The 72,089-nt window shown below is 37.4% G+C and overlaps 1 protein-coding gene and 1 pseudogene across 7 annotated transcripts; both read right to left on the bottom strand.

The window, feature by feature from the left end:
* Positions 1–27,566: 27,566 nt before the first annotated feature.
* Positions 27,567–64,465, bottom strand: LOC113349986 (annotated as a pseudogene).
* Positions 64,466–64,751: 286 nt separating this feature from the next.
* LOC113332363 (HMG1/2-like protein) lies at positions 64,752–68,999 on the bottom strand. Of its 7 annotated transcripts, XM_026578911.1 has the most exons (8): positions 68,853–68,999; positions 68,596–68,649; positions 67,290–67,354; positions 67,151–67,208; positions 67,002–67,046; positions 66,712–66,790; positions 65,640–65,689; positions 64,752–65,544 (listed from the first exon to the last, which is right to left on the bottom strand). In XM_026578911.1, the coding sequence occupies exons 1-6, from the start codon at positions 68,862–68,864 to the stop codon at positions 66,764–66,766; spliced, it is 261 nt and encodes an 86-aa protein (XP_026434696.1). In that variant the 5' UTR covers positions 68,865–68,999; the 3' UTR covers positions 64,752–65,544; positions 65,640–65,689; positions 66,712–66,763. The 7 variants fall into 7 exon arrangements, with proteins under 7 accessions (XP_026434696.1, XP_026434727.1, XP_026434719.1 ...); XM_026578942.1 differs by having other exon boundaries at positions 64,752–65,059; positions 65,149–65,544; positions 65,640–67,046; XM_026578934.1 differs by having other exon boundaries at positions 64,752–65,250; positions 65,391–65,544; positions 65,640–67,046.
* Positions 69,000–72,089: the final 3,090 nt, after the last annotated feature.

Genomic DNA, 72,089 nt, shown 5'->3' with positions numbered 1-72,089 from the left:
GCTGAAAGAGATACACTCATTCAAGGTAGAATAGCTTTAAGTGTAAAGGCGAATCAGCTTAAAGAACAATATTCCAAATTAGAAGAATCTTATTCTTCTCTTGCGAAGAAAAATGCCTTTCTTATTTCTAAAGAGAAAAATCTTCAGTCTCGACTTAAAGGTTTAGTTGGAGATAAATTTGATGACGCAATGGACGTTGGGAGAATAGTTGTTGTCCTTGATTCAACACCTTATTTAAGGTAGTCATAATAGTTTGACTGCCTTAATTATCTTTTCTTTGTCATATCTCTCTGAATTCTTATCTTAATGAAATTTTGTATTCTATCTTTCGCAGAGTCTGAGAAGAATCTTCATTCTTCTATTTCTGTTTTGGAGGCTAAATATGCCAAAATTCGCAAAGAAAATGCATTGCTCGTCTCTACCCTTACTGGTTCTCGCGACCGAGCAGAAAGAAGACTTGATTATCTTGCTTATTTTAAGGATATTCAAGATAGGAATCATCAGAGAGCACTTCTTCGCCAAGTTCATCTCCGGGCTGAAGTCCTTGTAAATGACATTTTATTGTCCAACTCTCTTCCTCCTACATCAATTGATCCTTTAGAAGTAGATGATGATGAAGTTCCTCGTCCTGCTGATAGTGATTATGATTACGAAAGCGGGTGCAGAGGATAATTTCTTGGAAGATGAAGAAGAGGTTCCTTCTAAAGAAGCATCTGCTGGTGTTAATCAAATGAGAAAGAAATTTCTCCTGAAGAAGTAATTGCTGGCGATAATCAAGATGCTAGTCAAGGCGAAGATCAAAACCGAAATGAAGGAGAGGCTTGCGAGAATATTGGCGAAGAATTTCTGTTATCTCCTGCTACTGAAATTAATACTGAAGCTTGAGCTTCTTATTAGCTTTGTCTTCTTGAACTGTCTTATTTTTATCACTTTTGCGAGTTACATTTTTCAACCAACTTTGGAGTCAACTTTTCCTTTTAATATTTTGTTGATGAGAAAGATAATGCTTCTTGTGTATTGATTCCCATACTTGCCTCTCATTATCTTTCTTGCAAAAAATAATCTGTTACGAATACTTATAAATATTTTGTTTATCATATGGTCTTATTTTGCCTTCCTAATTAAAGGTCTTATTATGCCACCTCTTGTCATTGCGACAAAATCGCAGGACGTCCTTGCACTTTCATGCAAAAACCCATTGATTTGCCTTAACTTTTTCTTTTGTATTATGGCCTCTTCAGGAATGTTGCGACAATATGACAGGCCTAAATATTCTTGCGAAAATAAAGCCCCATGACATTGCCGTCTTGCGACGAAATCGCAGGACGTCTTCGCACTTTCATGCGAAAACCCATTGATCTCGTCTTATCCTTTTCTTTTGTATTATTGCCTCTTCAGGATTGTTGCACAAATATGACAAGCCTTAATATCCTTGCGAATAAAAAGCCTCATGACATTTGCGTCTTAAGACACTTATCAGCTCCCTAATGGAGGGTGCCGCCCTTATCTCCCCCTGGTTCCCCTTCAAGGAGGCGTACTTCTACCATACAAGGTTAGCTCCTCCCATCCAGTCTTAACAACAACCAGTTGTTTTCGCAGCCTCTTATCCCTTTTACCTAGGGCTTATGGTTACGAGACTGCACCCTAAGTGGGGTTTTCTTCAGGCCGAGTGCAGTATAAGCCAAGACTTGTCAAGAATGGCAAGGTACGCTTCAAACGTCCCTGGCACTCTTGACTCAACCGTGTACCTCGGCGCCTTGATCAGATCTGCACTCCTTGGGAGAGTCCTTATTACCTTAGTCCCCAACCCAAGTCATATGCTTAAGCTGAGAATCCAAGGTGCCTCTCCCGGATGGGCTTTATTGACCCCAAATCTCCATGACTCAGGTTCCGGTGGCGGTGTAGCCTTTCCCTGAGCCATGCAACAGGTACCCCCTAATATGACGTACTTTAGGTCTTACATTTGCCTCTTGCGAAATTTTATTCGCGAACTAGGGTGTACGCCATAAAGGTTCGCCCCTTTCTTTTATGTCATTGTTCTGTGATTATCTCTGCGAAAATTTCGCACATCATGATCTTGTTTTGATATGAGTAATCTTGCAATTATTCTTTCAGAATCCATAACTTCTCAAAGCTTCTTACGGATAATATTTTTTAAGTACAACCTGTTCCATGGTCTGTCTAATCTATGACCAACATCTCTTCCTTCTGGATCCATTAATCTATAAGCCTGTTCCAACTATCTCCTTAATGATGTAAGGTCCATCCCATTTTTTCGCTAATTTTCCACCATTTTCTCGCTGATATAGGTGTTTCTCGCAGAACTAAATCTCCTGGTTGAAATTCGCGTATTTTGACACGTTTATTATATTCTCGGGCTAATCTTCGCTGATAATTCTCCATATGTTGTAAATTTTTCTCTTCTTTCTTCTAATTCATCAAGTTTATTTAAAATCAAGCCCGCACTAAGATTTTTCTCCCAAGCTTCTCTTTTTGTTGTCGGAATAACAACTTCTGTTGGTAACACCGCTTCAACTCCGTATGTTAAACAAAAAGGTGACATTCCAGTAGCTTCTCTTCTAGTTGTATTATAAGCCCATACTGCATTATGTACTTGTTCGCACCATGCTCTGTGATGTCCTTCCAATTTCTTCTTTAATATATCTGCAATTGTGTTTGTTGCTTCTACTTGCCCATTAGCTTGTGGATACAAAGGAGTAGACTTTCCACATTTTATCTTGAATGCATTAAGTAGCATTTCTATATTCTGTCCTTCAAATTGTTTCCCATTATCAGATACCAACTGTGCAGGAATTCCGAATCTGCAAATGATATTTTCGAATATGAATGTAAAGATATCTTTGTCGCGAATATGCTGTACTGCCTTCACTTCTGTCCATTTTGTGAAATAATCTGTTGCGACTATTAAGTATCTTCTTTGTCCAGATCCTGGTAAAAATGGCCCCACAATATCTAAGCCCCACTTTCCAAAAGGCCAACACTGGTTGAAGATGACAATGGTGCTCCAGGTGCATGTATTTTCTTTCCATGCCGCTGACAATCTTCGCAACGTCTTGATATTTGTTTTGCATCTTCATGCATGTATGGCCAGTAATAACCTTGCATTTTTGCTCTATGTGCCAAAGATCTTCCTCCACTATGATTGCCAGCATCCCCACTATGTAACATTTTTAGCACCTTTTCTCCTTCCTCTCGTGTCAAACATCTGAGTGATGGTCCAAAGGATTTTCGGTATAGCAACCCATCTCTTAATTCATAATTCGTTGCACGGCTTTTTAACTTGTGTGTTTCCAATCTATTTCTTGGTGTTTCTCCTTTCGCCAAATATGCATGAAGTTCCATTCTCCAGTCTGCGATATTGTTCATTTGTTCTTCTTCTTCATTGTCTATTATCATCACGTCCACGTTTTCTTCTTTATTGATTGATGGTGACAGAAGTGTTTTATTTTTATGCATATCTCGCAGTTGGATCTGTCATCATGCTTGAGATGAAAGCAAAAGCGTCTGCGAGTCTGTTATCCTTTCTTGAAATGTGCCTCCATTTTTTTTGGGATTTTCGCTGACAATTCTTCAACCAGCTTCTTGTATTTCTTCAAGGATGGTTCATTTGTAGTATACTCTCCCTTTATTTGGCGAATAACTAGCTGCGAATCACTAGTGATCCTGGCATTTTCTAGTTTCATTTCTATTGCGAATTTTAAGGCATGTATCACAGCTTCATATTCTGTTTCATTATTAGTGGATGCAAATTCCAATCTGAATGAAAAAGCCATTTTATTCCTTCTGGCGAAATTAAAACAATTCCAACTCCATTTCCTTCTCCATTTGATGATCCATCTACCAATATCTCCCATCTATTTGGTTCTGTTAATAAATCTTTTGGATCTCCATGTTCTTCTTCTACATCCATCATTTCTTCTACTGCTTCATCTTCTTCTAAAGGAAATTCTGCCAAGAAATCTGCAACAACTTGTGATTTTGGTGAAGACAAAATTTCATATTTAATATCAAAGTGGCCTACTTGTGCATTCCATCTCTCCACTCTTCCTGATCTTTTAGAATTCTTCATCACTGATTCAATTGGTACTTTTGTTAATACCTTTATCTTGTGTGCTTGAAAGTATATGCGGAGCTTAAATGATGCATAAACTAATGCTAAGATTAACTTTTCAATCTTTGAGTAATTCTTCTCGGCAGTATTAAAAGTTTTGCTAATGTAATAAATGGGTTTCTCCACTCCTGCGTCTACTCGCAATAACACACACTTAATGCATGCGACGTCGTCGCAAGATAGATCAATAATTCTTCTCCTGATTCTGCTTTTGTAAAATAGTTGTATTCATAAGATGTTCTTTGATTCCTTGAAAAGCTTTTTCACATTCATCAGTCCATTTAAATTTCGCACCCTTCTTGAGTATATCGAAAAAATATTTGCATTTGTCTGATGATCGCGAAATGAATCTCCCAGCGAAGCTAGAATCCCATTCAACTTCTGTACATCTTTTATTGTTGCTGGTGTTGGCATGTCACGAACTGCTTGCACTTTTCTGGATCAACCTGTATTCTTCTTTTGATACCAATGTAGCCTAAAATTTTTCCCGATGCACTCCATAGTACACTTCTATGGGTTCAGTTTAATGTTATACTGCGCATATGTCAAAAATCTCCCTCAGGTCTTGTACATGGTCTTTAACTTCTTTACTCTTTACTAACATGTCATCCACGTATACTCTAATGTTTGTGTATCATTGCGAACACCTTCTCTACCATTCTTTGGTATGTCGCTCCTGCGTTCGCAAACCAAATGGTATTTTTGTGTAACAATATAAACCTCTAGGAGCAAGAAAGCAGTATGTTCTTGATCTTCTTCAGCGAGAGGGATTTGGTTATACCCTTTGTATCCATCTAAAGATGATACCCTATCATTTCCCGCTGCGCATTCCACCATTTGAGGAATATCTGGTAACGGAAAACTATCTTTGGGGCAGGCTTTGTTTAAATCAGTGAAATCTATGCAAATCCTTATTCCTTTGTTTTTCTTTGGGACAATAACCATATTCGCTATCCATTCTGGGTATTTAGCTTCTCTTATGATTCCCTCCTCAAGCATTTTCTGTAATTCTTCTTCTATTTGGGAATGATAAGTTGTTGCAATTTTTCTTATTCTCTGTTTAAATGGTCTCACATTTTTGTTAATCTCCAACTTGTGGCATGCAATTGATGGATCTATTCCCGGTATCTCATCCATGTTTCCTGCGAAAACATCTTTATATTCTCGCAACAAGTTAACAGTTCTTTCTTCTTCTTCCATATCCATTTTGGTTCCAATTCTCAATATTAGTGGTTCTTCTATAGTCCCAACGTTTATTTCTTTTGTTGGTTCTGCGGCAGTGTAAGTGGGTTTAGGTTCTCCCATTGGTGTTGGTTCTTTTATTGTTTTTATGGGTCCTTCTCCTTCTTCCGAAATTTCGCTGGGTATTCCTTTGCCTTCTTTTTCCCTTATCATATATACTCTAAATTCTTCTTCCTTCTTTGCTTCCTTTGCCAATTTTCTGCGAAATTGTTTATTTTTTGCTTGTCCTTCATAATGTTTAACTTCAATTTGATGACATAATTTCGCATTGCCAACATCTCCTCTGATTTCACCTATTCCATTTGGAGTGGGGAATTTAATACATTGATGCAACGTTGATACTACAGCTTTTATCACATGTATCCATGATCTTCCTAATAAGATATTATATGGAAATTCCATATCCACCACGCACAATGTTACAAGTGTTTCGATTTCTCCAAGTGGAATTCGTACCACTATCTCTCCTTTAGGTTTTGTTGTGGATTTTCCAAAACCGTGAACAAAATATGTTGAACTGGACATTTCTTCATCTTTAAATCCCATTCCCCGGAATGCGTGCTAAAATATTATATCAACTGAACTTCCTGTATCGATTAAAGTTCTGTTCAACATCCATTCTCCTGTGGATTTTATTGTTGTCTCCTTCTCTTTTCGTGTAATTGGCACTATGATGACCAACGAAGATGTGTGGTTCAAATTTTCTTTTGGTATTTCTTCCGCCATGAATGCAATTTTTTGCTTTTCCCAATCTTTCAAGGGTGATGTTTTTTCTACCACCATAACTTTCCTTCCTTCAAAATTTCATTTATGTATTCTTCCTTTGATGTTTTCATGGAATTCATTAATCATCGTTTTTGTTATCATATTACACTCCAATCTTTTGCCATTTTCACTAATTCTATTCATCTTTCTTCTAACTGATTCACTGATTTGTTTAATCACTTTCTTGACTTGAATATTCTCAATCAACAATCTTCAACTTTCGATCTTTCGTTCCCCGTTTCTAGCGCCATTATGTAGTTGCAGGAAATCTACACTACACCCTCATATGATTTCATTGTTGATCAACTCATTTTTAGGTTTACACTCTTAATTTTATTGATAAATCTTTGAATGTTCTTACAAGAAAGATAAAGAATTCAAGAATGATCTCTGCTCTGAACTTTCTCTCTCCTATTTACTTGTTTCTTACTCAAAAAGATCTCTCTCTTCCTTTACAACTGAACGACTATTTATAGGGAAGTACATAGTGGATGACAGCTAATTTGTCCTTTATTTTCGAATATGACTTGCGACATTCTCGCAACCATACAAATGTTAATCTCGCAAACTCTCTAATTTTCGCAGGACCATCACGTCTTTCTCATGATTTTAGCTGACGTCGTTTATTATATCATTTCTGAATTTGTTCTGCGACGCTGTTGTTGTAGTGTCATTGATGATTTCGCTGAAACGTTGTCGTTGAGAGATTATAATCCTACAATTACAACACATTTCCCAGATTATATTACAATTTTAAAACCCTTATCATCTAAAACAGCACAAGAAACAAGATTTTTGCAGATGTCCGGAACATGAAGAACTTCATTCAATGTGAGAGTCTTGCCAGAAGTGAATTGGATCCCAACTTTTCCTTTTCCTACAACCGCAGCTGCAGATGAGTTACCCATATAGAGTTTTTCTCCTTCCCCTACCTTATTATAGGAGGTGAACATATCTCTGTTTCCACATACATGTTTGGTATCACCAGAGTCTACCCACCAGTCTCTCACATTTGTTACCAAATTGACTTCATACACTGTGCCAGAAAATTCATCTTTGTTGTTTTCTACCAAATTAGCATTATTTTTCTTTTTAAGGTCCTTACGGTTTCTACAGTGAACCGCCATATGTCCAGGATTACCACAAGCATAACAATCACCCTTAATTTTATTAATGCTAGATTTTGGGTTTCTGAAACATACCTTTCTTGCCGGGAGGTTTCTTGGAGTTGTTTCGGTTCTTATCAGCATTGGAACCTTTGTGTTCAGTCACATGAGCTTTGTTAGACATGTACCTTGCAGAATAAATATTTTTGTCCTTGGCGCACAACAATTCTTCTACTTGAATCTTCTTACCCAAATCAACCATAGTAAACTCAACAGTTTCATGTCTCAGTTTCTTCTTGTAATCGGACCAGGAAGAAGGCAATTTCTCGATGATAGTAGACACTTGAAAAGTTTCATCAATCACCATACCTTCCGCAATAATTTCATTCATAATTTGCTGGAGTTCAAAGAATTGATCAACCACAGATTTGTCATTCACCATTTTATACTCATAAAGCCTAGCTACCAAGAATTTCTTACTTCCAACAGTTTCAGCTTGGTATTTTGCCTCCAAAGCAGCCCATAAATCAAAAGCATTAAAGTTCTCTTTTGCAATGTAGAAATCATACAGAGCATCTTCCAAACAGTTCAGAGTATGATTTTTGGCCATATAGTTCTGCCTAACCCAATCCTCCAACTCAAGTTCACGTCCCATATCCTTCAAACCCTCATCATAAGGAACCAAAACATAATGATCTAGCTCATGATAACTCATAAAAAATAACATCTTCGATTGCCATCTTTTGAAATCTTTCCCAGAAAATTTTGCTGGCCTTTCAACATCGTTCTTACCCATTGTTACAGACAGAAATAAACTATTGTGTTAAGATTGTTGCGGCTGTAACAATAAAAAAACACTCAAAGAAGATGTGAAGATGTTAGAATTAAAATTTCTGGAAGGTAAATAAACACTCAAATGGACAGCAAACAGAAGACACAGTCACGTGTTCAACACGCCGTCCTTAACACAATAGTTGACCGGTACGCCTCAAGAATGAGAGATGCTTATACCCTGTGGTCAAGTTGTATCCAGGATAAAACTGCCTGATACAAGTATTGTTAGCACTACAATACTTGCCCACTCATATGAACTTAACATCAAAGCACGGAAGAAAATAAAAGACCACACAGAGGGAGAGAGACGAAAAGAAGAGGATAATATCTCTTCTGGACACAAAGAGAAATGAAGAAGAAGAGTTCTTTTTATGGGCGAACAGAGGAGGTGAAATCAATGCACATTAATGTACGAAATAATTCTGCATGCGAAATAATGCTGTCAAGATGTCGACATAATTCTGTCATCAAACAGTCAAAAAACGGTAAGAAATGTCGACATCCATGCAAATAAATTCGTTAGAAAATTTGTTTTCATTAAGAGAATAAATTCGCCCAGATCACACGCCCCCCACATTTAAGAAATAATTTATTTTTATTTTCAAAACGTTTTAGGAAATAATTTAAATTAATTATGTCCAAAAAATGATAAGTCTTGGTTGACCAGTCAGTGACGGAGGCCCGAGCCCGAGCCATACGCCCAGGCCTTAGTGGCGACAAAAATATTTCGCCCCACCCGTTCCACCCACATTGTTTTACTAACTATCCATAATGTAATAGCTATATAGTGGACTAACTATCTAGTTATACCCAATGTGGGACTTTCATTCACTCATATGAAAATGAGTAAGTGCCCTTAGAGACCCAAGGTCCTAAGTTCCATTCCCACCAAGACTATAAAACAAAACAATAAACTCATTTTCTCCAACAACTTCAAAGAGCTTCTTTGTCAAATCTTGGAAATTTCCTGGGATTGAAGATACATATGCAAACCACGAAAATATGACTTCGGACGAGATTCTATAGCGTTTCTAGTAAAATCTGAAGTATGAAATTTTCCGGTGACGTATTTCGGAAAAGTTATCCATAAATTCACATGGATTTTCATTCATTCATTCACGAATCAGCGATATCATTCTTCTTTGAAGAAATTACAGGAGATATACTTACTAAGGGAGTCTCTAAATCATTTGAAGGCTCAACGATGCCGGAATCTCCGTTGACAACACCGTTATCTCCATTCGGTTCGGGATTTCGGGAATTCTCCATATTTCCATCTCCCAAAGAAGAGTGCGCTTCATCAACATGATTCTTATCTACAATAATTTCTTCCTGGATTCATCAACAAAAATTATTATTATTTCATTTAAGGAGATGTCGCGATCACCTGCACGAAAGAGATATTTACATCGACTTCATCATCAGTACTGGATTCCTAAATTGTTCGCCTGGGAACAAGTTGAAGACCCTCAATCGATGGAGAAAAGGTCTGAAAAGAAATAACAAAACCTTGGTCTCGTGATCCTAATTGCACGGGCAGGAAAAAGTCATGACACAAGGAGCGTTAACAACTCACCAAAGAAACGGCTGGGGACTGCACGTCATTTGCTAACATCCTGTAGTCCTTACTTCTGGGTGCTCCGCCCCGAAGACTTTCTTCCATTTCCGATGAGTCTACATTGATCTGAAACCTCACCACATGATCATCCTGTGGTATAGTTGATGAAATAACTAGGAGTACAACTCAGTATGAAGGATCTCTCACCATCACTCAGAGGTCCCAGAAGTACCATTTCTTGAAGTTACACCCGCGGAGATGTCATTCCTGGAAACATCGACTTTGAAAGTGTCATCATGGGAGTCAGTCATTCTTGCAAAGTGGCTGTGACAGATGCATAACATTCAACGCATCATTTATACCAAGCGTAGGATTCAGCAAAACAACGAATCATGGAATAAAGATGCTCACATCAGCATCTGCAAAAATGGTAACTTTCAACTCTTACCTGTTTACGATTCCACTAATAGTACATGAGTTAATACTTCAAATCTTGCTCGTTCCTTCAAACCTGCTAAGACGAGCAAAATTCTGACATGATTTTCACAAAACCGTGAACAACCCACGTAAATTTTACAATGTGAACATTCACTGGTTTCTCAAAATCTGGACAGACGTCCATTCTACGATTGTGAAAACTCACATATAGACATTCTTTCACCATGTATGGTTGTCTACTTTCAACAATTGTTCAAAATCAAAACATTGATTTTACAAAATATATTTTAACGTAAAACTCACATGAATTTGAAAAATATATATATTTTGCTCCTTCACGCGAGCATCCACCTTTGAAACGAGAGTTTATTCCACTTTGTGAAATCTTTCATATTTAAAATATAAAATTCCGGTTTTCGTGAAAGCTCATAGACGAATTTTATATCATTAGACTCAGGTCTATTTTGTTTGTTCCTTAAACTAACGAACGAACGAGCGTCTATTCATAAAACAAGGATTTGTTTTCATGGGCCCGTCCCGCGAATCCTGGCCAACCACGGACTCGTTGTCCAAACCAGCAGTTCAACACCAATTTATGCTCATCAAACGACACTCCAATCATGACATTGAAGCCTTCATCAAGTCGTGGTTTTCTCATGCTCTCTAAATCCGGTAACGTCTCAACTTACGACTAAGTTCAATTACTGGTATTGTTATTTATGGCCAGAAAATCACCATTTAATGCTGATTGAGGAACACAGCTTTCCTCAGTAAATAGGGGACTTAATGTAGATGGTGGATTTTCGACAACGGATAAAATTGTAAACTCATAAATATACGAAGCTCTGATCCAGCAATCAGACGTGAGTATTGAGACACGGGTCTCTCATCGAATTCTCAACGGAGAGTACTTTCTCTCAGAGTACATGTAGATATGTAGTCTCACGACTAGACAACGGCATATCTCATGAATGCCGAATACCTTCAGTGATTATTTCTAAATAGTATCACGAGATGGACGGCTCCTAGACAGCTTGCTCTTCTAGTATAGAGCGATAACGTATTCAGGAACAAACAACGAGTTTACCCTGACTATATAAAGGATATGACTTACCGACAAGCTCATATTGGGATAATTAATGCTCCTAGACAGCTTGCTCTGCTAGTATAGAGCCACAAAGTTAATTATTCCTAATTACAATTTCTCCTATTCCATGGTCGAATCCACGACTGGTCCCATGGAATGGAAATAACAATTGCTCCTATTCCATGGTCGAATCCACGACTGGTCCCATGAAATGGCAATAACAATTGATCATATCCATGGTCGAATCCACGACTGGTCCCACGGAATGGAAATAAACAATTGTTCTGATTCTATGATCGAATCCACGACTTGATCTCATAGAATAACAATAACTATATTATCTCATTACTTCGATTTCATGATCGAATCCACAACTGGTCTCATAAATAGTAATAGATAAATCTTAATTACTCCGATTCTATGGTCGAATCTACGATCCCATGGAATGGTAATGCTCACTTTATTATTCTGAATTCGTAGTCGAATCCTCAGCTGATCCTATAAATTAATAATAAACATCTTATTACTCAGTTTTGTGAATTATTCTCCACTGAATTCCACAATTAGTAATAAATAATCAACAACTGGGCGTCTGAGATACCTCTAAGTAAGCCCCGATTCAAATGGAGAAAGTGTATTCAACAACGATAGACTAACAGTCACCGCACGAACGAGTATTTCAAAATATAACGAAACGATAAACCTATGCAAAATAGGGAAGAAAAAAATAAATAATTAAAATATTGACCAAGGTGCTGGGAACAAGGACACACGACCGACCGACCGTGTCGTGGCCAATCCCACGCCGGTTTTATATTTTTAATGCATTTTTATTATTTTCCATGATTTGATGAAAATTCTCTGATTTTATCAAATCTCCTTCGTCTCGAGGAAACTCCTCGGTTTCATGGTATTTTCATAAATTCGTAAAAATAATATAAAATTAAGGAAAGAAGTGTGGGGCGTGACCGTTGGCCAACCGTCCATGCCTTGGTCCCAGCCGGCCCCACACCTCACGGTTCCTCATTATTTTATTATTATTATTATTTCTCTAATTTCATGAAAAAACTCCTTGATTTCATGGTATTTTTTGCACAAATCATCATATAATAATAAAATAAAATAAAATTATGAAAACTTGTGGGACCGGGCTACTAGCCGGCCAGCCATCCCCTAGCCGGTCCCACACGTCCTTTGTTTTATTATTTTATTATTATTTATCCTATTTTTCATTGAATTCATCAAATTCCTTGATTTTATGGTATTTCTCTCAAATTAGGAAAAATTCCCTCAAATCATCAAAAATACCTAAAAATATTAAAAAATTATGAAAAACTCGTGGGACCGGTCCATAGCAGGCCGTCCATGCCTCCATGGTCCCACACGCCCGTGTTTTTATTATTTAAATATTTTGCTTCCATGAACTCATGAAAACTCCTTCAATTCATGGAAACTCCCTAAATTCATCAAATTTCTCAAAATTCATGAATTTTTCATAAAATCATCAAAATATTATAAAATTAAGGAAAAGGCACCACGAGACCGTGGTCACGACCGTCCAACCATGCCTTGACCACGGCGGTCCCACGCCTCCTCATTCCTTATTTTATAATTGTTTTTCATCATCTCATGGTGTTTTCCTCAGTTTCGTCGAAACCCTAATTTTGGCATATTTTCTCGAATGGATGCTCAATTGCACGCCAGAAAATATCAAAATTCTCAGGACTGAGACACGGACGCCTTGGGGACATGAGAACGCTATCTTGACTGACCAAGATTGGCTCTTTGGCTCACGGAAGCCGGTCCCATCAATTTTCACAGTTTTGACCTAATTTGCACAATTGCTCGTATTAGGTCCAAAACTCTTCCAAATAATTTGGATTTTCATGAAGTGATCGTCAGGCGGTCACGTGAGAACCCATGGCCGGTTTCATGACTCCATGGTCGGTCCCTCGCCTCGTCATAATTTATTAGGTTTTCTTACCTAAGGCTCAGACGAGCATTTTTGAATAAATGATTAAGCCAGCATTTAATCATTCTTCCACCAACAAATCGTCAACTCTTCAGGAGTTCTTTGTATTTGCTCACGTGAGCATATGGATACTACATGGTTGATCCACGGTCCCATGTAGTCGCTCCCTCCTTCGTCCCATGGTTAAAATTCTGCCGAACCATGAATTGATCAAATTAGGGTTTCTGAATCCAAGGATCATCATTCCAGATTCCAACCTTAATAATTTTACAACGACCTCATGATCATTAATCTTATTAATTATGCTCGGTTCAACAACCATTACTTTAATTAACATCTTGGTCACGCTGCCAATAATCCATCAGATGAGCAACACTTGCTCAGACGATCAAATATTCAACAATTCATCACATGAGCAACACTTGCTCAGATGATAAATATTTTCTCAAACAAAGGAATATTGGTTCAACAATCAATATTCAACGATCCATCGAATGAGCAATACTTGCTCACTTCATCGTAAGAACTATACCTCTGTCTCATGACATGTTCAATTCATGAGTTTCAGAACATCATGTTCAACTCAGGAACTACATGGACTCATCGTCCCATCAAACCATGAAGTCATCAATTGACTAACAAACCACGAGACGTCAATCGTGTCACTTTGGGGGATATCACTTAGGGTTTTGGTCTGGCAATCTACGGCACGTATGTTCAAACACACGATGGAATGTGAGCAAGTCGTGCAATCAGTTGAAGGAATTCACGAGGTAGTGGGTGGAAAATCGACCAAGTCTCCACACGTTGAGCAACTGGTTTCAAACACGATCTCCACTTCCCCACTCTTTGATTCCATCAACTGCCACACTTCATGGGATCATGGTGTCTACAATTATAACAATATAAATAAGTCTTTGAATCATGATTGAATCATCATCATCAGTATCATCAATCTCAGGTCTCATCGACAACACGAGATCATCAACTCATCAATTGAGCAACTACTCTCAATTGAGCAATTTCAATCATTCAAAGCTTATCATATTTAGAATTCACACACCCACAATCTTTGATTATCATTGATTCCACACATTTCCCAGCTTCCCTCCTACAGATCAACCCATCCTCTCTTATGACCGAATTTACTCTGGAACGGTCATTGTCTTGATTTAGGCCGGAGTACTACAGATTGATCTCTCGAATCTAAAGCACCCCCTTTGAAGCGGTGCATCTGTGTGAGGTTTAACATTTCGCTCGGTTCGAGGAGTCTCCTCCGTACGGTCGTCTCCTTAATTCCTTTAAAACCAGCAAACCGTTTTTCCCCATCTACACAATTTAAGTTCGATATAACGGTTGAAAGATATTAGCTTGGTTGAATCAGGTTTTTCATCTAACAGTGATTATTGAATGCTTTGTTACAAAGGTTACTTGGATTGCAAACCCTGATTTAAAAACTGTATAAAGCAGAACTCTAGCAACTAGGAAAACTAATCCCCACACCTCTAGTGTATTACTAGTTGTGAAAAAGTGGGGGTCTAAGAACACCACACAATATTTCGCTTAGCAATCTGTATGGACAAACTCCAATATACTTTATGAGAATCAACTAGGAAGTCAGATTCAATCAATAAAAAGATATATCAAAGAGTTTATATCTCAATCTCTCGATTTGATCGTTACTCAAGCAAATAGAAATCTGCGAGTCTTTATTAAAAAGAGATAACTTGGATGGTACCAAAGACCAATATCCAAGGATCAATCAACTATAATCAACAAAAGTTGGATTAGAGAAGTTGATGATCTTAACGCACAGCCTGTACTATTTCAATTATATAAAATATCATGCGGAAAAGAAATAACACAGACACCAGAAATTTTGTTAACGAGGAAACCGCAAATGCAGAAAAAACCCGGGACCTAGTCCAGATTGAATACACACTGTATTAAGCCGCTACAGACACTAGCCTACTATAAACTAACTTCAGACTGGACTATAGTTGAACCCCAATCAGTCTCCCACCGATCCAAGGTACAGTTGTACTCCTACGCCTCTGATCCCAGCAGGATACTGCGCACTTGATTACCTTAGCTGATCTCACCCACAACCAAGAGTTGCTGCAACCCAAAATCACAGACTTGATAATAAACAGATCTGTCTCACACAGAAGAGTCTATCAAAGGATAAATCTATCTCCCACAGATAAACCCTAGATTTTGTTCCGTCTTTTGATATAAAATCAAGGTGAATAGGAACCAATTGATAATCCGGTCTTATATTCCGGAAGAACAACCTGGATTAATCAATCACCTCTCTACAATCCTTCCTGACTACACAAGCGGATAATCGACGAATCACAAACAGTGAGACGAAGATGTTTGTGACTTTTTTATCTTGCCTATCGGAGAACTCTCACGATCTCAAGCCAATCAATCAATTGTACTCGTACGATAGAAGATGCAAGATCAGATCACACAACTACGATAATGTAGTATCGGTCTGGCTTCACAATCCCGGTGAAGTCTTTAAGTCGTTAACCTGATTTTAGAGAAGAAAATCAAAGGTTAATGGAGATCGACTCTAGCGGGAGTACTAGTAGCACATAGACGTGTGGGGATTAGTTTTGCACAATGCTAGATGTCTCCTTTATATATCCTTCAAATCAGGGTTTTGCCTTATTCACCGTTAGATAAAAACCTGATTTAGATTCAAGCTAATATGTCTCAACCGTTAGATCGAAAAACCTAGCTTGCCACACACATTTTGGTAAACGTTTACTGGGTTCGTGAAAACCATGCCAAAACGTGTACGTGTATGTTGGTTCAACATAGTAACCCAAAAGGTTAACCATATGAGCATTTCATATTAATCTTGTTCTTCTTCACCATAACTAGTTCAATTGACTCAAATGAACTAGTTAAAGAGTTGTTCAGTTGCTATGAGATCTTATGTAACTGCACAAGACACAATTGAAACAAAGATGATTCGATTCGATTGAATCGGCTCATGGATATTATAGCCACGGTTTGCATAAAGCATTCCTTAGTAATTTAAGTTTCATGTTCAGAGAACATCTTTAGATCATAACCTCTTAAGTTCACAAACTAGTTCGCGGACTTAAGCTAATCGGTTGAGTTTTCCAAACTCAGCAGAAATTCTCAGAAAGAGAACTTCCTCCAGTTCGAGGACTGGGTTCGCGGACTGAGTTCGCGTACTTAGCACACAAACGAGTTTTTGAAAATCCAGCAGAAATTCTCGGTCGAGAACTTCCGACAGTTCACGGACTGAGTCTGCGGACTGGGTTCGCGGACTTGGCAAGCCAATTCCATAATCCTCTCGATTTCTCTTGATCAACAAAGTTCGAAAACTTCGGTTCAACGAATACATGGTTATGTAATTTAAACTCTAATTTAAATCATTGAGACGTTCTTAGAGGACGCTATGTAGCCGTTATTCATAGACCGATTCACGTCAGAGCAATTCTCAAGGTGATTGAAACTTTTCATGACTTTCGTCACTAGGTGAAGATAAACTTGATCAAAGCGAAACGCTTTACCAACACACGATTTCGAGATAAAAGATAAGCAATGAATGCTCAGCTCGAAATATCAAATGTGTATGCTCTAGTCTATATAGCATACGACTTTTGTCTCATAAGAAGTAGGAGATAGAATAGATAGACTTTTGAGTGATAGATAAGTTCAAGTCTCCACATACCTTTTTGTTGATGAAGTTCCACGGTTCCTTGTATAGATCTTCGTCGTTGTATGATGAATCTCCATGAAGTCCTTGAGCTCAACTACACTTTTCTATCCTAGTCCGAGACTTAGCTATGTAGGCTAGAAATCAAGACTCATAGTTTTAATCACTAACATTGACAAACATGCTTGAGATAGCAACGCATGCGAGGTTGACCGAGCTACGCTCTAACAATCTCCTCCTTTGTCAATTTTAGTGACAAAACTATTAATATATATGGAATACAAAAAAGATAAACTTTAGTGGGTCCTATTCCATAGTCTAATCTTCAACGTTCCCTGAAATCTTCGTCCTTCCAAGTACTCCAATGATCCCAAAGGTTGTAAGTTTAACACCATTGTTGTTGAAGATCCGTAGCTATAACAATGAGAGAAATCGAGATTCTCGATCATTATTATACAGTGTCATAGTATTATTATATAACATCAAATTCCAATTGTATCACGACTTTAACAATAATACTACGGTGATATGTATCACTCCCCCTTAGTCAATAATCCATCTCGATCATGGAAACCACTCCCCCTTACACAATGATACGAAAACCATATGTATTTGTAGTGTGAACTACATTATTTCTCCCCCTTTTTGTCAATAAAATTGGCAAAGGTACAAGAACGGGATCATAATGAAATTTCCACAAGAGACATTTCATAGACTAAAATAAAAATACATACCAACTTAATTTAGATGCAATCTAATAGCCGAAGCTAACAGCATTCATCAAGGAGTTTTAAGATACAAGATAACCCCTATAAAATTCCACAGCCGCACTCCCCGCAAGATATTACCATTAAGCACAAGTTCAAAAGAAATCTCCCCCATTTGATGTCATTCCCGAGAGAACAACAAGAGCGACCTTAATTTCGAAAGAAAAGAAGGATTTTTGATTGGACACCAAAAACCATGAGAATGATTTTCTATATCCAAAAGTGAACCAAATTAACCACAAGTAAAACCATGATTAATTCAATTGGAATACGCAACTAAATCAAACCACAAAAGTGATCAATTTAATTGAAGGTGCTCAACATAAGTAAACTCACGGAGCTACGACTAAGGTAATCATACGGAGATGACTAACTTAATCATTCACATACTCAACATAAGGAAAACCTTACGGAATATACGACTACATTAACCAATAGAACATGATTAGCATAGCCGTTCATATACTCAACACAAGAACTTGTGGAATATATGAAAACTCAACTAGATTAATTACAAGAGAACCTATAATTAATCTAATTGTAATACAAACAACCAAACTAATCACCGAAGTAATCAATTTAATTATTTTGGGCTCAACATAAGAGAACTTATGGAACCCCGACTAAGTTCATCATAGAATATGACAACCTTAACCGTACATGTACTCAACATAAGAAAGAAAACTTATGGAGTACTAACTAAATAACCAAACTAGTTGATTAATTTAGTTCCTAATGCTCGACATATAGCATCTCATGGAACAACCAACAAAGCCAAGGTAAATCGACTTAGTTGTAAGGTGCATAAGACACACAATGGAGCCTTCACGGTAAAACGTAATAAAATGGATCAATGAAGATCAATACCGTGGATAACATACAAGGATCTATTCTATTTTCCACCATAACGATATAATAGACTTTATCCTTGTCAAACAAAAGATATCATCCTATTTTCCATCAAATACATGATTGCATAGGCATAACTTTTGCAATTTTCAAAAGTCCATTCGTCCTTTCATCAATACGAATACTAATTCATGAACAACTTTAGTTTTGACCGCAATATGGGACCTTCAAGTTCACAGACGTAAACAATACATATCCCATAAAAATATTGCAATATCACAAACCATTAAAATACTGCAATAAACATCATCCTCCAAATATTTTTAGAATTTAATACCAATAAACCTAAAAAATAACACAAGAAGATGAAAACAAAAATAGATATGCGTAGTCACAATCATCGTTATTCAAAGCACTAGTTATTCTTCCAACTAATCCAAAAAGAAGTCTTATTATGCATATAAGACTCAGTTTTCCTTGATGATTTCATACCTCTAAAATGGTCCATCAAAGTAGGAGTCACTGATATCCTTGACCCTGTTGACCGTAGAGACACCATGTTCAAAAGTTAGAACGTTGACTTTTCGATCAATAGTGCGAGCATAATGACGACCCTTTGCACAATCAAGGATAACTTTCTTATGATTTCTGATCAAGATATTCTAAGTACCAAGGATTTTTGCCTGTCCATCAATCAGCTGGTTTATCTGCAATTCAAGGTTAGCCAGTTCGTTCTTAACTTCATTCTGAACACTAATCAAATCTTTGACAGATTCACCAATCCAAGTGTTATACTCTTTTCTTTCAATCATCTTCTTCCGTATAAACTCTTGACCAGAATCACATCCTTTGAGATCATCCTCAACCAAGGGATTAACTTCTTCTTTGGGAACAGATTCCATAGAGCTCCTTTCTGAAGAAAAATGAAACACATATAAGATTTATATATGTTCGTGAATGCCCTGGCTAGAAACCCTAGAGTTCTTTGAGGAGATACGGGCGTTCGTGGGCCGACCAAAAACCATTGTCCCTAAAAGTGATATTGCACACTATGTAGCTTTCAAAAATCCTCCATCCCAAAATCATAGAGACAAGAAGACAAAGAAACTAAAAAGGGCAATACAGCAAAGACAAGAGAAAAATATATCATAATACTTGAGCATATCTTAAATCCTCATCCTTGTATCTCTCAAGTTAGACACAAGGATGGACCATTCTGCTGCTAAGTAGCAGAGCGAGACATAGTCTCACCATAGGTTCTGAGAGAGTAGATGTAATTTCTTTCAGGATGTATTATTACAGCGTTTCTAGTCCTTTCACTGCAGCTTCCAGGAAAAGGGTGCGTCTAGCAGTTCTTATGGGAATCACAGGCGAGGAACCTTTCTGATGACAAAGTCTAGGACCTCTAGAAATAGGTTCTAGGGGATTTTATGAAATTCGTCTCCACATACTAGACTTATATTTATCAGATGTGTTCTTATAAGTACATGACATACTTTCATTGGTAACATGTGGATTTACAAACGTCCTGTAATGATTTATATGAGAGAGATCATTTTTATAAGATGCCTGGTTTCCTGTGAACGGGACCTTCACTGTAGTAGTCGTCCGACTATTTACTCCATTAACAGTAGGAAGAAGCAACTTGTGAAGTTCAGAAACACGTTTCTTTCTAGCATAGTGATTTGCTTTTCCACAGAAGGTACAAATTCGTGGAGGAGAAGCAACAACTGGTACTTGTTTAAACTTAATATCCACCGGAGAAGATTGTAAGTTATGAAAACTTTTCTTGACACAATCTTCTTCTGGAGAAAATTTCATTCTGTACAGTAACTCATGAGAATTAGTTTGTGCAGAAGAATTTTTATTTAAAACATAGTTTTCCTTTTCCAAGTATTCGCACTTTCCATGGGCTAAGACAAGTGATGCTTCAAGTTTCTCCTTCTCAACACGAAGTCTGTCTAGATCAGATGAATGCATCTTGATCAAACAATTTTCTCTAATTGAACCTTCTTTGACCAGATTTTCAAGATCACAAATCTTTTCACGCTGTATATTGTTTTCTTGAAGAAGTTTCTCAATTTCCTTAGAGAATGACCCTATAATGTTGTAGAGTACTTGATCATGATCAATAGACTTTTCGAATTCATCCATGAGCTGTACATGATCCTTGAGATCAACAAACTCTGTAGAATTTTTTGAAATTATGGTGAGCTCCATTTAAGCTATTATCATTATCTCCAAAGTCTCATTGGAGGAAGAATGACCAACACATGATGGAACAGTCTTCCTACCTCGGTATTCGGAAGAATCATCTAAGGAGTGACCCTTTGAGGTATTTCCGAGACGCTTGACAAAGTTCACAGCTTTAGGAGGAATTTTGGTATGCGTATGATATCATGTCCACAGACTCAGATTGCTACAAACACAGACTTATGAGGTCTTAAACGTGTTTTCCTGCTCTGATACCAATTGAAAAATCGGGGGTCTAACAACACCACCCAATATTTCGCTTAGCAATCTGTATGGACAAACTCCAATATACTTTTTATGAGAATCAACTAGACAGTCAGACTCAATCAATAAAAAGATATATCAAATAGTTTATATCTCAATCTCTCTATTTGATCTTTACTCAAGCAAATAGAAATCTGTGAGTCTTTATCAAAGAGAGATAACTTGGACAGTACCAAAGACCAATATCCAAGGATCAATCAACTACAATCAACAACCAAAAGTTGGATTAGAGAAGTTGATGATCTGAACGCACAACCTGTATTATTTCAATTATATAAAATATAATGCGGAAAAGAAATAACACAGACACCAGAAATTTTGTTAACGAGGAAACCACAAATGCAGAAAAACCCCGGGACCTAGTCCAGATTGAATACACACTGTATTAAGCCGCTATAGACACTAGCCTACTGCAAACTAACTTCGGACTGGACTATATTTTAACCCCAATCAGTCTCCCACCGATCCAAGGTACAATTGTACTCCTACGCCTCTGATCCCTGCAGGATACTGCGCACTTGATTCCCTTAGATGATCTCACCCACAACCAAGAGTTGCTGCAACCCAAAATCATAGACTTGATAATAAACAAATCTGTCTCACACATAAAAGTCTATCAAAGGATAAATTTGTCTCCCACAGATAAACCCTAGGTTTTGTTGCATCTTTTGATATAAAATCAAGGTGAATAGGAACCAATTGATAATCTGGTCTTATATTCCCGAAGAACAGCCTAGATTAATCAATCACCTCTCTACAATCCTTCCTGACTACACAAGCGGATTGTCGAGGAATCACAAACAATGAGACGAAGATGTTTGTGACTTCTTTATCTTGCCTATCGGAGAACTCTCATGATCTCAAGCCAATCAATCGATTGTACTCGTATGATATAAGATGCAAGATCAGATCATACAACTATGATAAAGTAGTATTGGTCTGGCTGCACAATCCCAATAAAGTCTTTAAGTCGTTAACATGATTTTAGAGAAGAAAATCAAAGGTTAATGGAGATAGACTCTAGCGGGAGCACTAGTAGCACACAGACATGTGGGGATTAGTTTTGCACAATGCTAGATGTCTCCTTTATATAGCCTTTAAATCAGGGTTTTGCCTTAGTTACAAACCAATCCATATTCACCGTTAGATGAAAACCTGATTTAAATTCAAGCTAATATTTCTCAACCGTTAGATCGAAAAACCTAGCTTGTAACACACATTTTGGTAAACGTTTACTAGGTTCGTGAAAACCATGCCCAAACGTGTACGTGTATGTTGGTTCAACATAGTAACCCAAAAGGTTAACTATATGAGCATTTTATATTAACCTTGTTCTTCTTCACCATAACTAGTTCAATTGACTCAAATGAACTAGTTAAAGAGTTGTTCAATTGATATGATATCTTATGTAACTACACAAGACACAATTGAAACAAGGATGATTCGATTCGATTGAATCGGCTCATGAAAATTATAGACACGGTTTGCATAAAGCATTCCTTAGTAATTTAAGTTTCATGTTCAGAGCAATCTTTAAATCATAACCTCTTAAGTTCACAAACAATTTCGCGGACTTAAGCTAATCGGTTGAGTTTTCCAAACATAGCAGAAATTCTCGGAAAGAGAACTTCCGCCAGTTCGCGGACTTAGCACACAAACGAGTTTTGGAAAATCCAGCAGAAATTCTCGGTCGAGAACTTCTGACAGTTCACGGACTGAGTCTGCGGACTGGGTTCGCGGAATTGGCAAGCCAATTCCACAATCCTCCCGATTTCTCTTGATCAACAAAGTTTGAAAACTTCGGTTCAAGGAATACATGGTTATGTAATCTAAATTATAATTTCAATCATTGAGACATTCTCAGAGGACGCTATGTAGCCGTTATTCACAGACCGATTCACTTCAGAGCAATTCTCAAGGTGATTGAAACTTTTCATGACTTTCATCACTAGGTGAAGATAAACTTGATCAAAGCGAAACGCTTTACTAACACACAATTTCGATATAAAAGATAAGCAACGAATGCTCAACTCGAAATGTCAAATGTGTATGATCTAGTCTATATAGCATACAACTTTTGTCTCAAAAGAAGTAGGAGATAGAATAGATAGACTTTTGAGTGATAGATAAGTTCAAGTCTCCACATATCTTTTTGTTGATGAAGTTCCACGGTTCCTTGTATAGATATTCGTCGTTGTATGATGAATCGCCATGAAGTCCTTGAGCTCAACTACACTTTTCTATCCTAGTCCGAGACTTAGCTATGTAGGCTAGAAATCAAGGCTCATAGTTTTGATCACTAATATTGACAAACATGCTTGAGATAGAAACGCATGCAAGTTTGACCGAGCTATGCTCTAACAAGTTGCATAACCAGAGTCGATTCTCCTTTAACCTTAGGTTTCTTCTCGAGACTCTGTAGGTTAACAACTTGAAGACTTCATTGGGATTGTGAAGCCAGACCCAATTATTATCTTTGTAGTTACATGATCTGATCTTACTGTTTCTATTATCGTGTTGAGTGCAATTAAAATAATTGGCTCGAGATTTTATATCTCCGATAGGCAAGATAGAAAAGTAATCACAAAGAAACTTCGTCTCATCGTTTGTGATTCCACAATAACTTATTTCGCTAGTCGATTAAGTTTATTGTGAGGTGATTGATAATACTAGGTTGTTCTTAGGGAATATAAATCTGGTTTATCAATTGGTTCATGTTCACCTTGATTTATCAAAAGACGGAACAAAAACTCTTGGGTATTTCTGTGGGAGACAGATTTATTCAATCCTACAGACTTTTCTGTGTGAGACAGATTTGTATATCAAGTCTTCGACTTTGGGTCGTAGCAACTTTTAATTGTGTGTGAGATCATATAAGGGAATCAAGTGCGTAGTATCCTGCTGGGATCAGGGACGTAAGGAGCGCAACCGTACCTTGAATCAGTGTGAGATTGATTAGGGTTCAACTACAGTCTAGTCCGAAGTTAATTGGTAGTAGGCTAGTGTCTGTAGCGGCTTAATACAGTGTGGTGTTCAATCTGGACTAGGTCCCGGGGTTTTTTCTGCATTTGCGGTTTCCTCGTTAACAAAATTCTGGTGTTTGTGTTATTTCTTTTCCGCATTATATTTTGTTATATAATTGAAATATCTCAGGCTGTGCGTTAAGATCAATAAATTAGAGTATCCAACCTTTGGTTGTTGATTTACATTGATTGAAACTTGAACATTGGTCTTTGGTACCGTTCAAGTTACTCATCTTATTAAATCGGGCTCGCAGATTTCTATTTGTTGATTGCGGATTGAATTAAGAGTTAGAGATATTAAACTCTTTGATATACTTTAATCTAGATTGAGTCTGACTGTCTAGTTGATTCTCTAGAAAGTGTATTGGAGTAAGTCCTCTCAGATTTCCAAACGAATTGTTGGGTGTGGTTGTTAGACCCCCGCATTTTCACAATCGTCGATGTTCAATCAGTCTAGTATGACTTTCGACGCATTCCCTCCTCCAAAGGTCTAACTTTTGGTTCAAGTTCCACCAAAAAGCATAGAGTCTCACAAGTCTAGTTCTTCAGGGGATGAGGTTGCAAACTACCTTCACTGTTTTTTTTTCTTTTTCTTTTTGTGTTGCATTATATACTAGCAAGATGACTCTCCCTTATTTTGATATCAATTGGTTCTATTGGAAGCATTCCTTTCTCCAAGGGTTCTGGTTCTCTTTGTTGGTGGAATTACTAATTATAGCGCTTATTATGTGCAAAATATTACATATGTAAGAAAGGTTTTTTGTTGTTTCATATTTCTCTCACTTATTTGCTTTTTGTGTTAATAATATCTTCTGCTTCTCCGTATCAATATCTTTATATGAAACATGATGATGAAGAAGAAGCTAAGTTTTAACAGTGGAGTTTAAGAATTGGCTATAACTTTCATCTCCTCTCTTTTAAAGAAAAATAAGGTATGTAATCTCTAATTTTTGTTCTTAATATAAAGATTTTTTTGTTGTGTTTTATGAACTTAAGTTTTTCAAATATCTTGTTTATCTTTGTGATTTGGTATTGATGATGATCTTAAGTTTATAAAATATGGATACTAAATATATTTCAAACCTGCTTAATTTACAAGCAAATCGTTGTTGCTTTTTCTTTGTGCATATATAAGACCATCAGAAGAAGCTACTATTGATCATCTTAGATCTATAAATTGTTGGTTACCTAAGCTAGTTATTTTTTATTTTCTGAAAACCTGCTACCTCATGATTTTCGCTCTCATTTAAAAAGTTGCATCGTAGTTTTGTATGTAACAAATAGGACTAAACCTTTTAATTTTTGGGTTCTTTTCTCTGGAAAAAAAGAAGAAGATATGTTTATATATTCACAAGCTTAGATATCAGACTAGTTTCTTCATAAGTTGTTATACAAAAGAGTGTATACGATTTTCTAACTTTGGATCTCGATCGATCTACAACATTATGTTGTTGTTTATTCATCCTCAATCAGTACCGTTAGAAGATCTATTTAGGGCATTTTTTTATTTTTTTTATTTTTTTTTTGAGGAAAAAGGTTAATATATTTAGGGCATATTTCATCCTTCATAAAACACTAATTCTTTAATGGCATATTTCGCCCTTCATAAAATACTAATTATGTAATGTCAAAACAGACATACATCAATGGCAGTTGTTTACATCAACGACAAGGGAGATGGTCTCCGTACTACAACAAACACCGTAAGCAAAATCAAAATATCTCTCTATATGTTTATTTCCCTCTCTGTTGTACTCTGCAGCTGGTGTCTTAAAAAGTTGCTTTGAATTAAATTTTATCTCAGGAACACGCAACTTCACTTGTTTTATCATCATGACTTTCCTACCCTAGTTTACAAGACTTACCAAAAAGAGAAAGGGAATCAAACTTTGGGTTCAGTAGAGTAATAGCCAATATTTTGTTTTCCTCGATCTAAACATTTCAAATTTTCAATCAATTATAATGCCACTAGTTAAGTACTATAATGAATAACAGTGATTACTTATGTAAGAAAGGTGTTAACCTTGCAACAAAATGTGACTTCATTTATAGTGTTGAGATCATTTCCTTTATATACTGAGAGCATAGATCATGTGGTCGTGGATAACAATAGTACTGAGCTAAGTATAGGTCTATCAATGTTTAACTTGATCGCAACCAGAAGAACATCCCATTGACTGATTGTATATGTTGGTTACTTTCTGTAAAGATGATACTGATATTGGAGAAGCCCAAGGGGGCGTGCATAATATGATTCCTGGACTAAATAATCAAAAATTGGTAAGTAGATTTCAATCCATGAATATATTTTTTTGGGAACTTGCACTGGTAATGACTTCAGTTTATGAATCTTTCGACAACAATGACAGTATGAACCATTTCCTTTATAACACTATCAACCATATTTACCATCAAGTATCAACCTTATTTTCTTACTGAAATTACAGGCAAACTGAAACAAAAAAAATGGTTAAAAATGAAAGACTCATGCTAAAATAGAGAATGAAGTAGGGAAAAGTGGGTCAGAAAAGATGAAAACAACGGTTCAATTTATGAAATCAAGAAAAGATACGGGTTTACTTCATCTAGTGTGATTTATGGTACCGCTGGTTGAGGGGAGCTCAACCTTTCCCTTGTGGAAAATGACACAAGTTCATTTTCTCTTGACCCGCGAACTAGCGAAGCTAAAAAGGACCAGAACAATCTTTATGAAAATTTGAGGAAGTTGAGGGTTTTTTTTTTCTTTACTAGTCTTTCAAATATATAGCTGAATGGATCAAAACCCAAAAGCTTGTGCACTAACCACTCCTGCTTGTACAACATATAAAAGTAGTTGTCACATGGTTGCCTACTCCAGTCTTATTGCTTAAGTTTAGTTGTATTGGCTAATGGTTGATCTAATTTTGAAATAGAAAACTTCTTTGTATTGTAACTACAGCTATAAAGATACCAACGTACCAAATGTACAACTTCTTTTGCTTAGGGGTAGAAAACTGATAGAATGCTAGTAGTATCAAACCAGTGTGCATACTTATATAGAGGTTGGATTAACATGCTTATTCTCACATGCTTAAAGTGACATTATTCACTCACATGACGGAGCCCAAGGGTGGATTTCAAATGATAATAATGTAACAAAATCCAGTACATTTGAAAACTTGTACCCCTATTACCCATTTGTTTTTGAGATACTTTGCCGCTTGTGCTTGCTGTTTTAGGGTATCAATGTTCAAACAACCGAAATGGAGGATATGGTTACATCATTCTTCGGTTTAGCAAATGAGGTGTTAAAAACTGCCGAACATGAGAAACGGAGTTCACGACTGTCCTGTCCTTGCCAATGTGCTCAAAAAAATTATAATGCTCCCAATTCACCATATTCTAATAGAATAAAATGATTTTTCACGCGTAGAATTTTATTATTCCTATAAAAAAAATTGAGTATTCTGACAATACAAAACAAAGATGAGACGCCTCAGAAATTGAAGACAAAAGAGTGGAGTGTATTTCATGAATCCAAAAGACGGCATGGCATGGCATGCGTCGTACATAATTAGGTTCTCCGTATAACATCTACAAGGTGAGTCTGGATATGTTTTTCACATATTCTATGTTCCTTGTGTTGATTGTGAATATCTTAGCCCCTCGATGATTCCTCATTGATGCAACTACATAAAAGCATGACATACACAATTTTCTTAAGGTGTCAACTTGAAGGTTCCTTATAATTTCCACAAATCTTACGAAACTTCATTACCTTTGGGCATGTCCCGTCCAAACTTGGGGATGCGTGTGGTACCTAGAATTGGGATATTAGATTCAAGAACTCTTAACACAGCAGGGAAAAATGATGAACTCAACAAGTCCATTTTACCAGCTTTATCAATGACGACTAACTCAATTTCTTCTTTAACATACATTAATCACATTTCAGAATGAAAGAACATGTCAACTAAATAAGTGAGCCAGATTTACTCAAATAGTTCCCATGCCTAGTCAGTTAGTGTGTTTTTTTTCTGATGTCTGATCCGTAGTCTGACCGCACATAATCTTACTTGGAGCTATTTGAGTCGGGTGTCATTTTGTACCTGACTCACTCTGACTTGAGGCAAGAAAAAAAAATAAACAACCCGGTTACATAGACTACCTGCAATTAAGGCAATGCTAGCGATTCAAATGAGTTGATATCCACTTTCGAACATCTAAAGTCACCACTTCAAACCCAACTCTCTCCATTCCTTCCCAATCTCACATATAAGTAATTTCACCATAGACGTAGTCGGCAAATATAAAAGAAGAAAAAATATAAAGGGAAGGAATGTGAAGTGAAAGTGCTCTTACTGGTATAGAAACCTTGTGCTTTCAAATTAGGATTAAAAGCTTGTAGTTGCGAGAAATCTCACAACTACACCCTTAGTAAAATCTATAAAACAATCTAAAAAATCATCATAAGAATCTCAAGAACCTTTATTAAAATCTTAGAACAAATACAAAGATATGAGAAAACCCTAACTTGGGAAGCAAATAATCTTTCTCTCTCCTAAATATCTTGTTTAATCTCTCTAAAAAGGTCTCTCCTCTTTACAAAGGCGCTCTGCTCCTTATATAGGAGTTTACATAGTGAAGGACAGCTAATAAAGCCCCTAATTTCGGATCTGACGTGCGTCAATGTCGCATAGGAGTTCATCATTGCCGCATGATTTATTTGTTGTCGCATAGATCTTCATGCCTTTCTCGTGATCTGGTGACATCATCTGGTTCGTCATCTTGGATATATCGTATGCGGTCATGTGCGCTTACTACTTATGGAGTTACTTCGCACATAAGACGAGTGTGTGGTATTTTGTATCCACATTTTGCCTCTTCTCATATCGTTCTTTTGGTAGAGAGGGAGGTATGAGAAATTCCAATTTGTTATTCTGCCACACCCGTTCGCCTCTTCACATTCTTCTTAACTGACATGTTTCCGTAATTTGGGCTTAACCATCTACACGTATTGACTCTTTCCCCTTTTAACCGTCACGTCTTGAGTTAACCGGTTATTTCTTTTACATATTTAATAACTGGAGTGAGGTGAGATAATCTTTTCCTTTGTTTATTCAACCTTCATCTTCTATGCAATTATTTGATCTTTATCTTCTCGAGGTCTTCGTTCTTTTTTCATAAAGATTTACCCAATGTTGTTCTTCTCTGAGCTTTATGGATTCTCATTCGAGGTTAGTATATTCTGCTTTGAATACTATTTTGTCTTTCTTTCCCTTGAATTTTCACTTTGCTATTGTTGATTTTCTACTGTGTTGTTATTGTTCTGCTACTGTTCTTCATATTCCCATGCTGGTTTTGTTGCGGCAAGAATTCTTCTTCTGGTAATATTCGTATTGCAGTTCCAAATCCTAAATATTCTTCGAGTTTCAAAGATGATGAGTCTCGCAAGAGGAAGCCTTCACATAACAAAGTAGTAAGAAATACTCTCTTTTCTTTAAAACAATATTGTTGCCTCTGTTTCTTATCTGTGTTGTTCTTCGTAGGATACTGAGAGCGAGATTGACGGCGAGAAGAAGAAAAAGGTTATTAAAGTTCGTTGAGCCCCCACGATCAATACTTCTCTTGTCATGTCGGAATTCAACTATAAGAATAAGGGTACTGAGGTTTCTCCTAATGTCAATGTTTACGCTCCCTTACAAGTCTTCGTTGCCTCAGCTTCTTTGGATGATTCTGCGCCTTCGAAGGAAATCTCCGCTCCTAAGGAAGCTACTTTAGATGATCATGCGGGTGTTTCTTCTTCTGAGAATGTGACCGCACCAATAGTGGATTCCACCGTTTCCACATTTGTGAATTTTCCTGCCTCAGCGTATTATACCGCATCAATGGAAGATACAGCCGCACTTGTTTCGGAGGGTACTGCTACCAATTCCTCTGCAGATGTTTTAATGACCGCTCCTTCTTATTCCGTGGTCTCTTCTTCCCCTTCCAATACCAAGCCTCTTCTGAAAATCATTAACGTCGCTCGCTCATCTGTTAATGATCCTTCCCAAGTTCGCATTTGTGATGCTCTTGTCAAGATATTAGGTGACTCTCCTCCAGATAAGTCTGCTAGGAGCAAAATCTTCTCACAACTGGATTCAAGTGTTAACCTTGATTTTGATCTTCTGGTAAATATTCTTTTGCTTGTAACTTTCTTTCTGTTTTAATTGATCACGCTTTCATATTTACATCTAAATTATTTCCTATTTTAGGATTCTCGTCGTCGCTTATTCCAAGCTGAGGGGTTTTCTGAGTCTAGCAACACCATCCAAGAACTTCACCGTCAAAATGCTAAGTCGAAGGCGGCTCTTCAAGCTGAATCTCTTGCGTCCGAAAATCTTCGCACTAAGAATCAAGAACTTATAGGTATGTTTATCTTTATTTTGTCAATCACTTAAAAGAAACTTTTTCTTGTATTCATGTCTTGAGTTTCTTCGTGCGTATGTTAGGACTTAAATCAGAAGTGTGTTATGGAGAGATTTAGCTATCAATATTCCGCTGAAGATGCTCGTGTGGACAATGAGAAATTGGAGAATCAAATAGATCAGTTAATTAATAATCATTCATATTCGCTTATTGAGAACCTAAAAAATGAGAATCTTTGTTTAGTTAATCACAATGAATTTCTGGACTCCCGAGTATCCCATCTTTCTGGAATGTTGTATAGCGCTGATTTAAGATACCAAACTTTATCAGACGAGAATCTGGTCTTGGCCGCAGAGAAGCGGTCTATCTTAAAGAAAGAGGTGATGTTTACGTGTCAATATCTTATTCTCCAGAAGGTTTGTGATGATCAAGAGGAATCCCTTCGCACGTTGAGGAATCAACATGATGAGTCTATGAAGAAAGTAACTTTGGAGAATGAGAAGATCATTCAGAGCAAGATAAATTTGACTGTGAAGATGAATAAACTTCGAGAAGAGCATAAGCAACTAAAGGGGTCTCATGATATCCTTGTGAAGGAAAAGTATTCTCTCTCTCAAGATGAAAATAAGATTCGATCTCGTCTTCAAGGTTTAATTGGTGATGATTTTGATGAGGTTATGAAAAATATGAAAAGTAGTGGTCTCGCTTTATCTCAATATCTCATTTCTCAGAGGGAAGGTAGTCACGTTGAGCTGACTGCCTCTGTTTACTTTATGTCATATCTTGTGGCTGCGAAATCGTTGCTCTATTAGTAATAAGATATCTTTTTTACAGAATCTGAGAGATCGCATCAATTTTCCATATCCAAGTTGAGATCTGATCTGGCCAAGGCTAATAGAGAGCGCACGATACTCTCAATAGCACTTACCTCTTCTCGAGACAGAGCGAATATGAGGTGTTTGTATCTTGGAAACTTAATGGAGGTTTCCATAGAGAACACTAATAAGAGTGCCGCTCGAGAAGCTCATGTTAAGGCTCAAATTCTCGCAAATCGAGTTTGTGTTGACAACTCACTTCCTCTAGTTGGATGCGGAACCTCTTGACATGGATGCGGATGAGATGCTTCCTGAGCCCGATAGAGACTATGATTATGTGAGCGATGATGATGAAGACGAAGAAGCCCTCCTTCAAGAGGATCATCCTGAAAAGGATGGATTTGGTGGTGGTCTTTCCAAAGATCCAAGCTCTGATGTTAAACCCAACAGCGAGGTTGATGTTGAAGTATCTGCACTAAATCAAGACGCGCCTTCTAATAATGCTTAGCTTTTCTTTTCTTTTCCTCTAATCTTCTGTGCGGTTTATCATGGAGTTTTAGATATGTATTTTTGAAGGATAATACCTTTCTTATGTTAATTCCCATACTTGCCTCTATTATTCTGCTTGTTAGAGATATTACTTATCCCCTCATCATGCGGTTATATTTGTGCGTTAATGAATCTTTAAGTATTTTTCTATCTTTCATTGCTTCTTTGTGATTTTCTTCCCTGCAAAATAGAAATTGTTATATTTTTAAATAATCTTAGGTTTTATATTGAGGTTTTACTGAGCCCCCTAGTTAGAGGTCTTATCATCCTCTCCCTTATTTTTTTCTTAAAATATTTTTATGCGGCAAAATCGCAGGCGGTCATTACCCTTTCGAGTAACGACCCATTGATCTTGCCTTATCACTTCTTGTATTTTTGCCTCTGCGGGATGTATTTATCCGTTAATACGACGAGCCTTATTACTCCCGTGAGTAAAAGCCTCATGATATTAACATTTTTGGCATAATTCAGCTCCCTAATGGAGGGTGCCGTCCTTATATTCCCCCTGAATGCCCCTTCAAGAAAGCTTACCCCTATCGGGTTAGGGTGAGCTCTTCCCATCTAGTGATGCAACAATCAGTTGTTTTCGCGGCCTCTTATCCCTCCGCCGATATGGATTTTGGTTAAGAGACCGCACCCTAAGTGGGTTTTCTTGAGGACCGAGTGCATCATAATCAAGACTTGTCAAGAGCGGCCAGGTGCGCTCCATACGCCCCGGGCACTCTTGACTCAACCGTGTACCTCGGCGCCCGGATCGAGTTTCTGCACTCCTTAGTAGAGAGCTTATTACTTTAGTCTTTCGACTAAGGCGCTCTACTGGATGGGATTTTATTTCACCCCAAATCTCCATGACTCAGGCTCCAGGGTCGGTGTAGCTTTCACCTGAGTCATGCTAATTATGGTTTTCCCCAATTGTGCGTTAGGTCTTATTTTGCTTCTTGCTATTATGTGAACTAGGGTGCACGCCACAATTGGATGCCTGACCTCCATAGTTTGAGGTTTTACTTCTGATGCCTTTTGTTAAGGTCTTATTTTTGCCTTTTTCTCATATGTAATACATGTAAAGAAGAAGAATTTTTCATTTTCATTTATACGCTTGATTGGGACAATTCTGATGTCTTCTTTCTTCTTTTATTCGCTGATATAGTATCTAATTAGAACCAAAGACCACACGACTCATTCAACTCTGTCCTTCTTTGTGCATCATTAATTTCACTCTTTAAGTATTTTCATCTTTTGTGCATGACTTATGGATAGTACTTCTTTAAATAAGTTCTATTCCAAGGGTGTTCAAGTCTTCGCCCTGTGTTACTCCCTTCAGGATCCATTAATTCATATGCTCCATTTCCAACAACTCTTTTGATTATATAAGGTGCATCCCATGTCTTCTATAGTTTTCCATCTCGTCCTCTCTGATAAGGTGGTATTTCTCTTAAAACTAGTTCTCCTGGTTGGAATTCTCTTTCTTTGACACGTTTTTTATACTCTCTGGCTAGTCTCTTGTGGTAATTCTCCATATGTTGTAGGACAACTTCTATATTTTCTTCTAAATCATCAAGCTTTGCCAAGATTAAATCTGGGTTTAAGTTCTTTTCCCATGTTTCTTTCTTTGTTGTGGGAATGATGACTTCAGTTGGTAGCACCACTTCGACTCCGTATGTTAAAAAGAAGGGTGACATTCTTGTAGCTTCTCTCCGCGTTGTTCTGTACGCCCATACTACGTTATATACTTGTTCGCACCATCCTTTATTGTGTCCTTCAAGCTTTTTCTTCAATATATCTGCAATTATTTTATTAGTTGCCTCAGCCTGCCCATTACTCTGCGGATATAAAGGAGTTGATTTTCCACTTTGTATCTTGAACGCGTTAAGTAGCATTTCTATGTTTTCGCCCTCAAATTGCTTTCCATTATCAGAGACTAATTGTACAGGGATTCCAAATCTGGAAATGATATTTTCAAATATGAAAGTGAAGACATCTCGATCTCGAATATGTTGGATTGCTTTCACCTCTTCCCACTTTGTAAAGTAGTTTGTTGCAACTATTAGATATCTCCTCTGCCCCATTCCTGGTGTGAATGGACCTACAATGTCTAGGCCCCATTTTGCAAATGGCCACACACTTGTTGATGAGTTTAGCGCTGCTCCTGGTGCATGTATCCTTTTCCCGTGACATTGGCATTCTTCGCACCATCTTGATACCTCTTTCGCATCCTCATGCATGTAAGGCCAGTAGTACCCTTGCATCTTTATTTTGTGGGCTAAGGGTCTTCCACCACTATGGTTCCCTGCTTCTCCATAGTATATTGCCTTTAAGATTTCCATTCCTTCCTTTCGCGTTAAACATCTGAGTGATGGTCCAAGGAAGGACCTTCGATAGGGTACGCCTTCTCTTAGTTCATAATTTGTCTCTCGACTTTTTAACTTATGAGCCTCCAATTTGTTCCTTGGGAATTCTCCTTTTTTCCAAATATAGATGGAGTTGGGCTCTCCAATCTGCGTCTTTACCCGCATGCTCCTCTTTTGCGTCATCCACTATCATTACGTTTGCGTCATATACTTCTTCTTTTTTGATTGACGGTGAAGAGAGCGTCTGTATCTTTATATACCTTGCGGATGGATCTATTAACATAGAAGAAATGAAAGCCAGTGCGTCTGCGAATCGGTTATCTTTCCTACATATGTGCCTCCAACTTATGCTTGGAATTTTTGCTGATAGCTCTTCAACGAGCTTCTTGTACTTCTGTAAAGATGGCTCATTTGTACTATACACTCCTTTTATTTGACGTATTACCAATTGTGAATCAATGGTTATTCTAGCGTCTTCTATCTTAATTTCAATTGCTAGTTTTAATGCGTGCACCACTGCTTCGTATTCGGTTTCATTATTGGTGGATGCAAACTCCAGCCTAAATGAGTAAGTCATTCTTGCTCCTTTTGGTGAAATGAATACTATTCCAATTCCGTTTCCTTCTCCATTTTTATGATCCATCCACTAGTATCTCCCATCTATTTGAGTTACGATCTGTTAACAAGTCTTTAGGATTTCCTTGTTCTTCATTTATATCCATCATCTCTTCTACATTTTCGTCTTCTTCTAATGGAAATTCTGCCAAGAAATCAGCGATAACTTGTGATTTTGGTGAAGATAGTATTTCATACTTGATCCCAAAGTGGCTTACTTGTGCATTCCATCTTTCTATTCTTCTCGATCTTTTCGAATTCTTCATTACTGATTCAATTGGCACTTTTGTCAGTACTTTAATCTTGTGGGCTTGAAAGTAAATTCAGAGATTTTGTGTTGCATCGTCTAATGCAAGGATAAGCTTCTCAATCTTTGAGTAATTTTTCTATGTGGCAGTGTAAGTTTTGCTTATGCAGTATATTGGCTTTTCAACTCCTTGATCCAAGAGAAGCAATACAACACTTAATGTGTGCGATGTTGACGCTAAGTATATTAATAAATCTTCTCCTGGCTCTGCTTTCTGCAAAATAGATAAATTCATTAAATTGTTATTAATTCTTTGCAGTGCTTTCTCACACTCTTCTGTCCATTCAAATTTGGTCCCTTTATTTAAGATGTTGAAAAAGTGTTTGCACTTGTCTGACGAGCGCGAAATGAACCGCCCTAATGAGGCTAGTAGTCCATTTAACTTCTGCACGTCTTTCACAGTTGCGAGATATGGCATATCACGAACCGCTTGCACCTTTTCAGGATCGACTTCTATTCCTTTCTTTGATACAATGTAACCTAAAAATTTCCCTGATGTTACTCCAAAGATACATTTTGCTGGGTGTATCTTCATCTTATATTGCCACATCTGTTCAAATATCTCTCTCAAGTTTTCAACATGGTCTTTCGCCTTTTTGATTTTCACCAGCATGTCATCCACATATACTTCTAATGTCGCATGAACCCATTTCACGAACAAATTTTCTACCATTATTTAATATGTTGCACCTGTATTTTTTATACCAAAGGGCATTCGATTATAACAATATAATCCTCTTGGAACGAAGAAAGCCGTGTGTTCTTGATCTTCTTCCGCCAATGGAATCTGATTGTACCCCGAATATCCGTCCATTAGTGATAATCTTTCGTTCCCTGATGCTGCTTCTACCATTTGCAGTATATCTAGAAGTGGAAAGTTGTCCTTTGGGCACGCTTTATTCAGGTCACTGAAGTCGATGCAGATCCGTATTCCTTTATTTTTCTTTGGTACTACCATTATGTTTGCTATCCATTCCGGGTAATTTGCTGGTCTGATTATTCCTGCATCCAACATTTTCTGCAACTATGCCTCTATTTTAGGATGATATTTTGTTGCTATCTTCCTTATCCTCTATTTGAATGGTCTTGCGTTCTTATTGATTACTAACTTGTGACATGCGACACTAGGATCTATGCCTGGCATTTCTTCCATGCTCCATGCGAAGACGTCTTTATATTACCGAAGGAGATTGATTGTTCTTTATTCTTCTTCTTTATCCATCTTTATTCCAATATTTAATATCTTTGGTTCTTCCTTTGTCCCCACGTTGATGTCTTTTGTTGGTTCTACTGCAGTGAAATTCGCCTTTGGTTCTCCTAACGGAGATGGTTCTTTTATTTTGTGCATCGGTTCGCCTTCTTTCTCTGGAATTTCGCTTGGTATTCCATGTATATTCTTATTTCTTATTCCTTCTTTAATTCTCTTGATTTTCTCCACTTATCCTTTCGCTTCTTTGCGCGTCCTTCATAATTATTTACATCTATTTGACTGTAGACTTTCACACTCCTAATATCTCCTTTGATTTCGCCTATTACACTTGGTATTAGGAAACACACGCATTGATGAAGAGTTGACGCTACTCCTTTTATCGCATGCACCCATGGTCATCCCAATAGCATATTGTATGGTGATTCTACATCAACTACGCATAGAGTTATCTTCGTTTCTATTTCTCCCAAAAGTATTCGCATGGTTATCTTGCCTTTTGGTTTTGTTGTCGTTTTATTAAAATCATGAATGTTGTATGTTGAGAGCGTCATATCCGAATCTTTATATCCCATACCCTTGAATGCGCGATAAAATAAGATATCCATCGAGCTACCCGTGTCTACCAAGGTTCTATTTATCGCTCATTCTTCAGATGCTTTCGTTCTTTCATTTCTTTCTTTTCGCTCTGCAGTTACCGTAACCACCAGGGGTTCTGCTCGCCTTAAATTTTCTTCTGGTATCTCATCTGCTACGAATGTTATCTTCTGCTTTTTCCATTCCTTCAAGGGAGATAGTTTTTCCACCGTCCTGATTTTTCTTCCTTCGAAATCACGTTTGTGTATTTTTCCTGTTATTCCTGCATGAAAATCATTGATAGCCGTTTTTGTTATTGAGGTACACTGTATACTCCTTCTTCCCTCTGTTGCTTTGATGATTCTTACTGCTTCCATTTGTTAGCTTTGTGTTTTAACATCTACCTTGCTTCGGTAATTGTTCTTCTGTTGGATCTGTTCTTGAATTTTTCTAGGTTCGTTACTTCTTTCGTCCATCTATGCGGAATCAATGATTTCACCAAATTTCTTAGAATAATATCTTCTCTTGACGAACTAAAGAAATGAAACTGTTATGAATGAAAATAACCTTTTGAGATGTAAATTTTTGGTTGGAAAAAGAAGAAGCAATCAATTGGGTTGTTGAGAAAGTAAAAGAGAAGATGTGCGTTCTAGTAAAAAACACCCAACAAAAACCTTTGCGGTTTGAATTGTGAGTGTAGTGGGTTGGACATGAGTCATAAGAGAAAGGATTATGTGTATGCTAAGAAGACGAATAAGGTGTACAAGATGAAGTCAAAGAAGTGTGGATGCCATTCAAGATTATTTTTTGGAGGAACGAACACACGAATAACATGTGGAGAATGAATAGAATTGTTATTATTTGGCATAACCATAAAGATCCGGAAAGTCTTGTTAGACACCCCCAAGTTGCCAAGTTGAAACAGAACGAGTTCGAACAAGTAAGAGCAAGTTGGGGAATTATACCAAGTAAGCTCCTTAGTAATTTTAAGAGGGATAACAAGAATAACCTTTCTTCATTGTCTACAATTTATGCGGCCAAAGAAACTATCAAAAGAATTGGATGGGATGGAAGAAAGGTAATGGAAGAATCACAATGGTTGGCCTACAAATAAAAATACAAGGTGAGACACCATGAGTCATTGGAGGTGAGGGTGGATCGTATTTTTCTTGCACATCCCGATATGATTCAATCGGCCCGGTGCTTTTACCAAATTTTGTTCATGGATTGTACTTACAAGACGAATAGGTACAACATGCCTTTTTTGAACATTGTAGGACAAATCTCGAACAAGCAATCATTCACAGTGGCATGGAGTTTTATGGATCGTGAGAAGGATGGGAGCTATATTTGGGAGTTGGAAACTTTGAAGCTTCTCTACCACGAAAATGAGACTCCCGGGGTTGTAGTGACCGATAATGAGCAAGCAATAATGAACGTCGTGAGGATAGTTTTTCCCAAGGAACAAAATTTTCTTTGCACGTGGAACATACAATGCAATCCTAGAAAGAATTTCAGGAATCATATCCAAAATCCAAAGGCAAAGAAAAGTAGTAAACGTGAAAAAGAAGAAGATGAACGTCTTAGTAAACTAACTAAAGAGGAGAGAGATGAAGAGAAAAAGAAAGAATACGAAGAATGGAAAGAAAGTGAGATTAAATTTGGGTAATTCATGAAAGCGTGGGATAAATTGGTTTGTTAGATGAGTGTGGCAAGATATGAGAGAAATTTTAAGGAGTTCGAGGATGGTTGGGGCACTAATTACCCCAAAGTAGAGGCATATTGGAAGAGACAATGGTTGATGGCACACAAAGAGAGGTTTGTGTATGCTTTTACTTACGACTATAAACATTTCAAACTTGAGTCCACAAGTATGGTAGAGAAAGCTCATGGGAGACTAAAAGGTCTACTTTTCACGAATCAAAATAGGATTGTGACGGTGCAACATGCTATCCATGAGTACACTAATAATGATATCAACAAGATAAGAAAGCAATTCAAAGAAAGTAGGCACAAGAAGTTAAAGTGATACAGGGAGGATGATTGGTTGCTTTTTGATATACATTGCAATGTCTCTCATTGGGCAATACATTTTATGATGAAACATCTCAAGTTGTATCAAAAGTATGACGACCCAAGCACTCCTTGTAATTGTATGATAATGAAGACTATCGGACTTCCAAGTCGTCATATGCTTAGTAGGTATAAAACTATGATTCCGATTGAAGATACTGATCCTTATTGCAAACAGTTATTTTTCATCCCGGCTCCAAGAGAAGCTCCCGTTGAAGAGTTTAGCGACATGGAACTTGAGATAATAATCCTCGACAAGTACCCCACATTGAATAGGTTGGAAAAACAAACTATGAAGAACAAGTTGATGTCGATTGTTTATCCTTTTATGGAAGAACTTCAAGAACCCTTGAAACAAGATCCAACGGGTAGACCACCTACCATAAAGACAAGGGAAGAAGAAACGGAACAATTGAAAGAGTATTTGAGTAAAACATACAATCCATCCGGACATGATTATACCGAGGCGGAATACAAAGAGGAGCCAGCTAGAAAGAAAAGAGGTCGTCCGAGGAAAGAAACAACTACACCAACGGTTTCAAACTTGAATCCAAACAACACTCCACTTATTATTGTAAAAGAAAGGGGTCGACCGAGGACGGAAACACCCACACCAACGGATCAACAAGTGAACTTAAAGATTACACCTCCTAATGAGAGTCAAGCAATTTAAGGAGATGTTGTGAAGAAAAGAGGTCGTCTGAGGAAGGTAGTAAAACTATTATTGGATGAGTATCTCGTACATATCCCTCAAATAATTCGAGAGTTCGTTACTGGTACCGACGACGTACCAAAGTATGGAAACTATGGGTTTCACGTTGCCTCCCAACAATTGGGACACCTAGGTGGAGCGATTGAGGAGAATCTCACCTTATGTCAATATATAAGAAAGAAGATGGTTGCCCGACTAGAAAAAGACATGGAGTTTTATATCTCAATGATGCTAGAAGAATCTTCGATGGAAGGCAAATAAGCGACTTTCAAGGAATTGCTTACTAGTATTAAAGGACCGGAGGGAAATTGACTGATTAAATGGGAGCATTGGATGAGAATGCCGGATTGTGGCCATCTATTGGCGGATACGTGGTCATGCGTAGTTCATTTTTTTTAGTAACGGAGGTGGTCTAGCATTTGCACCAAAACATGCAGTTTGTATGGAGAAACTCAAGTATAAAAGAATTGTTATGGCTTTGGTGGATAACAATCATTTTATTGGTATACAACTAAACAAGGAATGTCCATTACCTTCTCTTTGTAGGTTTAGCTTTTGGGAAAAGTTCATAAACAACAAGATAAAGGAATAGAAGAAACTTTATGAGGACAACATGAACCTTTGGAATGCTTTACATGAGTCTATCAAAGGTCTCATAGATTTTAGTCAAGGAGGTTTAATAGATTTGAATGAACTCTCTCCAATAGATTTGAGCGATGGGTGATTGTGCTTAGGAAATAAGGAATATTTTTGTAATCGCATTCGTATTTTGTGTAATGTACTTTGGAGTACTACAAATGAATTAAATGGATTTGGTTTTTTTGGTGTTTACTCCTTCCAATTTATATATGTTGGCATTGTTTTGTATTTCCGAACCATCCGACTTAAGTGTTTTACTTATAGGTCGGCATCATAATTATCATACAACCTTTCCGACCATACAGTCTGACACAATTAGTTTGAATTTTCCCCAGTGCCGGCAAGTTATAGTTTTGTCTGATAGCCGACTATGTATCCCCGACAACACTAATAAAGAAAGCCTGGGATGGTCGGCATGGTCGTGGTACTATTACAACAATGACTAAAAAACTAGTCGTCAATGTTGAAGAAAAAAAACCTTGCCGACTAAAAAGGAAAAAATGCTATTGTTCTTGTATGTTCTTCACTTACTAGTCATCATTGTAGTATGATAAACACAATGGTGACTGTACTGCCGTCGACATGCTTAGAATTTTGTATTATGCTGACTAAGTTGGAAATATGTAACTTATAGTAATATAGATCAACCTTGACGACTATGAAGAAGTCGTCATTTTATATAAACTAAAACCTGCCGACTGTAACATTTTTAGTACACTGAGATGCACTCAACACTTAATTAGAGCATACAAACCTTAAAAACTGAATCATAACACATTTGGGACATATATAGTATCTTTTTCCGGTACACAATTTTTTAGAAGAGGTAAGTAGCTTCATGTTACCGTCGCAACATGGATCTATGCATGGCAGAAGGTTGATTTTAGCAACTTCGTCTTCATATGGAGTTAGGCGCTCATCTATCTAATAGAAAAACCCATAGCATGTGGATATTGAAGCATACGGTTGATATACATCTCCTATTGCAGCTTTCATGAGAAATAAGAACCCCTTATAACCATCAATGGGATATTTGATGCCTTCAAATGTACAATCATTTGCAAAATAACTGCTTAGTGTACAAAGACCACAAATAATTAGTAATGGTGCACTTGAATCTTCCATTCTTTATGCATGGTTGAAGATGAAGTTGAAAGTGCTTTTATATTAACAACACACTTAATGTTTTGATTTTGAAAATTATAGATGTTGAGCATTCAATGGATTGTACTTTGTACTTAAAGTAATATTTTTATACTACTAACATGTTATAGGTCACGTTTGTCGTATGGGTACATAATTTAATACCCCAACGACTATAAGCACTCGGCAAAGTCGAGAATTTCAAACCATGCCGACTTACTACTACTCTAACATTGTTTAAACCTGCAGAAAAAGACTAAGTTTCTAAAGGGGCCAATGACGCTTTGTACCACAACAGAAGTTAACGAAATACAAAATACCACAATTTAACATAATAGCATTCCATTTTTGTTGACTAATTCGCTCCCAACAAAAAATAGACTTTGGGTCGCACATGCATAACGATATGGGATCTAGTTTTCAGGCACGATTGATTTGGGTTATTGGAGATCAGAGTTTTCCAATTTTCAGGCATCACTTCATTCAGCTCAATGAATAGCTAGGACAGGGACGATTGATCTTTTTTTATCGATAAAATAAATGGTTGTTGTAATGAAAGAGTGTTGATTTGGTCGGTAAGTTTGTGACAGAGGGTTTCCAGTAAAAGAGTTTTAATTAGGCTCGTGATGGAAAACTCTTCATGGTCCTTTAAGGTTCTGATCAGATTTACATCGTTTATGTGGGGTTCGTTTGTTGAAGGACTACTTAGGATTTCCATTCACGTTGGTTCGGCAGAAGTAAGTGTGTGTTGCAGCCGATTAACTGTATGGTATAAGAAAGTTTAAAATTGATTTGTTATGATGATTCATGTCAATCTAAAAAACAGTATCTTGTGTAACTGATTTGAAATCTCAATTCGTGAGACTTCAATAGGATGTTGTTTCAATTATTTTTACTTCTTCTTCAAACAGTAGAATCCCTAATGAGAACCAGAAACAATATCCATTAGTTATTAATTTTCCTTAATCTGGCCATTAAAAATAGTTGCAGATATGTCATACACCTATCACTCGAGTAGCGCAAATATGGTGCTATAAAGTTAAGAGTCTGCCGGTGTTTACTCGCTTAAACGGCTTTGGGCCACACGTAGTTCATGTGTCGCACATCCATCAAATAAGAAACACAAAAACTGTGCTATTAAGTTAAGAGCCCTTCGGATCGGCGTCGCACATTATTTTCAATGTCTTTAATCAATCTCACTGGAGTCGCGTATTCAGTGTTACTTTTTGCTAGGAATATTACTGACATTTCGCAAATGAGTCGCACATGTGACGTGTATATAGTGGTATTTTGCAAGATAAAAGAGTAAATATGTGGGTGGACAAAACCCTCGATTTTGATTGGTTGACCGAAGAAAATTGTTTAATCTGAGTGCAAAACTCGTTTTGCAGAAATTTTCAGAAGGGTAACTACCTTCAAACTATATTAAATCCTGAAAAATTGATGCATTTTCTGCATGTTCTCCCGAGTTTTTTTTCCTGCAATGCTGCAACATCCTGCAAAATTAAATTCTCTCCTGAGATTAAGTTATCTACAGTTTTATCTACAAATATTAAGTTACCTTGTTAGCCTCATTAAACATTTATTTCAAAAAACTCAATTCATTAAAAGTTCTCACAAAGCCAATATTACAGTTCTAACTGGATTCCTTACAAGAACACTAGTTGCGCAGAAAAGATCCAGTTTATTACAATCGAGATCAACATATGCATTTACAGTACTCTCTGCAAAGAATCCCTAGTTACTAATTGCTAGCATTTACAGCATAGCTCAAATCATGCATCTTGTATTGTATTGTCCAAAATCTGAAGGCGGCCTTGGGATTGCTAGAATGAAGATAGTAAACAAAGCCATGCTGATGAAGTTGTGGTGGAATAACAAAAATTCCAACAAGAAATGGGCCAGGTACATGCGGGCTAAATTCTTGAAGGTAAATGGTGAACTTGTCGATTACAATCTCAAATCTTCTATTATGCCGGGCATTAGATGGATTTTCAGACATGTGGAGAACAATACAAGATGCATGATTGGAGACTATCGACATACTTCTCTATATTTTGATAATTGAAATGGCCAACATAGCATTGCTTCTGTAGAGAGATGAAGAGCCTGTTGTTGTTGTTGGGTATGAAAGTGATACACCCACTAAAGATTCACTGGAAAGTCTGGAAAGGGAGATTGCAGAGGACGAAGCTAACCCTGTCCTAAAATAGAGAATTGAGGAATTTCGCGAAGATGAGAGACTTCGGATTAATAACTGGGTAATGTTGCTGCTAAATGTTGCTCAACACTGAATAAGTAGAACGGTTATAACTTTTTAAATGCAATATGATGAAGTCATCTTTTTCATATTGTCCGACGATTGTGTCTCGATAATGCTGGAGATGCAGGATGTCTTCTATAAACTAAAACTACAATCAAAGAAATGGAACATGTACAAAACTAAAATATATTGAAAACAAGTGTCTCTTAATAGTTTCCCTGCAATGCTCTAGGTTCGCATAAGGTACAACGTGTTTGAAATTGCATCTTTGATTCTCTATCCAGTCTAATTCACTTGAAGGAGAGGCATATACATACCTAGTCTTAATCTACAATTTGGCAAAGGGACAAATTACGAACATCACTATATGTTTGATCTGTATATCTTCTGTCAAATAGTACATGACTAACAAACATTGGCTTGCATTTCAAAAATTATGAATCAGTGTCAATACTTCTATTTATGAATGAATGAGAATGACAGGCCACATGTTCAACACATGCCAGGATTTGCGAATTCTACGGTATTTTCGAGTTGCACATAGGACTGTGAAGCTTATCATCCCAATGGAGTGTTTATGGAGGCCACCAGAATGTGAAGAAATTTTAACTTGTTGTGATGGGGCCTCAGAAGGTAATCCGGGACCTGCTGGCTCGGGTACAGTGGCAAGAAGTAGCAGTTGTGAAGTGCTTGGGGCGTTGAGCATCAGTCTGGGCTCCATAACTAATTAGCGGATTGGAATGGGCTAAGCAGTTTGGCCATGAGAAAATCCGTGTGCATTCTTCGCTGACTCTATGCCATTACGACAAAGATGGTTAGCAGTGAAAGCTAATTATGCGTACATGACATTTTAGCATGTATATCGTGAGATAAATTTTGCAGCTGACGAAGTGGCCAAGAGAGGTTGTACGCTACATCTTTGTGCGACAGAAAGTTACATTGGCAGACCTCCCTTTTTAGATTCTGTAGAATGGCCTGATAGGCCATGTTAGAACATAGCTCGGTCGACCTCGCATGCGTTGCTATATCAAGCATGTTTGTCAATGTTAGTGATCAAAACTATGAATCTTGATTTCTAGTCTATTATAGCTAAGTCTCAGATTAGGATAGAAAAGTGTAGTTGAGCTCAAGGACTTCATGATGTAGACACCCCAATTTTGCACAGTCACGAAAGTATGCCGCGAGATCCTATCCCAAACGGTCATAAGTGTCATAATCCTGCTAGCCCAAAATGATTGTTAGGAGTTAGAGACCCAAATAGTAAAAGTCCTAACTAAAAGCCACATGTACGCTGCAGCACTAGACCATCCAACTTTAGCCAAGTGTTTTTTTTTTTTTGGCCGCAAACGGACAACAGGTTCATTTCATAAACCATGCACCCATTAATACCCGAGGTCCACCACCCCACTAGAGCTAGACGTCCAAGTTCAAGGTGTTGACACCAATATAGGAACCGAGTAACCAAAATGAGTTAGTCGCCAGCCAAAAGTAATATGTTGACATCCCGTTTATCTTTGTTCCCAAGTCTTTCCATGTTAACAAAATCCTAAGATTAAGTGATATATTCTACAATTATGGTAAATGAAATAAAATAATTTTTAAAATATGAAATAATATTTGTTAATTTGAAAATGATATTTAGGTTTTTAATATGAGCGGTCCGATCAAAGTCAATCAATCCTATGGTTATGGCTAACGGAGAAACAATATAAATAGGGAGCTAGTTTTGGTGTTTAAGGGGGCTTGGAAAAAGATTGAGGAGAGAAATTTCGGTAAAAATAAAGAGAAACAAGTTTTAGGAGAGAAAATTACTAGAGAAACAAGAGGCGTCATTTGATTCAATTGGAGTCTCGAATACGGTTTTGCGGCAGCTGCATTATTGTTGGCTTTCGTTTATTAATCTAAGTAACATTATAAATATCACGGAGCGATAACAGGTTTGCGCATTTTTCATAAGCTTCTTGTTCTCGATACTGTTGAATGAATAAGAATTGCGTAATGATAATGAACAAGGTTTAATATTTGGATGCAACATATTTAAAGCTCACCAGCATTATTGTTTTGTCCTTACTTGCTTTGTTCTTTCTTGTTTCGTCCATGCACATTGCACATTAGTAGAAGTGTAGAACTCATGAGCATTAGTGGTTTAGGCATACGCAACTTTGATGGATTTTCGTTACTATGAATCATTCTCTGTTAGCTATTTCGTCTTAATTGGTTAATTACAATAATAGTGTTTTGGGTAATAATATTAATAATAGTTGTCTTCATATTTGCACAACTAGGATTAATTCATCATATTTGCATAGCTAGGATAATTTTATTAATAGATTGAGATGATAATAATGATTTTTGAATAATAATAATTGTATCTCATGTTTTATAATAATAATAATAATTTGTGACCATTTTTTATAAATGTCTGTTTCACCATGAATTCGCCCTGCAATCTTTTTGATTTGTTTTTCCTTTTGTTTTCCATACCACGTTTTACCCATTTTTGCACTATTTTCCTTCACTTTCATCGCCGCTTTTTGCATCTCATTAGGGTTCGTTATTTTTTCTTTTAGGTTTTTTTTTTATTTACTTTGCCAGCATGCCGAGAGTTACACGAACTTATTCTCGTTCATCGCTGCACACGCCTTCCCAGCAGCGTCCCTCTATCTCCTTCACGACAAGCACGGTCTCTTCCTCTTCTTCAGTAGTCAGTCTCCGACAATGTTTGTCATTGCCCTTTCAAGAGTCTCCATGGATGCCCTGATGGAGTTCATGGAAGAGGGCATGTCAAAGGGTCTTTCTTGAAACACCTTCATGACAAACATTTATTCTCAGAAGACAGCAAGAGCCAAGTTAGATAAATGATTGCTAGGGACTTGATTGTGTACCGTAGCTTGGAGAAGGCTCTTTGCAACTTGTGAATGTGGCTTTGCGGCAAGTATTTGTATCTGCATACTTGGACGAAAGATTGCAAGGGGCGTGAAGGGTCTGCTCATGATTTCATTCCAGGGCCTTTCAATGGGGAAGGAATGGACTTTTTGATTCATGGTTGGACAAACCTGAAGATGTACAGGATGTGGTGCAGGTTGGTGGTGTGGAAGGTGTTAACGCTGTAACTGGTTCAGTTTCAGGTGGGAGTGTTGACGGTGCTGGGGTTGATGCAATTTCAGGCGGGTGTGACAGTGGTGCAGCAAAGATTAACGCTGTATTTGATTCAGCATCAGGTGGGATTGGCAGTGGTGCCGGGGTTGATGTTGTTTCATGTGGGAGTGACAGTGGTGCAGTAGAGATTCTCTCCACAGATTTGCTTAATGCTGTGCTCCAACGTCAACTTCCTACTGTCACTTGCATTCCTCACAAGTGTCGGCTTGGTTTTTCGAGGGCTCTCAAGGTTTTACTTGATCGGATTCTAGCAAGTCCGAGCTCCTTATCAGGTTGGTTACGTCTGCTATTGCTTCCCATTTGCATTTTGTTACTATATCAACCGAAGAGCTCCGCCCAAAGAAAGTCTGGTAATCGTAAAAGATTACAGGTGGCTGCTATTTTACATGCACTTAATGTTTGGAATGATCCAAATGGCTGCTTTACTTTAGTACACAAGCTTTTACAACAGCCGGTTCGGTGGGGGTCTAGGAAATCCGATGACAAGAAGGTTGATGAGAAGCAGCAAGGGGTAGCTAACATTATTGCTTGCCAGAGGAAGATCAATTCAGGGCATTTCGCAGCTGCCATACGAGTTCTGTCTTCGTCTGGAGTCGCTCCTTTTGATAAGAAAACTTATTTGGACTTGTTAGACAAACATCCGTTAGCCTCCCCCCTGAGGTTCCCACGGACGACATCACTGAGGATCTCATCTTTGTGGATTCTAAAGCAGTTTTGGGAGCTATTAAAAGCTTTCCTAAAGGTACGTCGTGTGGTCGTGATGGTCTACGGGCGCAGCAGTTAATGGATGTTCTTAGTGGAGCGGCGGCAGCTGTGGCGGATGATTTTTTTTGTCTTTTTCTGGGGTTGTCAATCTTTGGTTGGCTGGAAAATGCCCTAGCGAATTGGGCGAATACATTGCTAGTGCCCCGTTGACACCTTTGCTTAAGCCGGGAGGAGGTCTTCGGCCTATTGCAGTTCGTACAGTTTGGCGTAGATTGGTTTCTAAGGTAGCTGCTTTTGCTTTCGGAAAGGACATGACTTCTTATTTAGGAGATTACCAATTCGGGGTTGGTGTCCTTGTAGGAGGGGAAGGCATTTTACATGCTGTAAATCGCCTTTTAGAAATACAAGGTCATTCGGACAAAATGGCAATGCTGCTAATTGACTTTTCTAATGCTTTCAACATGGTGAGCAGATCTCAGCTCATCAAGGAAGTCCGCCTTCATTGTACAGGTATTTCTCATTGGGTAGAATTTTGCTACTTACGTCCGGCTAAGCTTTATTATGCCCAATATGTTTTGTCTTCTGCACTTGGTGTGCAACAAGGTGATCCCCTCGGTCCTTTGTTGTTTGCATTGACACTTCACCCATTAGTGAAGACCATTGCTTCTCAATACAAACTTGATTTGCACGCCTGGTAGCTTGATGATGGTACTATTATTGGTGATACATTAGAGGTAGCTAAGGCTTTGCGTATAATTGAAACTGAAGGACCAGGCAGGGGGTTACACCTCAATATAAAGAAAACGGAAGTCTTTTGGCCTTCCCTTGATCCCAGGAGTAGAATGGATGGTGTTTTCCCTCCGGATATTGGTAGACCTAAGGGTGTTAAACTTTTGGGAGGTCTTGTGAGTTTAGATATGGACTTCATTAGCGACATGGTGTTGAATAGGGTGCACAAAACTGTTCAACTAATGGACGCGATCAAAAAACTCAAGGACCCTCAAAGTGAAATGCTTTTACTTCGCAATTGTACTAGTGTGTCTAGACTATACTTTGTTATGCGAACTACCAATCCTGCTGCTCTACAACCTGCCACTGATCTCTTTGATGACTAGCTATATCAGTATTTGAGGCTTCTAATTACTGGGGATGGTGCGGGTTTTGGTCCTCTACAGAAGAAATTAGCTACCTTACCGATTAAGGATGGTGGTTTTGGCATTTATACCATGGATGACACCCGTGCTTATTGTTATCTTGCCTCTCAGAGCCAGACTACTTCAGTGCAGAAAGTGATCCTTGGAAATTTATTCTCAACAGACAAAGGTTCAGCTTATCAGTTGGATCTTCAGACCTTCACTCAGGTATGTGGATTACCGTCTACTTACTGTGCCGATAATACTTCCCCCCCCCCCCCCCCCCTTCCATGCATTCCCTGGCAGTAGTTTATTTTGATGCGGTTAAGAAGCAGATCCCAGACCAATTTCATATGTCTGTAAGAGATTCCATCATGTGGCAATGCAATCGTGTCAAGCATGCACAAGAATATCTTTTGGCGGTACCCATTAGTGGGCTTAATCAGTGCCTCGGTCCTAGACAATTTAGAGCTGTGCTTTGTTATCGCCTTGGTATTCCTATGTTTGTTGAGATTAGTTTATGCCCAAGTTGTAACAAATCTATGTACATTTTTGGAGATCATGCGCTTCATTGTGCTAAATATATTGGGTATAAGTTTCGTCGTGATGTTGTGTTTGACATTTGTTACAAAGCCAATGTACTTGAACGCAAGGAGGTTTCTCTTGATCTTCAGACAGATGACGGCAGAGATTTAAAACCTGCTGATATCCTGGTTCTCAACTGGGAAAATGGGCAAGATTTTTGTACGGATGTTACATGTGTCTCTCCATTCACTGGCGATGGTGTCCGTTCCTTCGCTCCTGGTAAGGCTATTTCTGGTGCGATTTCTCGTAAACGTACCAAATAATCGAACAAGTGTGCTGCACATGGGTATGGTTTAGGTGTTCTAGCCTTCTCTGCCCTAGGGGAACTTGGTGAGGATACTCTTATTTTTTTCAAGCGTCTTAGGAATTGTTTGGTTAGAAATGACGCTAGTAGCGGTTTAGGTAGTTTCATTTTTTATCGTTTAGGCGTTGCAATTCAAAGGGGAGTTGGGGCCCAGCTCGTCGCTAGGTTACCAACCAAAAGTTTTGTAAAATAACTCTGTATTTTTTAATCATTGGTATTTTTTCATAATAAAAATAATACTAATTGTGTCTTTGTTTGTGAGATCAGGTTTTTGCGGTTGGATAGATTGTTGATTTGAACACCCGAAGACAGTTATTAAATTTTGCATGAATTTATTGTTTTATATTTTATTTAAGTCAAAACCCTAAATATCCCGATTATAAAGTAAAGGCCAAGTTTCGGCTTGGACGGGCTAGGTGCCTCACACCTTCCTAGCTCGTATCTTGATTCCAGGACTCTTTCTCTGTTTTTTGGACCAGTGTTTCTTTTGGGTCCCAAATCCCTAAGTTGGGTGGCGACTTCCCCTAATAATAATTTCCACGTGAATTGCCATTTAGATATTTTAGAGATCCTAACCGATTTCGACGGTATCTACAGTGGCGACTTCACTGGGGATTTTGAGAATCTAACTTGAAACATAATTGGGATTTTAGGGATTTGATTGGACACTAATCGGTGTTGCACACACACACACTGCACGCACCCATTCACCTTGCATTTTAATTTTGCATCATCCGAGTACGAATCTTAGGAAAATCCGTGGTTAGTAAAGCTGAACCTTTTGGGCGTTATCAGTCGAACACCATAAGCCTTAGCCCAGTAATAAAGTCTATCCTTTGACTACGTATGCGGTATATTTTTCTAAGGTATCCCAAGCCTACCCAAGAGTTAGTAAAACCTGCATGCACATGCATTAACTGCATTCATTAGTGCACAAAATCCGAGGCATAGGCACCCTTGTGTTACCATATATTTTTTTGTTTCCTTTGAAACAGGAACATGACTATAGAATCCGAAATGAATATCGACACTTGGGCATTGTCATGGTTGCGCGAACAAATCCAAAAGATGTTGGATACCAAGTTCACAAAATTGGAAGCCGAGACCAAGAAGTTTACCCTCGAGGACATTGCTGAGACTCTAGGAAAAAATGATGGGTCTGGAAAGGGTGACAATGATAGAATTAATGGCGATGAATTCAAAGAGGAAAATTTTGTAGAATTGGGAGAAACCACTGCACGTGAACAACAATTATCACGGATGCTCAAAGAGGTTGAAAGGACCTTACAGAAAATTGATGGGAGTACAGTAGATATACATGGGCTATATCCTTATCCCAATATTCGTTTACCTCCTGACTTTAAATTCCCAGATATGGACAGATATGATGGAACTGGGTGCCCGAGAACCCATATTCGTATGTATGTTGGGTACTTGAAGCCATTGGGTATTAATGATGGATTGTTAGTCCAATTGTTCCAAAGGAGTTTGACTGGAACGACCTTGAAGTGGTTGATGAAGACAGACCCAAGTCTAGTTTCGAATTGGCAGGATATGGTCGATATGTTTGTGAGACGGTATATGTTGGTCCCTGAAATTCAGTTTACTCGGAAACACTTAGAGGCGGTCAGACAAGAACCCAATGAGGCATTTACAAAATTCTTTCTACGTTGGAGGACCAAGGCATTAGAGATCGATGAGATATTAACCGAACAAGAGATGGTAGATATTATAATGAACTATTTGAACCATGAATATTGGAACCGGCTGATATAGTCTTACCATCCAACATTACACTCTTTATGAAAGGCGGGTTCACAAATTCAAAACGCATTGGACACGGGCAGAATGATAAGGTTGACCAATCCGGAGAACTCTAATGGGAATAATAATGGAGGAACCACATTTATGGACGAAAATCAAGTGAATACCATGACAGTTGCGTCAGTAATTGCAGTACCCGGAGGACCACACCAGGGGCAGAGCTAGAACTGGAAACAGGGAAGATATGGACCTCCTCAGGGGAATTTTGTAGAGGCAAAGCACCCATTACCTTATCATAAAAAGGAACCCAAGGTCAATTTTGTCTTGGCAGAAAATGAAACAAATTTAGCCGACTCAATCTACAAGCAAGAAACTGCGGTGAATCGGCCCGTCCACATCAGTGAACTATTCATAGATCAGGTACAAACTGTGAACTCATTTAAGTCAACAACTAATCGTCCTGTTGTTTTTTCTGAATTAATGGAAGATTATTATGGAGTCGAGCAACCGAGGAACGTGCTAAATTCTAACTGATTCCCGGCAGAGCCTGTGCATATCTATGACCTTCTACCAAAACAGGCCGCACCTGTTAGGCTTGTGCATATTTCAGAGATCTTGTCTTATCCCGTTTAACCATCAGTGAGTCCAGTTTACCTCTCAGATATCTTGCCTGCTGATTCAGTACATGCAACAAATAAATCTTCATCTACAAGGTGGAATCCGTTCAAAAGTGACGGTGGTGATGAAGTTCAAAATGTATCAAGAAGCAAACCCATTTACAAGCCACCTCATCTCAGGGATAAAAATACAATTCCTCCTACACAACCATCAGTCGGGTCGAAGTCTACAAGACGAGAGGATGAACGAAAAGTGGTAAGAATAATAGAGGATCAATCATGTAAGTCTCTAACTCATTCTGTTCAATCAATCAGACCGATTAAGGTATATCACCTGAATTTGTAAATAAGTCGTCTTTTATTTCCAATTTTCAAAATATTTCAAAAAGTCCAAAAAAAAAATTAAAAAACTAAAAAAAAAAAAGATTTTGTTTCCAGGTTGGAAAACAATATACTTGGTATAAATAAAATGTTTGAGAACACTGACAAGCCGTGGGGACTGTGGAACCACCAAAAAGAAAAACCTGAACCGGCTAAAGAAGTAAAGTTTGTCAAACAAAATAAGAAAAATCAACCTTTAAGGGAACCTCAGAGAAAGAAGATGAATACGACCGAGATATGGATACAATGCAAGAATGTGCCAAGACAGAAGATAGAAGTAGTGAATTTAGTAGAAAATAAACAACTGCAGTTAAGACCACAATGGATGTTGAAGACTTGTGATAAGAAAGAAGTGAGATTCAAAACACATGAAGATGATATTTTTCTACTAAATAAGAGAAACACAACGAATCCATTACTTGAGGAAATGGTATCTTACAAGGACATGTTATTAAATTTGAAAAATGATGGAGCAGCTTATCAAAAGTCAAAGAACGATTTTCCTTGCATAAAGGAAGTGAATGATCAGAAGACAATAAATAATAATCGGAGCATAAGGTTCAAGGAAATAATTAATCAAAAGGTAATGAATAATTTTCCCAGCACAAAGTTCAAGAAAGATATCAATCAGAAGATAATGAATAATTTTCCCAGCACAAAGTTCAAGAAAGATTTTAATCATAAGACAACAAATGATTTTCCCAGCAAAAGGTTCAAGAACGCAATTAATCACAAGGAAATAAATGATTTTCCAGCATGAGGTTCAAGAAAGCTAATAATCAGAAGACGATGAATGATTTTCCGAGTATAAGGTTCACGAATGCAGTTAATCAGAAGGTAATGAATGATTTTTCAGACACAGGGTTCAGGAAGATGGAGAAAGAAGAATTTCGAGAAGATTTGAGAATCATACAGAATATAAGAATTGTCCAACAATTTGATCGGGGCAGCCAACATGATCCAGGCCCGACAAGTGTTACTCGACCCAAGAAATACCATACCTAGGTAAGTGCTCAAATCTATCCAAGGGTGGCGAACGCTCATAAAACTTAAGGAGTTTTTTTTAGAGGTCCAATATCTCTCTCATAATGTCATAGTCTAGAGGCAGAGTCGTCATCATGTTTTGGCCCCTTTAGTCAGTCGGTCAAAAAAAATAATAATAATAATAATAAAGTATTAGGGGCAGAGTCGTCATATGTTGAGCCCTTGTCCAAAAAAAAATACTAAGGGCAGAATCGTCATTAAGTTAAGCCCTCGTCAAAAGAAATAAAATAAAATCTAGGGGCATCGCCATCATCATATTGGGCCCATGTCATTAATTTAGAGAGAGATATATTAGTCCATTTGTGTGTCGGCATCAGTCATGTAAGTCATCTTTTAAAGTTCTATGAGCAACGGACGTCCAAACGGATAGATCTAAAATATATATATATATATATATATATATATATATATAGATGAAAATATAAAAAAATGAAAAATGAAAAAAAAGGGATAAAAAAAATGGTTATTAAACAGCCACTTGGGAAAAATTGAGTAGCACTTAAAAGAGATTGAGGAAAAGAAGAGTCGTGTGAAGGAAATTGAGATTTGAAGCATCGAGTGTCATCCCTGGATAGAAGCAAGATCGTGAATCGTTTTTACATTTTGAAGCCAATGATGAAGTCAATTATAGCTGGGAGACAGCTGGGAATATTGACAGATTTGAAAATTTGGATGGGGACGGTAATATGTTTGGTGGCATCTATCAGACACGTGGCAGGTCAGGATTTCTAAACCTGTATAGCAACCGGTATTTATGTAATGTTACAACTAAAACCAAAACAAGCACATAACAACCATACTAATACACACTCATATAATCCTGGTTGGTTTATTCTTATAAGCTCGGGTTGTACCATCTTGTACCATTCTCCAATTGATACAGAATAAGTGAAAATTGATATTAACAACATCAGTGAGGATAAAACATATTCAATGCACGACTTAAAGGTCATCAATTAATTAGTACTGGAATAGATCATGTATGTATACAAATTATGAGATGGAAATCGATTCATACGAGCTTATAATATTGTACCAATAAAAAATAATTTAATTAGCATACTCGTACCACTAGGGAGGGAGATATGATTTCAATTAATCAAAATAATTAGTAGTTTCCCATCAACAAATATAGACATACATGGTTAGTAATTATTGTAGTTAGTTAACCAGGACAGGTGGGAAAATTCATGTGACAGTACAGAAGGCAATAGCAATCCCAAAATCCTATATAAAAATGGGATCTCTCACTCTCTCCCAACAATATCTCTCTATCGTGATTGGCATTTTTTGTTCTTTCATATTTCTCCCACTTATTTGCTTTTTGTGTTAAGAATATCTTCTGCTTCTCCGTATCAATATCTTTATATGAAACATGATGAAGAAGAAGAAGCTAAGTTTTAACAATGGAGTTTAATAATTGGATATAACTTTCATCTCCTCTCTTTTAAAGAAAAATAAGGTATATAATCTCTAATTTTTGTTCTTAATATACAGATTTTTTTGTTGTGTTTTATGAACTTAAGTTTTTCAAATATGTTCTTTATATTTTTGATTTGGTATTGCTGATGATCTTAAGTTTTTTAAATATGGGTACTAAATATATTTCAAACCTGCTTAATCTACAAGCAGTTCTTGCTTTTTCTTTGTGCATATATAAGACCATCAGAAGAAGCTACTACTGATCATCTTAGATCTATAAATTGTTGGTTACCTTAGCTAGCTATTTTTTATTTTCTGAAAACCTACTACCTCATGATTTATGCTCTCATTTAAAAGTTGCATCGTAGTTTTGTATGTAACAAATAGGACTAGACCTTCTAATTTTTGGGTTCTTTTCTCTGTAAATATATATATTCACAAGTTTAGATATCATACTAGTTTCTTCATAAGTTGTTATGTAAAAAAGTGTATACGATTTTCTAACTTTGGATCTCGATCGATTGACAATATTATGTTGATTTATACATCCTCAATCAGTACCGTTAGAATCTCTATTTAGGGCATATATATATATATATATATTTTTTTTTTTTGAGGATGAAGGTTAATATATTTAGGACATCTTTCATCCTTCATAAAATAGTAATTCTGTAATGGCATATTTCAATCTTCATAAAATATTAATTCTGTAATGTCAAAACAGACATACATGAAGTAAAGCTCGCCCATCTAGAAAAGCACGACTATCAACACCTAAAACAGAAGTCAATATCAAGTCTACCTTCACTAACGCCATGTTGGACTATGGCGTCCCGAAAATTCACAAATTCACTCTCGAGCAAAATAATGTAGAAAAATTTGATAGTACGTACAAATGCTCCACAATTCAGTATTGCAGGATCTGTTGACAAAGAGACAAAGAAATTTTTCCTCAATTATTTGAAAAAACATGTTACAACTGAAACAAATTAGGTTGATATTGCGGAGGCAGTTTCAATTTGTATCGACTATGCGACTCATGTTTATGAACTGAAGAAGAAAACATGAGACACGTCCATTGGTTGTTGGAAAGAAATCTGGTTCATTGCCAATACGAATTCAACTCGGTGGATTGCAGAGACTGAAAGGTTGTGTATCGTAAAATGTCTGAGGAAACAATCGACGATGTTCAATCAGTCTAGTATGACTTTGGACGCATTCCCTCCTCCAAAGGTCTAGCTCCTGGTTCAAGTTCCACCAAGAAGCATAGAGTCTCATAAATCTAGTTCTTCATGGGATGAGGTTGCAAACTACCTTCACTGTTTTTTTTTCCTTTTTTTTTTCTTTTTATTTTTATCTTGCATTTTATACTGGCAAGATGACTCTCCCTTATTTTGATATCAATTGGATCTATTGGACGCATTCCTTCCTCCAAGGGTTCTGGTTCTCTTTGTTGGTGGAAGTACTAATTATAGCGCTTATTATGTGCAAAATATTACATATTATCTTGGTTTATTTTTTAGATATTACATGTTAATTTTCCTTCTCACTTTCACGATTTTAGAGCATATTATTCTAGTTTATGAGGAGAGAATGTTAGTTCTGCAAGAAGACATGTACCCGATATCCATAAAAAAAATGAAGAAGGTAACAACAATCTTTTGAACTTTTCACATAAGAAATCAATCGACTTTTCAGTATTTCTTTATCTCGGTTATGAAAGGAGTGAACCCAAGGCTGATTCAGATGTAACATTTGAGGAACCCATAACAAGTGTAGGAGATGAGCTCAACAGGGTGTGCAAGATGTTCCAATAATGGTGTTAGTTCGTCTTCGTGATTTGTTGTAATGAAGGTTTGTTGTGGTATGACCGAAGGTAGGTATATTCTCTCTACCTTGATGGCCTTGACGTTCTCGTCTCTTAGCATTGATGATATGTAGGCTAGAGCATCGGCATGCCTGTTATCTTTCCTACATAGGTGTCGGAACTTTGTCTTTGGCACTTGTGACGCTAGATTTTGGACCACAGCCATGTATGCGTAAAGGGTTTCGTCATAAGTGTTATACTCCAGCTCTATTTTTCGGATGACCAACTGTGAATCGCTTGTTAGGCGTACCTCAGTTATTCTCAGTTCTGATATTAAATGGAGAGCATGCACAACAACCTCGTATTCCACAATGTTGTTGGTATGCTCTTAGAATTCTAGCCTCAGTGCATGCACCATTTTGTCACCAATAGGTGTTGTAATGACGATCCCTATTCCTGCACCTTCCTTGTTCCTTGATCCATCGATGAAGACTTCCCATCTTCGCTGGTTAGAAGGTTCGAGCACATCTGCGGGATATTTTTCCTCTTCCTTTGCCCCTCGCAGACCCTTCACTTCTTCGTCGTTATCTAATGGTAGATCTGCTAGGAAATCCGCCAAGACTTGCGATGTTTGAGCAGTTTGGATCTCATGTATGATGTTGGAAGGTTCTAACTGCGCATTCCACTTGGCTATTCTTCCCACTTTCCCTGCGTTCTTGAGAACAGATTCTAGCGGGCCTTGCTTGGGACACGTACGTAATGAGTCAAGAAATAGGTTCTCAGCTTCTGGGTGGAAAAAACTAATGCCAGAATAAGTTGCTCAATCTTTGTGTAATTTCTCTCTCATGTATTGAGGGTTTTACTGACGTAATACACCGTCTGTTCCACCTTCGTGTTGGTTCTGACTAACATAGCGTCGACTGCATCTTCAGTTGCGGATGTATATAATGCTAACACCTCATCAGGCTCGGGCTTCTGGAGGATCGGGATCGTTGCCAAATATTCTTTTATATTTTGGAAATCTTCTTTACATTCAGGGGTCCATGCAAACTTATGCTCTTTCTTCAGAATGTTAAAGAAGTGTTTGCATTTATCTGACGATCTCGCGATGAATCTTCCAAGGGTCAATATAGATCCGTTGAGTTTTTGAACTTCTTTCAAATTCTTTGGGGACGACATTTCCACGATGGCCTGAATCTTAGCGGGATCAACTTCGATACCTCTCTTTGTTACTAAATATCCGAGGAATTTTCTTGACGTAACACCGAAAGTGCACTTTTCTGGGTTCACTTTCATGTTGTATTTCCTCATCGCATTGAATATATCTCTCAAGTCCTGAAGATCTTTGCGTAGTTTTCTTTTGACGAGCATGTCATCGGAATATACCTCTAGAATTCGCCCGATCCATGGCTTGAAAATTTCATCAACCATCCTCTGGTATGTTTACCCTTCATTTTTTAATCCAAAAGGCATGCACGTGTAGCAATAAAGTCCATGTGGAGTAAAAAATGTTGTATGTTGTTGATCTTCTTCAGCCAGGGATATCTGGTTGTAACCCGAATAACCATCCATGAATGATAGTTCCTCGTGGCCCTCCACTGCTTCTAACAATTCATCAATGCTTGGAGCGGGTAGCTATCCTTCGGACATGCTTTGTTTAGGTTGGTGAAGTCGATGCAGATCCTTACTCCACTGTTCTTTTTTGGTACGATGACAATGTTCGAGATCCACGTGGGGTACCTGACTTCCTTTATGAATCCTGCTTCCATGAGTTTGTTAAGCTCCTTCTCCACTGCCTGGTGATATTCCGGTGCTATCTTGCGTAATTTCTGCCGGAATGGGTCGGTGCCTGGTTTTATCTGAAGTTCATGTTGTATGATCTTGGGATCAATCCCTGGCATATCTCCTAGATTCCATGCAAAGATGTCTGAATACTCCTTGAGTAACTGGGTCAATGCCTCTTCTCGGTCCTCATCTAGTAAAGTCTCTATCTTTATCATCTTGGGGTCTTCTTCCGTTCCTATGTTTATTTCTTTGGTAGGTTCGACTGAAGTGAACGTTGGCTTGGGGTCGCCTAGATGAGGGACGTTCTTTATTTGTTTTTTAGTGGACTCTTCGGTGCCTTTGTTACGGAAGTGCTTGCTTCGGTAGTCAAGGCTTCGCCACTCTTCGCTAAGCTTTTTCCTGAGATTTCTTCGAGGTACTAATCAATTGCTCTGTCTTTGGCTTCTGCTCTGTTTTTGCCCCTTCGGGCTCTACGTTGTTCTTCTTGTTCAATATTGAGTTGGTTTTGCTGATCTTGGAATTCCCTTGCAGTAAGTGGACTTGCTTGGGTCTGTTGTTTCTTTCTTCCGGTTCAGACTTTTGAACGTACTGTTTGAGATCTCCAACATCAATCAACTTCTGGATCATTATCTTCAAGTTCTTGCACTTTTCTGTCTAGTGACCGTTGAAGCAGTGGTACTCACAGTAGTCCCTTGATTTTTCAAATCTTGGCGGTTGCTTCCCCTTTGACCACGGCCATTCGAAGTTGGTTCTGTCTTTGATTTCTCGCATAATACTAACATAGCTTGTGTTGAGCTTCATGTAGACTTGATCTTCGAATATTTGATGGTTCGCTGACGATCATTTGTTCTTCGTCTCTTATCTCCGTTGAAACGTTCGGTAGAGTTCGTCCTTTTAGACCCGCTGGCTCGCTCTACTGAATTTGTCCGATGAGACTTTTGCATCTGCGCCCTGGGATTCTCTCGCTGGATTTCTTCCAACCTGGCATGTTTTTTAATGATTACTCGGAGATCTCCTTTGGTTGCGGGGTTACTTCCATGAATCTCAACAAATAACAGACTCATCATATCTAATCCCCATTGTAGCAATTGATGCTGACCACCGGGCTAACGTTCCCAATTGCCTGACAGATCTTGTGCCGCCTATCTGTGTCCTCTCTGACCGTTTCTTTTAGTCTGACTGCCAGTGAGAAAATCTTGTCCATGCCTGCATTAACAGTCTTGTTGTACATGTAGGTCTCCAAGAATACTTCAGTGAGTTGTTTGTAGGAATCGATGAAGTTAGGGGGTAGGTTGTTGAACCATGACAATGCCGATCCCTTCAGACTCGAAGGGAAGTATCTACACAAGACTACATCATCTCTCTACCATCGGGCCATTGTTCGGTTATAATAACGAAGGTGAGCCGCAGGATCGACGGAACCATCGTAACATTCAAATACTGGGATCGGATACTTTGGGGGAATGATCGCTCTTGCTAGGTGTCCAGTCAGTGGTGTGGTAATGGCTTCTCTCCTTACTTCCTCCAGTCTTCCTCCCCCTTTCTTCTCCTTCAGATGCTTGATCTCCGTCATTATTTTCGTACGAAGGTTCTCCATTGCAAGGAAGTGATCGTCCCACATTGCTTATCGTCCTGGTCTTCGGAGTTCACTACCGAAGTAATCGGAATCTCCAGGTACATAATATGGGTCGGATGATCTATTTCTTCTCGTAGTACGATGGTTCAGCGGTTCAAGATTTTTGATGTTAGCTACGATCATTCTTCGCTCATGGTTCGGCTCTGGTGCTTTGGAAATAGCTTCGTCATGCTGATTTTTCACTAAGGGCAATTTTATCCTTAAGCTCCTGATCTCTCGTGCAAGTAGCGCCACCGCATCTGCATATGCCTTCTGGTTCCTTTTCATCTCTTCAAGCTCTGCAACCAATTGGATGGAGTGGTTTGATCCTTGATTCGGAGTTCCTTCTTGTGTTATTCCTCCAGCAGCAACGATATGATCTTCGTCTACAGTCTGGATTAAGGGGATTGGTGGATCCGTGGGCAGAATCTGAAGCTCCATTGGTTGAGGTGCTGGTTGGTTTATCATTAGTTAAGGCTGATTTTTTTCATCGGTTCATGGCATCCCATAGATAGGTTGCTGCATCATGGATTTTGCAACTACTTCTCGTTTTTTTTTGGCACGGGTCATAGTTGTTTCCTTTGTTGCATCGACTTTGGCTGCTGCGGTTCTGAGTGATATTGCCGCTATAACAGTGGCATTCAATGGTGAGGCACTTTCTGTTGCATCCTGCTTTTTGCTCGCTGCTTTAAGTTTCTCGCGCTTCTGCTTGCTTCGTGTTACAACCGGTGTGGTTCTTGGTGTTTCCTTTGACGCTGCTATCGTCTTTCCGATATCTTTTGTTTTATCCATATTCTGCAGAGGTAGATAATTAACAAGGAAAACACATCCACGAAGATTTGGTTAGGCACAAGCATAAAGATATTTTTTGAAACCAAGAGAGCCTACGTATACAAGAAAAACACAAGCATAACAGCGTAAATAAAATCCGGATCTGAGGGTATTTTCAAAAAAAAAAATAGACCTGAGGGCTTTCCCTGGTTAAAATCCAGATGTTTTTTATTTTATGGTGGTCTTTTAAATAGGATTTTTGTAATGAAAACTCACGTTTTGTTATGAAAAACTTTTAGATCTGGAATATTTTTGTGGTTAAAATTCTGATTTTGTGTTAAACCTTTTAAATTTAGGATTTTTTTTTCTGATTCATCACCCAAAGTTTGTACCGAAAAACATCATTGAGTGATAAGGGTTTACATGAAAAGATAAATCTTTTACCAGGACAAAAGCGTCCCTGTTTCTAGCACAAAATTGTGAACACAGATGCAACGAAGATAGCATCGAGTCCACAATCAATATTCACAGTATTATTGAAATAAAATATTTGAAATGCAAAGATGAAAAGATGGTTAAACTAGGGTGGAAACTCTGAGCCTACGGGCTCATCATTGTTTCGCTCCAACGTTGCATCATAGATACAAGTGTAAGATCGTTAATGAAAACACAAGATAAAAACTAATTAAAAAGTCAAGTGCATAATGTAAATGAGACGATGATTTATGTGGTCCAACACTAAGGCCTACGTCCACGGGATGTTAGGTTTTTCACTATGGATTGAATAGAATTACAAGGTTTAGTCCAATGACTCTGAATAAGGAACGAAGATATAGGGAGGTGAATAAAACTCATACCTAGTTTTTTCACTCTCTACCTAACAATAGTTCTCTCTCCTAAAATTGGTCGACCTCCTCCTAAAAGGGCGAGTAGGGTATTTATAGATTTCTTATGTGAGCTTCTCCTCACTGACACAACTGTCACTTATCGCCTTGGTGTGTCGTTTCCGATGACTATCTTTGTGACGATTTGATTCCTTCGACGGCAATATGTTGCACCGATGACTCGCCTCCTCTTTCTCCATAGGGAGTTTGACATGTATCCTATGTTCAGAGCTTTTAATGCGGGTGGTTGGGCAGTCCGCACGCGTCATACAGCTGCCGCTGCAGCTGTCACTTCTTTATCAGAGGGGTTCATCCTCTCCGTCCATTTCGGATCTATCTTGGGATGGGGTAACGCAAGCTTCTTGATTTCCTACTATGCTTCGCGGTAGTCTTTGCATCAAGTGCTCCTTTAACTTGTCGACCGTTGGATATGTTTCATGATGGATATGTGGCAGATGATGATTCATATTCCTATGATATTTTACCGTGGCATCAAGTTTCAATGTTCCTTCGCCTTATGGGTTACACATGGCCTTTCCTTGACACGTGGTCAATTATGAATAATGTGTATACGATATGGTAGCTAGAATTGGGATATTAGATTCAAGAACTCTATGGTCCTGCTTTTCCCTCTCTATCCCTCAAAATCTCAAAAATACATCTACTGTGGTTTCCTAAATCCCTACACGAGTAGGGAAATGACCCTCTTTCCCTAGAAGGAGGATCACATCTGATACCAGTTGTAGGGAAGGGAAATCACACTACTCAGTACCCGTATATTTTTACGTTTTACGCGTACTGAGTAGCCGTAGCTTTTTATACGGCTACTGAGTACCCGTTTCGGAAATTATATTTGTTTGACCTTTTTTGGTTTACACCTCTCTCACACCCGATCCTAACCATCCATCACTAGTAACGGTTCTATTTTCCAGACCGTCGGATCCCAACGGCCATTTTTTCAAAATCCTCTATAAATACCACTCTAATTCTCTACTCAAACCACACCAAATCAATTGATTCTTACTTTCTCCTTCTTACATCAATTAATTTCTTCTTTCTCTTCATCTTACTATACCTCTTTGATTTTTATATTTATCCTCTACCACTCAAGTTTTTATATCTTAGTTTCATTAAACATAAATCAAGACACACAAATAATCATGGATTTTTCACTAAATATATGTTTTAATAACGTTATTGAATTGTATACTACATATCAACCAAACTAATATCAACAATTTCATCAAAATTAAAATCAAATTAATTGGAAACCCTAACATTAGAATCACTCGCCTTAGATGATTTTTTGGATGAAATTTGAAATTGAAGAATGGATTTGTTTCACCTTGTAGTAACGATCAAACCCTTTTAATTTAAGCAATTGAATCGCAATGAATCAATATGAAGATCGAAAGGGGGTAAGAGGGGTTAGATAGGGTTTTGAGGTGATGAAAATTAGAAAAGAAGAAGAAATGCTCGACTGGGTCGAAGTTCTGAGAACTTAAACCTACGAAACGCTTACTGAGTACCCGTTTTTGGTCAAGTCAACGAGTTGACTTATACGCGTACTGAGTACCCGTTTGACACTGTTCATACACGTACTGAGTACCCGCTTAGTGTAGGGAAGGGATGAGAGGACACCATAGCAAGCTTGCCTTCCTTGTGCCATCCCTTCCTTACATTTGCGGGATAGGGAAGGGAAATGGCTCTCCATAGTGCTAGCTATTAACACAGCAGGAAAAATGATGAACTCAACAAATCCATTTTACCAGCTTTATCAATGACGACTAACTCAATGTCTTCTTTAAAATACATTAATCACATTTCAGAATGAAAGAACATGTCAACTAAATAAGTGATCCAGATTGACTCAAATAGTTCCAATGCCTAGTCAGTCATTGTTTTCTTTTTCTGATGTCTGATCCGAAATCTAACCGCTCATTATCTCACCGGGAACTATTTGAGTCAGGTGTCATTTTGTACTGACTCACTCTGACTTGAGGCAAGAAAAAAACAAACAAACAACCGATTACATAGACTACGTGCAATTAAGAGCAAGTCTTATGGTGGAATCCAACTTATTCCAAGTGTGGAAAAAACATGGAATGTCAAGTCTAATGGCTTCCAAGTTGGGGTTTTCCACAAAAAATCCAAGGAGGGTTCCATGGTTTGGTGGAAGGGTTCGTGGAATCCATCTAAACGCCAATAAGAATAGCGCTAAACGCAAATAAGATTGGCGCTAAAAAAACGCCATTAAGAATTGCGTTTTTTTTTATCCGTAGATTCAAAATGAGTTGTTGAAATCTAACGGCTGAAAAAAACTCCATTCTTAATTGCGTTTTTTTAGCTCCATTCTTAATGGCGTTTTTTTACCTCCATTAAGAATAGCGTTTTACTATTCCACCATTACACTTGCGCTTCCATCCACAGTTCCAAGTGCCGAGGTAGCGTGGAAGATGGAAGAATTCCACCATAAGACTTGCTCTAAGGCAATGCTAGCGATTCAAATGAGGTGATATCCACTTTGAACCTTCCAACACTATTACACTCTAGGCCATCTTTGTGACTCTGCAGTAGTATAGAACCAAACCTAGATTATATTAATTTGTAGAGGGAAGATGAGTCTTCCGAAGATCTAAACTCACCACTTCAAACCCAACTCTCTCCATTCCTTCCCTAATCTCACCTACAAGTAATTTCATCATAGACATAGTCGGCAAATATAAAAGAAGAAAAAATATAAAGGGAAGGAATGTGAAGTGAAATATGCTCTTAATGGTATAGAAATCTTGCTCTTTCAAATTAGGATTAGAAGCTCTGAGTTTCTAGTACTTTGATTGCCAAAGTTGTTTTCCCCATTTCCATTATCAAAATCGAAATAAAACACGAAGGTTGAAATTTTGCAGGATCTAGCGGCCGAAGATGAAGACATAATTTGAAAAAAAAAACTTTTTGGCACTTACAGGAGGCCATGTGACAAGAAAGCATTTAGTACCTCTAGTTGTAAACTAATTATAAACCAACAACAGTTAAAGTCAGTTGCCGGGTCTAAGCTCGCAATGTCCTTGGGAAGGACATTGACCAAAATCTTTGAACTGGGAAATTCTAAAACGTTATTTGTATCGAATTGTACATGGAGTGGGAATATATAAATGTAATTTACAACAAAATCTATTAATAATTTAGCTGCAAAAGGTTAAAATTTACACGCATGAAATTTACACACAAGAATAAAGATTGTACTACAGAGATTTAAGCTTCTACATGTGAAAACACTCAACTACACCAGCTAAATCAAGAGTATTAGTGATCAACTACACCAGCTAAATCATCTTCTTCTTTACTTCACCTCATTCTACTCTTCATCCTCTTTCGGCAACCAAAAGAATTCTTATGAAATTATTTTATGCAGAAAAAACGTCTTCACTGTTGTCATCTTCAACATCCTCTACACTGTTATCATCCATTAATCATGTCATAAGAATGTTTGTAGAAGGAAATGATAACCCCAAACTGACTCCTGTATCTTTAAGAGTTCGCACCTTCAAAGCTGCACAGCTTTATATCTTCTTCTCATGCGCTCTCATGTATTTGAGATACTCGATTTTGCTTTGCTTTTCAGTTGCTACACAAGGAGCTTTCTCCTGTAATAAGAATAAAAGTTAAAGCTAGCAAAAGCCAACATTAATTGGAATGGAAAACGTATCAAACATTTTTTTTCATAAGAGAAGCTATTTACAGAATCGGACATTGATTTCCATCCATCTCCCCCAGCTTTGCTTACCTTTTGGTTCTGAAATAAAGTAAAGCAAATAAGATGATAAGCACAAATGGAACTGATATGTAGAGAAATTGAGGTAAATCTGCCGTGATAACTTAAAACACAGACAGATCTATTGTTCGGATGCTTTTCCTTGTATAGTTGTCTGAATATTTCCCTAGAAAAACAAACAAATATCAAACATATAAATGAGAAAAAGATAGGACCTGTATTAAAAAAATGAGGAACAATTTGAGGAATAGAGAGAGGTACATGAAAATGGAATAGGCGCTGGTAGGCACTTTAGGTCTGTGCCAATCTACCTACATGATCGAAACAATAAACAATGATCCTTCTGTTAGTAATAGTCCAGTTATTTTCGCCAAACAAGTCTGGGGAAGGTTTTTCCAACCAACGGCTTTTCAGTTGCATTTAAGAGTTGTTATCCAACAATGCTTGGCATTTAGTGAGTGAACCTGGCGACCGTAATAACAGTTGTTATATGGTCGAAGATATTGTTTTATGAGTCTTTGCTGCTTTGCATATTTTATTCTCCAGATAGAGCAATACACAAAGACACAAAGTTCAGGAACCCTACGCATAGTAATAGTATTACTTCTATATTGTTCTTAATCGTGTAGTGACAACCAGAGTTTATTCAGTCCTTGAAGAAATGGATCCTGGTTATGAAGTTGTTGCAATTATTAAGAATTTGATTTCCAAACATTTACTACAACTCATACTTAACAAACAAATAATTTAAGATGACAGCTTTTATGTTTGAACCGTATAATATTGTGCAACATGCATCTGATTTTAGCTTTACTTGGTACTGTAGGCTGTTATGAATGCATTTCCCAGTAAAGATTGGAATTTACACAATGTATTCATACTCTAAACCTAACAATATCATCACAGAGCATCGAGCAAAAAACAGAAGGAACATAAAGAGCTAATGAAGAAGTTTTAATAGTTTATTCTATTTGACATTTCATGACAATATAAAAAATCAAGTTTTTGAGCACCATAGCAGCTGATGCAATGACAAGCGGGTCACCAAGTCTCCGACAATACAGCAACACTATCAGCATCAGAAGGTTCGTCATTGCACGAGACTTGACTAGGAATCCAATTGTTTAGCCATATTCTAATATTGGCCCCATTCCCAGGGACCCAAAGGTCAAACCATCGAGCACTAAAGGTTTTGAAGCATACAGGGTTTCGGGTTTAAGGCTACTCTTAGCAACCCCGGTTCTTGATTGAACACAGTTTCAACTAACTGTTGAAAGAAAACTTTCAATGAATTTCTACGAAAAATATCAAACTAGGGTCTGTAAAGAAATACCTCTTCGCTTTCATTGTCTTCATCGGACTCTGATTCGTCTGACTTGTTGAAGTCAAATGATTCGTCTGACTCCTTCACTCTACCAAATCATGACAACAATAAAAAAAATATATTGAAAGAACAATGCACACAAATGAGTAGTGAAAATAAAAGACATCAGAAAATTATATTAAGAAAACCATTTTCTACTTCCGGTATTTATTTTTTCACAGACAAATGTTAAATTTAACCAAATAAAGTTCCAAGATTTTTATGAAAATGAAACTTCTGTCCCTAAAGAAATCACTTACAGCACCAGACAATGATTTCCATTTACCTCCTCCAGCTTTGCCTATCTACTTTAAGTGGAAAGGAAAAGGCAAAATAACAAATATAAAAGCCCGGTAAAAAATTAAATTTAAAGACAAAAAAGACAGGTGGAACTGTAGAGTTAACATACAACGATGACTGCCTTGTTGTTAGGATGTTCATTCTTATATGTTTGTCTAGATTCTTCCCTGGAAAAATCAGTCAAGCATAAGTAAGAAAAGAGAGACATTGAGGAACTTATAGAAACTATGAGCATTGGAGAGAATTACATGAAACAGAAAAAGGCAATTGCTGGTCTTTTGGGTTTGACTGTATCCGAAAATGAGTTAACAACCTGCACAACAAATAAAAAATCTAATACCAAGTCAATAATTTCTTAAGTGGCAGGATTCTTTGTAAGAACAAATTCTTTGTTATATGCTTATGGTTTCCATCATGAACCATATTGGCAGAAACTGCATAAACTTCAACTAACACTAATAGCGTGATTACTTAACCTGAAATTAAAGAAATTTATTCTCACATTTCTGGTAAAATCTTATAATTGACAAAGTTTCAGCTTCAGAACCACGAATGGGATACAACACATGTCATGCGAACAAAATGTAGTTTTAGATCTACCGTAGGGAATATTATGAATGCAATTCCGAACGAAGACTTGAATCCTAGATAATGTTTCCAAGTTTTGCACTACTCAAAATTGCTACGAGGTTCACTGATATCACACCTATGATCCCTAGTGACAGATGACAGTATGATTATATACAGCTCACAGTGCTCTACCATGGTTATTAAGAGACAGCAAAAGTGTCATGTTCAGGTCTTCAACAACAATAACATAAATATCAGGAGGTTTATCTCAGGATTAGGAATCCAATTGGAAAGCCCTGTGTTAAGATGGTTGTGTCTACACAGAACGCAGATTCTATCCTATGATATCTGATCTAAGGTTTCAGCCTCAAACATATATGAGACCCAGATAATATCATCCAACATAGATGTGATTATAGCTTTACGAGATCGTACGTTATCAATGCACTTCAGAGTAAAGACTTGAATCTTAGGTAGCGTATCAATGGTAAATACCTCACAATATAATCATAGAGAATAGTCTTCCTAAAAATATCAGAAAGAGCTCAAGGAGAATTTACCATGTCTAATTAGAGAGTTAAAGACAATGTCAATTTATTTTCCCATCACCTTAAAGCATTTTACTTTTTTAAACACAATTCAGACTTTTTAGCAGTTTAACAGCTAATGCAGTGAGTATCAAATTCGACAATAACACGACCAGAGACATTAAGTTTCGCAACTAGCGTTCTTTAAAAGAGAGAAAGTGGTTCTATTGGAAAGCACCAAATGATGTGCTTGACCAGTTTCGTATGTATGGATGTCGTGTAGGTCGTGCACTGTTCGTTAAGGGGGATACAATTGTGAAGCCGTATAAAAATATTAACCCCATCACCAGTAGGCCAGTGCCATGGTTTTGAAGCAGCCATATAGTTTCAACTAATTGTTGAAACAAAACATTTCATGAATTTTATAACAATGAAATTAGCGTTTGTAAAGGAATACCTCTTCACTCTCGTCTGAATCTGATTCATCTTCATCAGAAGCTACTCGTTTATCCTGACAAAGTCTCAAAAGAAAAGATTATTGAAAGGGAAAATGCAAACAACAACAACAAAAAAAGAAGGAAAAGGAAAAATACTCCATTTTCTTGTTGTAAGCTTGTAAGTTCTTGATATAGTGAGTCTTCCTTGCTTCTGCTTTGGGTTTATAAATACCTTTGAAGAAAAAAATGTTTTATTCTTCTAGCAGAAAGTACTTACAGCATGAGACATGGATCTCCATTTATCTCCACCAGCTTTGCCTGCAATGGCAAACGATCTGCAGTTAGGAGGTTCATGCCTGAATGTTTCACCGGATTCTTCCTAAAAATAATATAATCAAACCCACAAGTTAGAAAACACTTTGAAATATTTGGAATAAAATCGTTTAAGAAAAAAAAACGAGAAATGGAGGAGATTAATATGAAATAAAAAAGGCACTTGCTGGAAGTTCCAACTGAGTTGCTAATATTGTCTCTCTCTCTTTCTGTCTAGACTCTAGAGTCCCAATTCACTAGAATCCGGATAAAAAGTATCTTCATGTAGAATGCACGTGTCACGCCAAGGTCGCATCCCCGATATTTGTTGCCTTTCCAATTGAATGTGGTCTCTCTCTCTGACTAGATTGTTCTGGTCAAAACCAACAGTCTCGCGCTCGCACCCATCTCCTGCAACAAGTGCTTCAAAGTAGAATCTATATCCAGTCAACATTTATAGAAAACAAAAAAACAAAGTGAAAAGAAACAGTATTAAAAGAGAAAGAAACGGAAGGGTAGTTGCTGTTATTTCGGGAATATATTCATATATTACAAAGCTCTGAACACCAGTGAGAAAATGAGCACATTCTGAAACTTGATCAAATTGGGGTCTACCCAAATTAATTGGAGTATACTTAAGTCGGAATTACTGTTTAGTTCAATTTTTCATGACCCAGTTAATGGCTAGTCCATCCGTGAAAAACATTTACTCCCTAGTCTAAAAACATGTTTTGGACTAAATTATTTACTCTCTAGTCCAAAAACTTCGTGGAGATTATAAAGTGTATTTTCTAAATACCTAAAACACCTTCCAGGTCTAATTAGTATCAACACATGTAAATGTTACTAGTAATATGTTACTACATACTAGTAATATCAATACGGTGATACTACATATTAATATGTACTATACTAGTAGTAACAAAAATATCTTACTAATTTGTTACTAGTAAATTAGGTAACTACTTTACTATACTAGTTACTACTAATATACTATACTAATAGTAACTAGTATACTAGTATATACTAGCAGTATACTATATACTAGTATACTAGTAACTAGTACTAGTAGTAACATGTAGTATCAATATATAACAATTTTTTGATATGTAGTATCAATACATAACATACTACATATCAATATATAACATACTATATATCAATATGTAGTATCAATATATAACATATTACATATCAAACATAATACATATCAATATATAACATACTACATATTGATATGTAGTATAACATATCAAATATAACATACTACATATTGATATATAACATACTACATACTACATATCAATATGTAGTATCAATACATAACATAACATATTGATACTACATATTAATATGTAGTATCAATATATAACGTACTACATATTAATATGTAGTCATATACATATTGAGATATAACATACTACATATCAATACATAACATAACAGTATTTAACATAACATATTAATAACGTATTAATATGTAGTATCAATATATAACGTACTACATATTAACATGTAGTACCAATATATAACATATTACTACTAGTATACTAGTTACTACATATTACTACTAGTTATTACATACTATATGTAGTAACATATATACGTATTAATATACATAATATTATATGTTAGGGTTAGTAGAGTAATTTTACTCTTTTCAAAACTTTTTTGGACTAGCGAGTAAATATGTTTTCCCGCTGGACTAGCCATTTATCCGGGTCGGGTTTACTGGACTAAACAAGTTCTAACTTAATGAGACGAAACGCGGGTCATTTTGAAGTAAAACAGAACACCTCTTGACCATTTATTTTCTAAATGGCTAAATTGCACATGTAATGATTAACACTAATTTAATTGATATGATTAGATTAGTTAATTAGTTAGATTAGTTAGTTGATTTATATGATTGGATTTGGAAATAATTGAGAGTGAGAAATAGAGTGAATGATTAGATTTGGAAATAATTGAGAGTGAGAAATATAGTGAAGTAGTAGAAGAAGTTTTCGGGGGGGAAAGTTAGGTGTTTTGTTAGATGAATGAGATGAGTGATTCTAATCCTGATTTTGAAGTGGGGGAGTCTTCTAATTTTCCTCCTACAAATGAATACTTGTATGATGATCTACCGAATCATGATCAAATGGATTATATGCATGATCCTCACTTTTATTTTCTCTAACTCAAGATGGATATGGAAGTGATGAATGACTTCAGCCAAACGTAGAATCTAATGACCCAGAAGAAGAAAAGAGAGCTGCAAGTAATCAGGTATTACGTGGTGAAGATTGTGATTTTTCCATGCAAATGATGGATTTTGGTTTTTTTTTCCACATTTTGTAGCCTTGTATCGTCGTGGTCGATCATCGGTCTAACCCTGCCAACTACTATAGTCGGTTTGGTTTTGATTACCAAATGCTACGACTTTTCATGAGCAGTATTTTAGTCGTCACTATTTTTTGTAAATACAAATGTACCGACTAATTTCCCTTGTTGAAGTCGTCATCATCGAAAATATGAAACTCGTCGGTTAAATGTCTTTTGCAGCACAGAGAACTAGGTTGTGAAATATGCTTTATCCGTCATTGTTTTGAATATGTCGACCTTACCGCCGTTGTTTGGTCGTCATTATTGTATTCTTCGACCCTGCCGGATGTTCTTTGGTCGTTGTTGTTTTATATATGGACCTTGCCGACTATGGTAGTATATATCAACTAACTTGGGACGTTTTGTAGATTGTATTGGTACCGATGATGGATCATCCTAAAGCTCACAGTGTTAGGGGTCTTGATACTTCCGCACATTATGCTAATGATTTGGAATGGTTTGAAAAAGACGGAGCAATCAATTGGGTGCTTGAAAAAGCAAAAGAGAAGATGTGTGTTCTAGTGAAAAACACCCAACAAAAACCTTCGCGGTTTGAAATAGTTTGCGAGTGTAGCGGGTTGGACGTAAGTCATAAGAGAAAGGGTTATGTGTATGCTAAGAAGACGAATAGGGTGTACAAGACGAAGTCAAAGAAGTGTGGATACCCATTCAAGATTATTTTTTGGAGGAACGTACACACGAATAACATGTGGAGAATGAATAGAGTTGTTATTGGTTGGCATAACCATAAAGATCCGGAAAGTCTTGTTGGACACCCCCAAGTTTCCAAGTTGAAACCGCATGAGTTCGAACAAGTTGGGGAATTAAACCAAGTAAG

The sequence above is a fragment of the Papaver somniferum genome, chromosome 1 (genome assembly GCF_003573695.1).
Source record: "Papaver somniferum cultivar HN1 chromosome 1, ASM357369v1, whole genome shotgun sequence".
Classification (NCBI taxonomy): Eukaryota; Viridiplantae; Streptophyta; class Magnoliopsida; order Ranunculales; family Papaveraceae; genus Papaver; species Papaver somniferum.
This window is presented reverse-complemented; position numbering and strand designations above follow the sequence as displayed.

Coding starts and splice junctions, on each gene's coding strand:
- LOC113332363 (XM_026578923.1), bottom strand. Junction 67,209..67,289: donor ATTGCCTTTTTCTGTTTCAT/GTAATTCTCTCC, acceptor TGATTTTTCCAG/GGAAGAATCTAGACAAACAT. Junction 67,047..67,150: donor ACAACAAGGCAGTCATCGTT/GTATGTTAACTC, acceptor CACTTAAAGTAG/ATAGGCAAAGCTGGAGGAGG.